This window comes from Suricata suricatta, chromosome 1 (assembly GCF_006229205.1).
Source record: "Suricata suricatta isolate VVHF042 chromosome 1, meerkat_22Aug2017_6uvM2_HiC, whole genome shotgun sequence".
NCBI classification, from domain to species: domain Eukaryota; kingdom Metazoa; phylum Chordata; class Mammalia; order Carnivora; family Herpestidae; genus Suricata; species Suricata suricatta.
This window is the reverse complement of record NC_043700.1, coordinates 168,033,538-168,105,626: the sequence shown is the minus strand read 5'-3', so window position 1 is coordinate 168,105,626 and position 72,089 is coordinate 168,033,538.

The window sequence follows — 72,089 nt, the reverse complement described above, 5'->3', positions numbered from 1 at the left end:
GCCAGAAACAAATTAAATGAAAAACATATAATTTGATAACATTTAATGTGTACAATTCTAAGGTCATTTAACCATTTGATGTACAATAAATATTTATTTATAATAAATATATATACTTAATAAGTACACACAGATATATGTATATGAGAAACTTTTCTAATTTCTAACCAAATAAACTGACAGCGTGCATGATTCCAGAAGACTAATGGCTACTTTAATGGCATACATTTTGTCTGCTGCTTATATGCCCCATATTTACATTAGATTTTTTTTTTAATCCAACTTTTCTTAATTTAACTGGTAGTCAATCTGGTGTGGTTCCAAGCCAGACATTGGAACCATAATCTGCCCATAACTATATAGGTTAAATTCACTGGGGAATTTATGCCAGTTCAGGCAATTTGAAAATGTTCTGTCATTGGAATAGCTGTGTTCAAGCACAGGGCATGCTGGGATTTGCCATTTTGGCTGCCATCACAATTACCCCTATCAGTGTCTATGCACAGATGCTGAATGTGGGTAACTATTACTGGCAGGTTATCCTGGCGGCTCATACAAATGAATAATCATTGGCTCATGATCACCTCAGCTCCCTAGATCACGGGAATGGCCCAGCTGGGCTGAGGAGGAAATCTAGCTAACGAGACAGATTGTTCTCTCCTATAGTAGTTATGCATAATATACAGGATTCCACACAGCTGTCTTTTTAAAAGTTTACCCTGAACTTTTAAAATGTACTTAAATGTCTTCATTCTTATCTTATTAATGAAAAACTAATGGCATTAAGCATATAATGTGCTGGTAAAAGACATCCAGTTAGGGATTTAAGATCGGAAATTCATTTTTAAACGGAACATTACTTTTTCCTGTGATATGTTGTACAATTGCTAATGAATAGCGTCAGTCCAGCTGCTTACTGTGAAATTGCCACCCTTGTGCCATGCCAGCAATAAAATAAGGAACACAAATACTGTTATTAAAGCTGAACAGAAATTCTATTTTTGAATGATCCAATCTATATAATAAGCAGCTAAGTAACAAAGTAAACATCATTAGTGAGCTTTTCAGTCTATATTTACATTTTGCTACCTTTCCCCCATCCCATTTCACAAAGTTTCTGAGGATGCAGCTCCCTCTTTATATTTAAATTGTCGATTACAATTTATTGGGCCATTAGCATTAAAAAGATGCGCACATCGTCTTCAGCACTCTGAAGACACAGACAGGGAGAAATGCGGGACAAGGATCACTTTAATGTGTTCCCATCAGAAAGGCTGATGGGACACTGTCCCTAGATGCTGTGAAAAGTGAGGAATGTTCCAGAATGAGAAACACACAATCATTACAAAGATGTTAAGACTAGACCACCCCCTTCCCTGTTTCAAAACCTGACTATTAATTCAATGCCTTTGCATCATGGAGCAAAGATACTAAATGCTTTGAGATTGAGATGGTTTAAGAGTATAATGCAGGAAATTCCTAAGTATTTTTATTGTGGACTTTCAAATATAATTTAAGGGGGGGGCTCTACTTTCTAGTTAGGAAGTCATCAAGAATTTTGCCTGAAGTTGCTTTCTTCCTGCCAGAGGAATACGTTACTTATTTCATGACTAGTGTTATTATATGACAGTTTATAAATTCAGATTTTATTTTCCTTTTTCAAAATATGATGCTTTATGTTGGCTTCCAAAAGGTAGCAACATGTTGATTTTTCTTCTACCTCCCCATCTCTATTTAGCATTCTCCTTCAGCTGCACCTTAAATTTCAGAATTTCTTCTATCTACAGCTCTTCTTCCTTATCACTTCATACACTTGGTCCAGGTAATCTCACATAATAATATTACAATCTATCAATATACTAATGACTTCTTGATCTGTATCTTCAGGCTATTTCTCTCACCTAAGATCCAATTCTAAATAGCCAAGTGATAATTCAGCTTGAAATTTCAATAGAATTCTAACATTTACCTTCATTATTCTCTTCCCATACCTATTTCTTCTCTGCTGTTCTTTATGTCAGCAGCATCACAATGCACCCACATCAGTCTGTGAACTTGGACACATCATTGATTCTTCCCACTTCCTCATCCCACACATCAAATGAACCACCAAGTCAAGATGAATCTTCCATAATTCTGTCTACATTTCACAGTTCTCTTTTCATTAACCTAGTAAAAGAGCAGCAAGTGTTTTCTATATTACAGCAGTGTAGTGACCAAGTTGCTGCCTTGTTCCTGGCACTGGCCAATTCATTCCCCACCATGCCTCCCCAACCATTCTCTTCACTGATCTCATTGTCCCAGTGTACGGTCTGAATGCCTTGATTTCTCCTAATGCCCCTGGGATAACATCCAAATGTTTCAGTGTGACTTGCAAGTCTCTCCCTGATCTCCCTTCTAATCTATTGCTATTCCTGTGCTTATCTTCCTCAGCCCAGACACATAATGTACTTTCAATTTGCCTGAGAAACATTCATTCATTTGGCCTGGCCTTTGTTATACTGCCATATTGTTACCTCAAATACTTTCAGTTTCATACTCTCACTCTTCTTTGATCTTCATAAAACCTTTGGGTTGGGGGACCTCCTCAAAGCCTCTAACACCTAACACACTAAAGTAAGCATCTTATCTATTCTTTTACTTTCCATATTTTACTTCTATTATTATATTTATCACACTTTGATGAAAATTCTTGTGTTATTTGGGCATCTCACCCATAGGATCTCAATTTCAGTGAGGGTAAGTGTGCCTGAATTCTTACATTGCTATCTCCAGCACCTATCATAGGTCTAAAGTTCTAATATGTATGTTCAATGAATATTTGATTAATGTATATACAAACACTTGGATTTTTTACTCTTAAAATATTTTTAATCTAGAAACGTACTTTCTTTCTTCCTGAAACCTAGAATAACTATATCTAAAAATGAAAGAATTAGCCTATAAGTCCTTATAGAATGACTTCTCATCCTATACCATGTGAAATAATCTGATAGAAATAGATAAGTGATTTGAAAACATAGCATCCCTCCATCTTTACAAAAGAAGAAGAAAGAATGAAGAAGCTCAGACAGAATAGAGGAAAGAAGGAATTTTAGAAACCAGAGCATATAAAAACAAACACCTGCAAAAACAGAGTGCAAAATAAGAAACGTGATAGATTTAGTTTCACTTACTTATTAAAGAAATATAATCTGATTCTCTTTGAAAATTCCAATGATCTTAAAGATAAGCAAAAGTAGTTGCATTCAATTTGATCTGATTTTATCAATCATAACATTTTCTTATCTACTATATGAATAATCATGAAACAGAATATTATTAGCACTATTATATGTGTAACAAAATTGCAATTTAGGGTAAAATCTTGACCTGAACCATGAAAGCAGTATCTGCAAAGTATGAATAATATCAAGATTCACAGTAAGTAAACCCATTCAAAAATACAAGCTACATCAGCAATGGGTTAATTAGAATGCACTCTATTTCCAGCTAGCCCTATGTACCAGATTAGACAATTATCCAATTATCTCCATTGATCATTCATTCAACAAAGTCTAAATTTTTTGTGGCAAAATCATGCATAATAGTCCTAGAAAATATTTTATTTAATGGAGAGTTCTAGATTGTTTTGAAATCCTAGAACAAGGAACTTTTATGCATTATATGCCTTTTCCATGCATGTGTGAGATAAAATCCAGAGCAGTTATGGAGCAAACTGAAGTTTGGAATGCCTTAGAAACCAAATAATATCCCTATCCTTACAAGGAGCTATCACCACAATGAATGCTGCCCAATTTCAACCCATTTTCAATGTTATTATCTGATACATATTTTCTAAAACTATGATAATATTATACAAACTCCAATTTAAAAAATGCAAATGGTCTTTCATAGCCATGATCATTGTTCTGGGTTTCTTAAACACACCTTCCCCAATTTTCTTTTATGCCAATAATTTCAACTCAGAGTGATTTTGCCCTCTGGGGGACATTGGCAATATATGGAGACATTTTTGGTTTTCACAGCTTGGGGTGGGGGAGAGTACAACTGCCATCTAGTGGGTACAGGCCTGGAATACTGCTAAATAGTCTTGGTGTAAAGGACAGTCTTCATCACAAAAAATGAGTTGGTTCAAAATGTCAGTAGTGCCTACATTGTGGAACCTGGCTCTACGCTAACAATACATCAACTTATCTGTATCAATCTGTATCAGTAACATGACTAGACACAAGATAAAATCTGAATTCATTAAAATTAGCATACGAAGTCTCTCACAATTTGCCCCTTACTAGTGTCTCAACATTATTGTCACTCTTACCTCCTTGTTCTAAATTATTTTCCACTAAAAATAATCATGTACATTTTGGTCAAAGTAGCATAATCCCTACCACATTGACAAACGCCATTAAAATATCAGGGCCTATTTCTTATGCTACATGCTCAAGACATGTTGAAAAGTGTTCTGTTCATTATACTCACTAGGGACTCAGGCAGATGGTACGAGAGTTCAGGCTTCTCGTGGTGACAGGTCATGGAGCGCTGCACCCTGGCCCTTAAGTGCTTTCATCCACTAGGAAAGCCTTGACATCACCACTCACTCTTGGCCAAACAAATCACACAGCTTTATCTAACTTCAAGGCACTTTTTCCTGAAAAAAAAAAAAAAGAAAAGGAAAGCTAGAACTCATTGATGTTAGTAGTGTTTGCTCCTTATTTCCAGGGCTAACTCATACTTAATATTTACATTCAATTTATACATCACTTCTTAGAGCAAGCCTTCTTGATGCATTTTCTTGCCAGATTTGGGGAGGTGCCTCTCTTGAGCCCTCTTATCACACCTTGTACAGATTTTATAACACTTAACTGTTCTTATTATGAAAGTCTGTTCACTAGCTTGCCTCTTCCAGATTATTGGCTTTTGAGGTTAGGAAAGGTATCTTAGTTATTGCTGTAGCAAAACAATCTATCATACATGAAATGATATAATTAAATGTTTCTTTACACACACAAGACAATCAATCAATTAGCCAAACCATACAATAGAAGATACATGATTATTTATTTTTCTATCAAACAAGAACATCTTGCTTCTTCAGTTAACTACTAATTCATTAACTTAAAGCTCTGTCCATATGTGTTCCTTATCCCAGTACAAGAAAATGTGCCTCAGATTATAGTAAATAAGCAGTTCATGGCATCATAAGATATAAAATGAAAGCATCATAAAAATCATGCCATATAAATTATATCAATTTTAGGGTACCCAAAGCAATATTTTTCCTTTCTTAAAATGCCATTACTAAGTAAAAATAAGAGAAATTGTTGAGGATAGTCAAATTCTTGTTCAGTCTAGATTGCCTTCAAGCAACTCAGAAGCCTTCAATTTTAACTGCAAACAGCTTTCAGCATACCCTGAAGAAGAAAATGATCGGGAAAACTATGGTGAATCTAATGGGTCCCAAAGAAACCTAAATCTGTTTGAGGAAGACTGAATGTTCTCCCTCTTGAAGATACAGCTTTTTTCGTATTCGATGTGAAAAATATTTACTTCATCAATGTTGCTGAAATAATTGACTTTATTCACAAATTGAGAGTCTCCGCTGAGTAAACATAACTGTATGATTCAATTCAGGGAAAGGTCACTGGAGTAAGACACTAGGGACTGAAGTTTTTTTCCCAGTCTTGCCAGGTTTAGTCAGGTCATTCTGATTAAGTAACTCAGATGTCACTGAGCATTCTTTTTTTAGCCATAAAAGTGGCCTTAGTAACAGTTGTCCCATACCAGCAACAAATAAAACTATGTATACATAAATTCATGTATGTTACAAATATAAAATGGAAAATGGATATAAAGCATGTTATTAGCATTGATATAGCAAAATAGCAGAGGTGTAGAACCTTATCAGTGCAAGTTACTTTCAACAGTTTTTACTTCTTGAAAAACAGGCATAAAAAGTAGCGACTTATAGGGTGTTAGAAAAATTAAATGTTTATATCATCGAGCATAATAGATGTTCAATAAATGGTAGATCTTTCAAAAAATACAATTCCCAGAAATTACAGTATAATAATGAATTTTCAAAAAATGAATTATACATTTAATTTTTTAGGATAAGCAAGTAGATTTAAGTGGTTAACATTTTCCATGAGCTAGGAACTAAATGACTTAGTTTCCTATGTGAAAACTCAGAGTACCTTCTCCAGAAAAGGTAAAATAAGGCTTCTTTAGCTCCAAAAGAATATTATTCTATCATTTGAAAAATGTAAGATGAATATGATTTTAATTTTAAAAGAATACAGGAATATAGGAATTGTATAATAATTGTGTAGTTTGACTAGAGTGAGAGGAACTGTCAGGTAAGAAAAGAAAGGGAAGGAAAGAAAACAGCACCAATGAAATGAGAATCTGAAAACTTCAAGCAGTGATTCTTCCTCTAAAGATTCCAGGTTGGCTGTAACGCACATTTCATGTTACACCAGGGGAAGCGGAATTTGATGGTGCTTTTAAGAGTGGGATCTCTGGTAGCTTGCTCTACCACCACGCAGCACTATGCCTAATACCTAAGAGGAACCCCAATACGTATTTGCCTATATTACCATTGATATCTCTGTGAGTCTTCTGATTTAAGAAACCCCGAGTAAACTACACATTAGAAGGATACCTCTGTTATGTACACTCAAGCCCTAAGTTTTCATCTTTAAGAATGACAGAGGGAGACAAAAGAAAGAGTTTGTTCTCTAAGCCTGACGGAGCCTACATGGACCTGAAGTGGGAGGCAGAGCTTGGTGTAGGATTTCAGAATCTTTTCATTAAGCAATGTGTCTGTTCAAAAGTATCTCAGGTCCCCTGTGATGGTAACTACTCAGTGAATATGAAGTAATCAATAAACTGCTAACTTCCTGTCTTCCCTTCCCCCGCATCGTGGACAAAATGCAGGAGTTCATTGAAGCCAGCTCTCCAAAATCCACTAACGTGAGCCCTCTCTTCATTTTGGAAGGTTTTACCTACTGTGATGTGTCAAAAAGCTGAGTAACCTGCAGGAACAAGTGTGTGAATCCAGTCTTCTCTGAGTACAGTCCAAATATCAACAGCTGGTATTTACCCTGGGATTTCTCTGATTCAGCTTTTCTGTCCTTTGTATTCCATACCCTCAGATGTCAACCTGAAAATAGTTGACCATTTCATGTAGCTTTTAATAAATTAAATGTACTATTGCAAAGAAAAATAAGTGAGAAAATAAAATTGTGGATTACTTGCTAATTTAGAAAAAAAACGTAATTAGAAAAATTGATGTTTTTCCTTCTACCATTCCATATTAATTTCAGTTCATTTCAATTTCAGATTGAGATTTGGTGAATTCTATTTTATCATAAAGTCTATATTATTCGTTATCTGTATGAAATATAAAACTAGACTAGGGTTGGCAAAATTTTGCTCTCTAAATCCAGATAGGAAATACTATAAGCTCTTAAACCACATATAAACTTTGTTGCATATTTACTTTTCTTTGTTGTGTTTTTTTCATTTGTTTGTTCTGCTTTGTTTGCTTTAAAAACTTTTAGAAGAATAAGAAACATTCTTATCATGAAGGGTATACAAAAAAAATAGGCTGCTATTGAAAATGGCCCTCAAGCAGCACACTGCTGAGTCAGAAATTGGATATTATATGTACTTTAAAATGAGCATGCTGAGGGTGAGGATTCAGAGAAAGCAGGATGTGTGAAAAAGCCAAGTTTTTTCTTTTTGTTATTTTGATATTAAAAACAGTGAGTGAAGAAAAATATTTACTGTGTGGACCTAAATGTTCTGCCATTGAAAATATATACTAAATGATACTCGAGTTTATATACATAGTACATAGAGTGTATATACATTATCGATAAGTATCTATAAGATGGTCCCTGCTTCCTGGCATTCAAGTCTGCAGGTAATCCCTTACCCCAGACTGTGGCCTGGACTTACTGACTCACCTGTGAACAATAGAATATTACCAAAGACACACGGTACATCAATTCTGAAATTACATTAAAAAAACAACTGTGACTTCCATGATGTATATCCTTTGTTTTCTCTCCCTATACACTTGGCTTGAGGAAGACTAGCTACCATGTTATGAATAGTCATACAGAGGGGACAATTTGGCAAGGATGTGTGTCTCCAGCTGACCACATAAGGCTCGTTAAGACACGAAAGTTCTAAGTTTGATGGTAGAGCCTTTCCCAGTCAAGCATTGAGATGACAGCAACCTTGTGATGGTTAACTTTATGTGTCAACTTGGCTAAGCCACGGTGCCCAGATATTTGCTTAAATATTATTCTAGATGTTTTCACTAAGATGTTTTGTTTGGTTTTGGTTTTTCAGATTAGATTAATATTTAAATAGTTGGAGTTGTGTAAAGCAGATTATCTTTGGTAATGTGAGTGGGCCTCATCTAATAAGTTGAAGGCCTTAATAGAACAATGATCAATTGGCATTCCCAAGTAAGAAAAACTACTGCTATCAGATGATCGTTCAACTCACACTGCAAGTTGGTCCCAGACCTCCAGCCTGCCTGCTTCCCCTGAAGGTTTTGGACTTGTACTCCTATAATCACATGAGCCAGTTCCTTAAAATAAATTTCAGATTGATGGATCAATTGAAATCCTGTTAGTTCTGTTTCTCTGGAGATCCATAACTAACATAAGCTTAATCGGACACCTTGACTGCAGCTATGTGAGAGATAATGAGCTACAGACACTGCCCAAGGTGCACCTGTATTTTTGATCCACAGAAAATGTGCAATCATGTGTTTATTGTCTAATTTGTTAAATTTTATTGTAATTGGTTACATAATGGTAGATAACTAACACAAATATGTTTATAAGGGCATATAGATCTGGTTTATTATTTCTTGTTGAAAAAGCATGATATTAAAATATATCTGCTCTAGTATCTAAAACATGTATATCAATAACTTATCAATTTCAGCCAGAAATTAGGCTGTTGTTGTTGTTTTTACCAGTCAACTTATATTTGGGAATCTAGTCAGCTTTTACAGTGAAGTTCAGTACGTTTTGGCTACTTTTTGACTACAATACACTTGGGCATTTTCTTTACCACAACATATTTCATAACATACATTATACCCAAGAACTTTCATGGCCTTTAGAACAGACTAAGTGGGCATTTCTTCACCTTACCCCTGGGCAGGATAAGGACACCTGGAGGCATAAATGTAATCAAGTGACACCCTCTGACTGAGCAGGCAGGGCAGATCGGAGCCAAACCTACTTGCATCATTGTATTCTAGGATCTGATCCATGGTAGAACAATAGAAATAATTACTTTATCTGTACCTAGAAAATTATCATCCTCATATAAAATAATACAAGACAAACCTATAATAAAAGTTCTAAATCACTTCTTACATGTTTATGTGTTCAACCAGGTTTTATTGAATGTCTCAGTAAATGCTATCAGGCACTTGACTATACGCAGTTATTTCAAAGGTAGATAAAATATACTTCCTGCAATAGATATGGGAGTCAGATGTAGGAAATAAGATATCCCGTAGAATTTTTCTCATTGCCTTGGAATTGTTGAGTAGAGTCCCAAGTAGAAAAACAATGCTGTCTAGAATTCTAGATTCCTAGAATGACCTACCAAAAATTGCAGTTAGCTCCCACATCAGGTTTACTGAGAAGCAGCCTAGCTACCACTCTTATTCTTAACTATCAACTTTCCAAATCAGTCTTCTAGTCTATGTATTAAAAACATATATTGAGAAGAGAAAGAAAATAAAACTGTGAGGATCTTGGTATGTTGGCTTCCTGAAGACTGCAATTGCACTTTACCTGATCTGCACCAGAATGACTAAATGAGTTAAAAGACATTAACATTCACAGAACCTGTTGGAGAGACAGAGTCTCAAGGGAAGGGACACTAACTTTTTTTTAAAATGTTTTTTATTTGGTTTTGAGACAGAGCATGAGTGGAGAGGGGTAGAGAGAGAGGGAGACCAGAATCAGAAGCAGGTTCCAGGCTCTGAGCCATCAGCACAGAGCCCGATGTGAGGCTTAACCCAGGAACGTGAGATCATGACTTGAGCTGAAGTCTGACGCTCAACCAACTGAGCCACCCAGGTGCCATAGGACACTAACTTTTTACTCCCCAAGTGAATGCTTGCTGTAAAGCAAATAATCACACTTGTTTCTGTCATCAAACAGACTAAGTTTCATGATAAATATCTTGGGAGATTTGAGATCTTGAGATATGACCCAGAAATTGGAAGTTATGCATATTAATATATGTGATGTCAACATTAACCTAAAATCTCCCAACATCTTTTTATATCCAGCAAAACCTTAGATTGCATGTAACTTGTTCTGTGAGTGTTCTACAAGATGAGCAAACATTTCTAATAAATTTTAACTTGATAAATTAGTGATGCCTTTCAATAAGAGTAGTACATGACACCAATTTCACATGGTCACAAGTGAGCCAATAGTTTTTGAAATTCCCTTTGATATATGAGTTCTTTGGATTATAATCATGTTTCCAACATGAATTATGCTTGCAAACCAAGGTTTTACTGTATCATCAAGTGACATGTATCACTTTACATAGAGATATATGTATATAGGAAGAATGCTTGCTATGTTCACCAGAGAAGTATGTATGGTCAGTAGTTTAGTATACCTAAAGGAAAGAAAACAAAGTGAGTTCCCAAATAAATGTCTCACCCCCTTAAACAACTACAGAAAAGAATACAGTGATTCACCTTGTTTTATGAACACTCATGAAATGATGAAAAGCCTGGATTCATGAAGCAGATGAGACAGTTCCCATTAATGTGGATCTGTAGCTCTTTCTAAGAGGACATTGGAGGAATGGACCTTGGTATGAGCTGGGTAGTGCTATACAAGAGCATCTTCAGCAAAGAATGTGACCAAGATAGACTGCCCAAGAAAACCACATACACCATTTTCGTGAAGAATGTCACTGGGATGGGGGCTTTGGTGCCACAAGAAAATAGAAACCAACTGAACAAACAAAAACAATGCAGCTTCTCCACCAACAAAAGGTTATCAGACATGTAAGATAACTTGTCAATTTCCTGCCCCTTCTCCGTGTACTCAATACAGACAGTGAGGAGGGAGGACGGTGTTTCCTAGGAAGAAAGCCTAGATCATCAATGTCTGAGCTGCTAGACTAGGAGGAGAAAACCTGAAGCAAATGAGTAGGGCTGAAGCTGACAGCACGGTGAGCTCTGAACTAGTAGCAGAAGGAGGCAGCCAACAGGCTGTTTCTTCCTTGGAATTGGAATTAAATCTTTCTCAAGAGAAAGAGAGGCCACAACAAACTCATTGCTTAATCTAGAGACTACCTACCGTGGGATACTTCTCTCCCTGAAAAGAACCTGGAAATAGCTAAAAGTAACCCTTGTCTCTGGTAAACGTTTATATATAACAGTATACCTCAGAGGGTAGAGGGAAATTGACTCAATCTCTCAGCTGGAGCAAGAACCAGGCTTCCCAGTGGTTCAGGGACCATTTTTGCAATATCCTCAACACAATGAAGCAGGAACTTCTGCCACCAAAATGAGATTTGGTTATGGACTAGGGTCCATGTGGGATCAGGAGGCAAACACACAGTTATTAGAGGACTGAACACAAAAAGATTAGAACAAAACAAAATTCCCCCTCAAGCTAAAATTCCAACCCCATGAGGAAAAACAAGGTTTAGAAAGAGCTATGTAAACATTAAGTGAATTAGTTTACTTCAGATGAAAAGGAAAATAAAATAGAACATTCTAATATGGCAGTACAATAATATAAAGAAAAAATTGAGAGAGAGAGAGAGAGAATATTACAAAGGTGAACAGGAAATTATAAAGCAAATAGAGGCAGAAATGATATCAGTATAGAGGGATACGAAAAATAGTTAGAAATCCTTGAAATGAAAAATTTAGTCCCTGGCATATAAAATTCAATAGATGTTATAAACTCTGGGTGGAAGAATTGGTGAGTTAGAATATAGTTCTTAGAGAACTATTCTTAAATCCATCATGGAGAGATAAAGTGTGTGTGTGTAATATACCCATATTATATATATTTATATTTTTGTATATAATTTTTCTCATGTATCTAGACCTCAGTAGACTGTTATCACCAATCTTTGTTCGTTTTGTCATTCATCTCTAGGAGATTTATAGAAATGCTATAATTGATAAATTTGGGAAAAAAACACTGGGCATGCTATTTTGAGTCCTGCACCACTTTCCTTTTGGAATCATATATTCTAGGGAGTCAGAAGTCTCCTCTGTTTTGTTAAAGTTAGATCCTCTTCTGTTATATGGACAAGTCTGCCCCAGGGCCAGCATATGAGGAAGTATACTTAATTCTGCAGTTAAATGTTGGCAGATTCATTTGGTTAATACTACCCAGTCCTGTCCTCTATCGGTAGTAGAGTAGTTCCTTAGTTTCCATATGCCATTGTTATATTTTGTGTTTCAAATGCTTTAGAACCCAAGCAAAGATAATGGGTGAATTTAAGAAGAAAAAGTGAAATCCCTATACTTGCATGCATAGATGCATATTTAAGTAAGCTGTGTTTTTTTTCTATCCTTCTTCACCCGATATTTAACCTCATTAGTAACTCTGCAGAGGATTCAGACCTGTTGTACTTTTGGTGGGCTGGAATAGCATATGTCATAACATTTCTGGCAGCTGTGTTCATTTTTCCTGCGAACCCTGAGGATTAGACTCGTCAGTAGTTTGATCACTCTTTCTGTTTGACACATAAGACCCCAGGGGACATGGCAAAGCTTTGGGTACAGTAGGATCATCACTATTTGGATTGGATAAACTTGGCCACCTTCTGTTAGGAAGGATTCAGCAGAGTTCTTTATTTCTCGGTATTTGACAAATGGGATTTTCTATGAAAGCTACCTGGATTTTTTACAGTCTCTAAGACTTATTCTCTTGATGTGTTAAAACAAATTCAGAGTATGAAATGGGTATTCAAGCAAGAGAAAACAATTCACTGAACTCTGAACACAGCAGGGATTCTCCAAAGCTAGCACCCCTTATTATGTGCTCTGAGATTTTGTATTCATTTCCCAAGCCTAAGTGGAGCAGCATAGATGAGTTCTATCCCGTGCAGCCAGCCAGCCAGTGTCTCTATATCCCTAAAATATCTTCACAAACAGAAACCTTTTTATATAGATAGATCTATATGAGGTGAACATATAGCATGGCCATACATATATCAACTTCGTCATCTACATGACGTCCTCTACACTACCCTAGAATCAATCATCTTCTCTCATTTCTCAGAGCCAGACTGCTTTCCTAAGCACATCTCACATGCATACCCCAATTCTATTTTCCTGTGGATAGAAGTTACTGTTTGCCCAGAGTCAGGCATCAGATCTCTTAAAACTGCAACACTAAATCTCAAACTTTGCTTTGTTCTCAGTTTGCATTGGACAGTTAGTTCTGATACATGGCTGACACTCTAATCATATCTCTGAGTCCAGGACAGCTTGGCAGGAAAAGAACATAACTATCCATATTCAAACCACAGAAAGCTGTTGAGCTTGCTCTGGAATGTATGCTGTCATTAGGTAAAACCTTAATACATGAACCAGTGAACATGAGGATTATATGGGAATGGACACAAAATCACCTACAGACTCAGGCATAAACCCTTTTGGTTTTCATTCGCTGTTTCTTTGATGCACATAACTGATGGAACTCAGTAAACCCAGAGGCTCACTTTTATCATATGCTTTGCTTTTTGGCTCAGATGCTCCTTTGCTTTGGCTCCTCAGAACTAAACAATAGAAAATAATATTATAATCGGGAAAAGCAAACGAGTAAGTATAAAAGATCTCTAGATTTTAACTCAAACAACCTACATAAAAATCATATCATTATATGGTATATATTCCCCTAGCCTAAGAAATAGTTAAAGAAAAAAACACATTGACCTAATATAGTGGTAGTACAATCCACCTACTATGTTCTGCCTTATCCTTCTCTTCCCTCTGATTAATTTATGAGCTCAGAACTTCACTTTTCTGGGAAGAAGGTAGGAGCCAAGCAAACATATTTCATGAATTCACACAGGTATTTTTTATGTATCTCTCTGTCCAAATTTCCCCATTATAATGACATGAGTCATATCAGATTTAAAACTCATTCTAACCCACTATGACCTCACCTTAATTTGACTGCATCTGAAAAGACATTATTTCTACATAATGTCACATTCACAGGTTCTAGGGATATATAAATTTTGGCAGGATACTATTCAACTGAGCATAATTATACAAAAACATTTGAAGCTATTAGAAGTGAAAGTGATCCTCTTTAAATCATGATGACTTATTTTGGTACCTCCTGAACAGGTGTAGGCCTGAGGGATGGATGTTTTTCAAACTTCATCACAAGGTCTTTGGACCAATATGAAACAAACACACTGTGATTTTGAGACCCCATCATCAAAACTGCACTAGCAGGAGGATGCACTTTCACAAGGCTTCCTAGCACTAGGAAGATGGAAGAAAGACAAAGGAGAGTAAAATGGGTGACATATTTGGGTGGCTAAGAATACCTATGTAAACAATATTCTCCAGAAACTTACAGAAAGAGTTGAAAAAACCTGGAAAAAAGTGAGCATGTAGAGGGAGTTATATGTCCATTAATAGAAGGTGAGTATAGTGAAGTGATGATACAGAGAGAAAGAGGATGGATAATACCCATTCTTTTGAAGCACAAGCAAAACCCTGGATATAATGCAACAAATTAAGAACTCTTAAAAGTGGAAAGAAGGCACATTTCCTAAGGTTCTCCATACTTGGTAAATTTCCTGGATTTCTTTATCCCCTCATGTATCTTGGACAGAGCTCTAAAAGTTCCTAACTTGGAAGACCAATGGAGATTGGCAAAACAAGCAAGCAAACAAACAAACAAACAAATCTTAAGTCTTTTCCCCTATCAAAAAGACCTGGAAAAGGTTATCTCAACTAAAAACCTTTTTGGCAATATCTACCCTACTTTAACAAGGCATAATGGAACAATCACAATACTCTGTCTCTGCAATTTTACCTGGGCTGAATGTGGATCTGATCTTCTTTCACCCACCCCACATGGAAGGAAGCAGCAGAATTTCTGATCTTTGTTCAGCAGAAGCAGATGATGCTCCTCTTTCTTTTTCAAAGTGGTGTCAGTCCCCTAGTGAGCCAAGGAGTCATACCCTAGGTACTCAGCTTCTGCCCCCCCTGCAACAAAAAGGGTGTAATTCACCCCTCTGTTTCCCTCTTGCTAGTGTCAGCTCCCTGAGGAGCTGAGATCACAACCCCACTTTAAAACAGCAGATTAGCTGTTTCCCCATTTTCACCAAAAAATGACTACCTGAATTTTTATTTTAAGGCAGTCTGAGCCTCACCACTTTTCTTGAGGTAGCATAGGTAAGCACTGGCAAAAAGCTGAATTTACACACACACACACACACACACACACACACACACACACCCAAATATGGCTTGCTATACCTTAACAGGAAAGATATCTTCTAGAAGAGAAAATTTAATAGCATCCAGTGTCTCATAATATAAGACCCATTGCTAAATGGGCTTAATAGAAATGACAAAGAATACATTCTGTGAATTTGAGGACTTGTTGTTGCTCAATCTGAACAACCAAAAGAAAATAGAGATAACAAATGAGATAAGTTTGTATCATTGGACTCCCAGAATGAGAGAATAGAGCGAATGGGTCTAAAAGAGTATTCAAAAATATAATAGCTGAAAACGTCTCAAACTAGAAGAGCCAAACTTGCAGATTCAAAAAGCCAAGTAGATCTTGAAAAGGATAAACACAAATAAATTCATGCTAGAACACATCATAATTAAATTTCTAAAAATTAAAGTCAAAGAAAACATCTTGAACGCAACCAGAGAAAAATGTTGCAATGCTTTTAAGGGAACACTGGTTCAAATAACAGCAAATTTCTCATCTGCTTCCAGAAGGAAGCGTTAAGATGTTTTTCAAGTACTAAAAGAAAAGAACTGTCAACCATAGATCCTACAGAAATACGTCTTCATTCCTGAAGAAAAATGGAGAGGAAATAAAGGGAATGTCAGGCAAACTAAGAGAATTTGGTGTTAGCTAATCCATCCTTAAAGAATAGGTAAAGAAATTTCTCAAAAATAATAACAAAAGTTAAGCTTGAAACTTCAGAAAAAGAAATATTAGGATTGGTAAAATAAAGGTAAATATGACAAATTTAATGAGAAATAGCCTTACAAATGCTACATTCTTTGCTAAAACAAAGGATATAATTCTCTACTTGAATATTTATGTCAGTATATTACATATGTGTGCATGTATATATATCTGCATTTACTTCTTGTTGCAAATTGTATAATAGACTAGAGAAAAGTTAATCTAAACTATCCAGATTGCATGTAAAAATTCAACACAATTACTCTTATTTTCTGGATAGAAGTTTTATAATTTTCCGAGCCTATAGAACAGAATCCCAAATAAGAGTTAAATGTAAAGACCTTTCAACACCTCAAATTGCTTTTTATATTCTTTATTACATTTAAGTCCTGATCATCCCTCATATATGTACCTTCTTCAAAAGACTCTATTTAGCTTTCACCAAACTCCAGCAATCTGATTTTCAATATCCTGGCAAACTCTAAAGAGAAAATTAATGGGGACTAGATGATGGAGTTGTGGTGGAGACATTCCATTCTAGGCAGGAAGGAGAGAAAACTAATCAAATGAAGAAGCAAAGTATTATTCCACTATATTTTGTTAACTATTAAGGAAGATAGAACATTTTTAATTATTAAAAAATTTCCCATTAGTAATGTCTTATACATAATATGTTTCACTAATTCTAGAATAATTTTGATAAAAGAAAAGATTTGGGTCTCTATATTTTAGAAAAATATTTAAAGATCTTTAGGCCCATCCTGTCAGGTCCATATTATGAAGTGTCTGTAAAACAGAACGCAAAAAACAAACAACACCAAGACACGCAGGAGTAAAATTTAAATTCATAGGTAACACACAATAGTGAGATAGAGTAACGTAATAAAAGCCACCACAACCTATGGATAGAAATTGTTTCAGAATAACTTTATTTCCTTTTGTGACATTTACAAGTCATATTAATGGAGCTAAACAAAATATTTTAACTTACCCTCACTTCAAGGAGGCTTTTGATTATATCAGTGTGCGTGATTTGTTTTTACTAAAAATACACAATCTCTCATTATTGATTCCTATGCATTTAACCTCAAAACTATAATGGGAACATATGAAGAAGTAGAAGTTGATTTTATATTGATTGTAAAAATACATATCAATAAAAACTTTCTATTTTGGCAACACTTTGAAAAACTTTGCATTTTAAAATACTACCATACCCACAACTTAAAAAAAAAAAAAGCTTTCAAAAATAACTTTACATATACCAAAAATGTATAACACTTTCAAAGACAACATACTTTTTCTTAAGAACTTCAATATATTAGGTGGAAATTTTTATACAAGTAAAAGTCAGTAAAGTAGTACATATACTATGATGTAAACACTGGCAGAAAGAAAGGAGAAGACAGACATTTGAATTTCACATAGGAGACACACAATGTAGGTTTGGGCTGAGTCTTAAGAGATAATTGTGAAAAAAAAAAGGAAGGCTGGGAATTCTATATAGAAAAAAATATGCAGTGCAAAGTGAGCTGAGATATAAAAAAGTAGATCTTTCTTTCTTCCTTTCTTTCTTTTCTTTCTTTCTTTCTTTCTTTCTTTCTTTCTTTCTTTCTTTCTTTCTTTCTTTCTTTCTTTTCTTTCTTTCTTTCTTTCTTCTTTCCATTTTAAAATGTCTCTATCTAAGGTTGAAATTAAAAGTCCCAGGGAGACCTGGGTGGCTCAGCAAGTTAAGTGTAAATGTTAAGTTAAATGTTTATTTGTTTATTTTGAGAGATAGAAAGAGAGAGAGAAACAGTGAACAGTGAGCAGAGGAGTGGCAGAGAGAGAAGGAGAGAGAGAGAATTCCAAGCAGGCTCCATGAGATCATGACCAGAGCAGAAATCAAGAGTGGGAGGCTTAACCTACTAAGCCACTCAGGCACCCCCACATCCGAGTCTCAATTTTGGCTCAGGTCATGATCTCAAGGTCGTAAGATCAGTCCCATGAGCAGGCTTCACCCTGAGCACGGAGCCTCCTTGAGATTCTCTTTCTCCTTCTCCATCTGTTCCCTGCTCATGCACACATGATCTCTCTCTCTCAAAAGAACATGGTGATGAAGAAGAAGAAGAAGAAGAAGGAGGAGGAGGAGGAGGAGGAGGAGGAGGAGGAGGAGAAGGGGAGGGGAAGAAGAAGAAGGGAAAAAAATTCCAGTGAGAGGTAAATGTTTACAGTATACATGACTTACATGTTGGTGGTTGTTGAAACCTTGGGTGAGAATAAAAATCTCTGGGAGATACTAGGACTTCTTCCTAAAAAAAGAAAATCCAAGGAAAATGCAACATTGTAAGACCAAGCAAGGAAGAAAAGAAAAGAAGCCTTCAAAAGACTATATCCTACAAAGATAAGGTCAGGATTTTGGAATCTAATGATACAAGATGCTATTAGGGAATTATACAAGACTAATAATAAGTTAAGTGGTAGTTCACAAAGTCCTAGCCATTTTACTGAACTTTAAATGTTATACAACTGCTTAACATTGTCAAGCAAGACAATTAGTCCCTAACTGAAGACCCATCTTCCATGTGTTTGCTGGTAGAGGTATTTTTCTTTTTCATTTTGAAGTGAGCATCCATGGAACAACAAGGAAAATATGAAATCATCACATGTATTTTGGAAGGAGAGTTGGAGAAGCAATTTGAGTGCTCATGTTTTATGAAGTGGACAGGTAATACTTTGTTGCACAAGAGAAATAACTGACTTCAGTTCAGTTCAACATCAATATTTGTGACATTAAAACCAAAGCAAAATCATGTATGCATAATGCCTTGTCCCAGAAAATTTCACATTCTTTACTGTATACACTAAAGGTAACATTAAAGGAAATTTCATGGAGTGCCTGAGTGAATCAGTCAGTTAAGCATCCAACTTCAGCTTAGGTCATGATCTTGTGGCTCACAAGTTTGAGCCTCATGTTGGGTTGTGTGCTGACAGCTCAGAGCACAGAGTTTTCTTTGGATTCTATGTCTCCCTCTCTCTGCCCCTCTGCCACTCATACTCTGTCTCTCTTGCTCTCAAAAATAAGCAAGACATTAAAAACATTTATAAAACAAAGAAATTTTATGAAAACCTTATGTAAATTCTTATCATGATGCTATAAAAGGACATATTTAAGTTTTACCAAGCCTAATAGTCTCAAAAATGCTATTTAAAACACATTAGGATTTCATGTAAACTCCCCTTGAGCATATTTAACAGAAACTACTAAATCTGGAATATGAAAAATTTAAAACTATTTTTCACACTTTATTTGGTAGCTTATTTCTTGCTCTGCTAGACTGCTAACAAATAGCTATGATATTCATTTTAAGAGTAACTTTAGAAACCAGTTGCTTTTTGATTTATCTCCTTGAATATGGCCTAGAGCTTAGAAGATATATTTCTGTGGTCAGAACAATCCCTTTAGGTAGGATTTGATTGGAAGAATAGTGAAAGATCTTTACACTGATTATTCAGAGTGCGTAAAATCCTTACCATGAGAGTCTTTTTCTTAGAAAGAGACATGATATTGAGGAACCAGAGCTGAAATGCACAAATACAGAAGAAACACTAATGTATTAATTCTGAAGCAAGAATACTTTTATTTACATGGATGAATTATACAGTTTCCTAGCTAAATACTTTGATCATCTCAAGAATCAAATGTAACATTTGTGGGGAAGAGTGAAAGTATGAATAATCAAGAGGCGGGGCACCACAGACTGAGAATGGATGTCTGGAATTCTGAGAACTGTACACTAGCCCTCCTCCCTATCCACAGTTTCACTTTCTCTGGTTTCAGTTACCCATGGTCCACTGCAGTCAGAAATCAGGTGATCTTCCTTCAGATGTATTATCAGGTCAATAGTAGCTTCAAGCTGCATCACAATGCCTATGTCATTCACCTTGCTTCATCTCATCATGCCAAGATTTCATCATCTCACATTCTCATAAGAGGAAGAGTAAGTACACTACCATAGGATATATTGAGAGAGAGGAGAGATCACATTCACATAACTTTTATTTTAATACAGTAGTTGTTCTATTTTATTATTAGCTATTGTTGGTAATACACTACTATGTCTAATTTATTAATTAAATTTTGTCATAGGTGTATATGTATAGAAAAAATATAGTATGTATGGTTTTGGTTCTATCTGTGGTTTCAGGCATCCATTGGGGTCTTGGAACATAACCCCCAGGGATAAGGGAAGACGGCTGGATTTCTGTGGCTGGGGCACTGGGGGATAAAATGGCCTCCAAGTAGTTGTGAAGAATGAGAGACATTAATGTTTGGGTGTGGGGGTAATATTCTTCCCCAATGTTGATGTTTCCTTCCATACAGAGTATTCTACCCATAGGCTTTATATATCTTATCTTCTCTCCACGACTCATTCACTGCCTCTACCCACTAAAGTCGAGGAATCACATATCTGATGTGCTGGTTCAAAGGAGAAACAACCAGTCCTACGTACCAACCTCTACCTCTCTATCTTTTCTTATTTCTCTTGGGGAAAGGCTGCTGGATGTGGCGGTCCTCCAGAGCAGAAGGCACCTTCCACATAAAATTTGATTTTTTGGGGGACACAAATCACACACACACACACACACACACACACACAGAATATGCAAAAGGTAGTCACATAATGAAGCTTTCTACTGATAGCAGGAAGGCTCGTAAGCATTTTCTTCAATGATTTGAGGGAGCCAAGATGCCTGTTTAGCGCTTTGGCTTTTACTGAGGTCAGGTGTAGGGCTGGAGTGAGATTTCCCATGTGCATGCATAGGCCAGTGCAGGCATGGTTCTGCCAGCGCCAAAGGAGGGAGCCTTTGGGCTCCCATAATGGCTAGCCCAGATGTGAAGCAAGAACGGAAAAGCGACAGGTAATGCTTGAAAGCTGTCAACAAACATCAGACATAGAGTAAGACTTTTATTTCATTGCCACAGAAGTATGTGCTTCCCTCTTCTCCATTTATTTAATTCCACAGTCGTTGGCCTTTCTGGTAAAGAAGGCTACCCTGGCCCAACATTACTTGCAACTGGGTTGGTAAAGGCTTCCTAATTCTGTATTCAGAACAGGTTCCTAGAGAAGTCAGAGAAATCATTCAACCTTCCTTTGTCAGAGGTTATGTGTTCATCCCTTTGACAACTTATTTGTCTTACTTATTAATTGTTTCATACTTTGAGCAGAGAAAAGGAAGCTACTAGTTGTCTATAGGGAAGAATATTAAAAGAAACTGACCCTAAAAAAGTTATAAGGAAATATGTTCAAATTAAATCTCAAATTCTACATTTTCTCAGGGTCTATCCTAAATCTGGCATTATAAATATTTATACATTTAATACTAAATCAGTACATGTGGAAAGGAGTATTTCATAAACAATCTCAATAGGCAACCATTAGCTATGAAATTTTTATTCCGTATAATAAAATGACATAATCTTTAAGAAAAAGACATATACCATATTTTCCATAGTTGGAGCTATCAAGGACATAAAGATCACACCCATTTAATACCTACTTTTCCCCCTGTAGGACCCATAGGACATTGTTACTGTCGTACTCATTGAAAACCACATCTTCTGTACCTAGCATACTTTTTGACACATAGTAGGTATTTAATAAGACTGTGGTAAATTCTCAGGGTGGGTATCAGGTGATGAGATGGTGCAGTCACAAGTCTTCACAAGAAATGAAAGCAAACGCATGCAAAAACCAAAGCAGTCGAGGACAGGAGATAAGGAAATGAGCACATACTAGCATCAGCTGTGAGTATCTGAAAATGCAAACATAACCTCAGATGATTAAAATTTAATATGCAGTAATACATATTGGGATGGGGAATGGATGAGAAGTAAGAGTCAGAAAAAGATTATTACTATTAATATTATCCTTTTTTAAATCCCAGGATTTTGTGGCATGGGGTTCTATGGATTAAATTAGACTTTTTAAGAAAATAAATATATTAAGGTGGGATCTAAATGATAGCAATATTTTATTTGCTCACACAGGTTTCACTTAATGATTCCTCTTTCCTTCATCATCTTTGTTAGTCAAAGGTGCATCTTTGCATGCATCTTTAGACAAGGCTGAATTTTCATGTGGCCAAAACACTAAAAATGGTCAAGTAACTGAGATATTAGTGTTACTAGATATTGAATTATGGAAAGGCTCATGCTCATAAGAAAGAATACATTTAAAATTTAGCAGCTAGAGAGGCCTCTTTTCTCTTCTGCTGCTTACAGAATGTCCAGTGCCAGTCCTAAGCTTAGTTATGAAAATTTAAGTTTTGGTTTCCTTTTCTTTAAAATAAGCAAGGTATAATTAGCTAAGACACTAATTATGATTGTTTGTTTAGGATACCTTAATTCTTTCTCTGGTAACAAATTATTCTTTCCTCCAGGAAACACATATAGTTCTATTTGAAGTGACCCACATGGGCTCATGACCCAGGCCTGCTCAGCAACATCACCCAATCTTCTTAGACCAGTGGTTAGTTCATGGATAGGCATGTTACACAAACTGTCCAAACTGTATGCCACTGGGGACTCTTTTGCTTATATTTTAAGAATATTCTCTTTCCACAGAGTCATTATAGTGTCACAATGAAAATCATTGCCCACCATCATGTCCACCATTACGTCTACCATTAAAAGACCATCTGTCTAAGAGATTCAAAGGAAAGCATCCCTAGCCATATCAGTTGAGTCTTGAATCCAGCAATGCCAAAAGATGCTGGAATTTTCAGTGACTTAAACCAATTAATTGATGTTTATGTCTAAACTAACTTGAGTTGTAATGATATATTAATACTGCTAAAGTGATACAACCTCCCATCTTGTGACACTGACAAATGCACATTTATTGCCTCATAAATAGAAACATTAAGAATATTTTAGCTTCCTCATCCTGGACAGGCTTTGAAAGTATTTTTAAAGTAATGTTTTAAAATGCTCAGAAGAATAAAAGATACAGTAGAACCTTTTCATCCACACAGACCATCTTGATTTCTTCCAATGCATGCCATGCCAAGGGTGAATGTGTTACTTTTCTATGAAGGAAAGCAGTTTGTATAGAGCAGCGTTGGGCCTGGACCTTCCTGTGTCACATATTTCACTGTTTCCTGCTGAAAATTATTGAGTGAATGAGGTATATTCACAACCACAAAGAGAGTTCATCAGGCTGTGAAGCACGTTTCTTCAGTGGTTTTACAGTAGTGAGAACAATTTTCAGAGTCCTAGCATGTGCGAGGTGGCCAGGACTACATCAGAGAGGCTGTGAAAAGGAGTGTAAAGGGGAGAAATAAAAACTAAATATATCAGCCCCACACTTGTCTTTTTTTTTTCTTTCTTTTGACTGTGGTTGTGGAGGGGGGTGGTGAATGTGGATGAGGACACAATGCACTTTTTAAGTGCTATGTTTCTTGAAATACATCAAAGAGTCTGCGAGAAAGCAGAAAACTCCAAATAGACTTCAAGAGAGTTTTTTTTTTCCTATTAAAAACACCGGCATCTATAAAGGAAATAAAAGAATTGCATTAGACCTAAATGATCTCAGAAAAGTGTCAGAAGAACTGACAGGTAAATGAATGGTCTATCATTATTTTATTTTATTATTCCCTTGTTGGAAAACAAAAGTAAAGAAATGGCTGACTTTAAGCCCATTCCAGAAGGGTTATAAAATTATATTTTACATTTTATAACCTATTGTGTATCCTGTGTAGAGAGAATGTTTTATGCAATCAGGTTCGTAAATCAATGGCAAAACAAATGAACCCATTTAAATGGCATTCACTGAGGACCGACTGTTTGTTAGTTACTGGCCTGGGCTCTGCATTGCCGCGCAGCCTCTGATCTCTGAAAGCTAGATGACAAGTAAATCTAGATAATATTGGAAGAGAAAATAATTCTTCAACAACACACTCAGTTTCAGATGTGCACATTCAGTATTATTTATTTTGAGTATGCCATGGAGGGACTAGACTACCCAACTAGAAGTTTCATAAATATTTAGCCTTCCAAATGTATTCATGATTGTAACCAGGCAGTGGATCTGGAAAGTGATTTAGTAATTTAAATACATTTTGAAGTATTTTACTGAATCTTGTTCTTTGTGCTAGGGAAAACTTCATAAATTATGGTACCATGGTCATCCAGAAAAGAAAGAATGATTTAAAATCTCCTCCAAAACTCTAACTTTGCTCTCCCCAGAAGGGAAAATGGCACAAGAGCAAGTAGAAAGAGATTTTAAAAATTGGGTTACTGACCTGCTTTCTTCACACCTGATGTGCTATGGAAGCTAATGAGCTCTAGAAAGATCCCTACTGTCTAGCTAGTGCAGGCACTCAATATAGGGAATCATTATTCGTTTGTATCAACAGGAAACACCAGGAAACTGAGCTGCATATCATATTTTAATGCAAAATACTCTGGGAAAAATTCTGTAACCTCTGTGTTTTCCTTTGTGCCTACAAACTTCACCAGGATTAGGATCCGTTTTTCCAGTATATGAAAGATTACAAAGTATGCAGGTGATGTGAGATTTTTCTCTTACCTCAAAGGAAATCGTAATTTTATGACCAATATCTTGCCATGTACAAATTTTCAATACCTACTTTTTTAAAATATTGTTTATTACCAAGTTGGTTTTGATATAACACCCAGTGCTCATCCCTCCTCAGTGTCCATCACCCATTATCCCCTTTCCCCCTCACCCCATCAACCCTCAGTTTGTTCTCATTATTTAAGAGTCTCTTATGGTTTGCCTACCTCCCTCTCCTTAACTATTTTTCCCCTTTCCCTCCCCTATGGTCCTTTGTTAAGTTTCTCTTGTTCCACATATAATTCCTATTTCTTTATCAATCACATGTTAGAGTTACTTTCCCTTTATTTTATTTCCTGTGCACAGAATCCTAGTTGAGGACATATCCTCTGCCCCTTTTTTGAGACAACAAAGAAAATCAACAATCAACAAGTGTTTTCTCAAAAATGAGAGACTTGTTTCTCTTTCTAAAATGTCACTCATTAGATGCAGAGGAAAAGGAAACAATGCTTTTCTTTTGTTTTATATTCTTTTCCTATTATACTGGTTAAATGGATGCATCAAATTAGATTTGATTGATTCATAGAAAATTTTCAAACCATACAAGTTCCTCTATATGCAATTTTGGTAAAGATTTTAAACTTTAGTTTTTATATTGAAAAATACTTGCAGAGATGCCTGGGTGGCTCAGTCAGTTAAGCATCCGTCTTAGGCTCAGGTCATGATCTCATGATTCATGGGTTTGAACCCTGCATTGGGCTCTGTGCTGGCAGCTAGCTCAGAGCCTGGAGCCTGTCTTCAGATTCTGTATCTCCCTCTCTCTCTGGCCCTCCCCTGCTCGCGCTATCTCTCTCTCTCTCTCTCTCTCTCTCTCTCTCTTTCTCTCTCTCTCTCTCTCTTGCTCTCTCTCTCTCAAAAATAATTAAAACGTTAAAAATTAAAAAAGAAAAATTCTTGCAATCGTGTTAAAATGAGAAAAACGCTCCTGCATTTGCCTCAATGCTTACATATTCAATATCACAGTAATAACACAAGTGTAGAATCTTATCTCATGTATAAGTTTATTCAATGATTTACATGGTTATACCTATAAAAGTGTGTGTGTGTGTGTGTGTGTGTGTGTGTCTGAAGGCAAAGGATGTGTCAAAGTGTGTACCATCCCCCTGTCCATTCTCAGAGAATCAACTCTTGGGATACAGTTTATTTCACCAGAGGTGAGTACCTAACTGAAGCAGACCAATCAGATTCTCTCACCTGGAAAACTGGAAAAGAGATAGAGTGATGCCAGTAAGTCTTCAGTTTGCAGTTGAAATGGGAAACACATAGGTGTTTCCTATTTCTTCCTGCTCAGAGGGAAGACAGAACATCTGTCTGTAAAGTACATGCCGACCCACACCCATCAACACAGAGGAAGGAGTTGCCTTGTTTCAGAAAGGCTTTCTGGTTCTTGACCCTGGACCCTCACAAAGCCTGTATCCCTCCCTCCCCTTGATTTTCCTGACTACTGTCTATCCTTTCAACAATCAAAATGTGTTTTTCTTAAATTCATTTCAGTTGTCTTTAATTGTTTTATTACTCTGATAACAACCTCCAACTTGAATTCAAGAATTTAGAAAATATTGGCTGAAGACTTACTCTATATTCTGTATTATGGAATGGTACAGAAATGTAGAAAAACATTTCCCTTGAAGAAAGAAGATATGCATATATGCAATTAGTAGTGTTGTGTTATTATAAATGACATAAGATCTTCTATAAAATAGTGGAGAAGCATCAAATAAAGATTGAGCTGCAAAGAGAAAGTAGTGGAACTTCATGGAAAGCGCAGCTGCTACATGAGTTAAGTGTAGAAACACAGCAAGACTGAAGCATGTGGGTGGCTCAGTTGGTTAAGCCTCCGACTTCAGCTCAGGTCAAGATCTCACATTAGTGGGTTTGAGCCCTGCATCAGGCTCTGTACTGACAGCTCAGAGCCTGACGCCAGCTTCTGATTCTGGTTTCCCTCTCTCTCTGCCCCTTTCCGCTCATGCTCTGTCTCTATCTGTCTCAAAAATAAATTTAAAAAAAAATACAGCAAGACTTACTTAGCCAAGGAATGAACCAAGAACATTATAGACAAAGGGAATAACAGGAGTAAGGACAAGGAGATGTAAAGTCCTACACTTACTTATTCATTTAACAATATTTGTGAAACAAACACTATAGGCCAGTCACTGTTCCAGGTGCTTTGGAAGCAGCAGTAAATAAAGTAATAATAAATCTCTCCCTCATGATATTTTCATGATATTTATACTTTGGGGGAAAACCCATATGATGCCATATTTAGTATTTAAGATAATATGTAATCGTTTTTATATATAATAGTATTTAATTTATATTATAAAATATATCATACATATTATTAAATATGTAATAGTGTTTAAGATAATATGTAATAAAATAGAGCTCAGTAAATGAATAAAGCATACAGTATAGTAGGTCTCAAAGTAGCCTGCAGAAGAATCACCTGAAAGCCTCATTAATACATAGATTGCCAGCTCCACTCCTGACATTTCTGACTCAGTAGGCATGGAGGGAGGGCTGAGAATTTTCATTTCTAAGCAGTTCTCAGATGAGTATGGTCATGCTAGTCAGGCCATCATACCTTGAGAACCACTGATGCATCGTATTAGATAGCAGTAAGTGCTGTACAGATAAGTAACTCAGGAGCCTTGGAGAGGGTGGTAATGTTAAACTGACAGGCAAAGTTTTCCTGAGCTGGCTGATGAGGAGAGGGGCCCAGCTGTGTGGGTATCTGGGGACGGTCACTCTAGACATTTACTTGGTGTGATATGAGAGGCCACTGTTGAGTTTTAAGCAGACAGGTGGCATGATCTGGCATGATCTCTCCTTTGAAACAGACTTCCTCTAGTTTCCCCATTGAGAATAGATAGAAATGGAAGAAGGCCAAAAATGAGACCAGTAAGGAGTCTATTGCAATAATAGAATTAGCACGAACAACGGAGATTGGGACCAGAGTGGTGGCTCTGTGACTAATGAAAATATGCCTAGAACAGAGGTGAGATGATATATTTTGAAGGTAGAGGCTTCAAATAAGATGATGAGTTGGATGTGAAATATGAAAGACAGAGTCAAAAATGATTGCAAGAATTTTGGTCTTAGCAAGATGGGCTTCCATTCCACTGTGATTGGAAACTCTGTGAGACGAGAGGGCTTAGGAAGAAAGATCAGAAGCTCAGTTTTTGACACGTTCATTTAGAGTCGCCTACTAGAAACTCAGGCAGGCATGTACAGTAGCGATTTGCATTTACGTATCTGGAGTTCAGGGTGGAAGCCTGAGTGCCCTGCATGTTTATGTTTGTTTACAAAGGGATTGAGTGCAAAGAGAAAGAAAAAAATGTGACCTGAGGGCCAGACCCCTGGGATTAGGAGGGTAGAAAGCTGAGGGGAACAAAAGAGGAAGTACAGTCAGTGAGAGAAGTGGAGCCTGAGAGGAGACACTGTCAAGACACTAAGAAAAGAAAGTGCTTCAAAGTCAAGAAACTGAACAGTAAATAAAAAGGCAGAAATACACAGAGTTTAAGGAAAATTTAAAAACAAAAAAAGATTACGATTGGCAGAAGTTGGAGTTGATATGGAAAAGAAAGCAAAGCCTTCTGTCTCCTCCAGCAGTCCCTGGTATGACCTCCTAAAGAGAAAACAGGCACTGCTTTGGAGATGAAGTGAGGATTGCAGCATATTTCCTGTAAAGACCGTGTGTTCGGAGGAGTCTGAAACTCTTTAGCTCTATGAATATAATTTATCTAATGTCTGGAAAGAATTCAATGCATTGAATACAGGTGCTAAACACAACTAAAGGAAGTCACTTATTTTCCAAGATAAGTAGAATAATTATGAGAATTTTTTTACATCTAAAAATGCAGGTTCCATCAATGATTCTTGAGAACAATGTAGTTAGCTTTTTAAAAATGAAAGTAATGGTGCACTTTGAAGCAGACCTCAAAATTATATGTCTTTAATAGAAAGTCATTATGCATTTCACATAAAGCAAGAACAAGTGCTGACTGACATTTCCAACTGGGAAAAGTTAAATAGTATTCTATCAACTGGCAAATAGCGAGTGATTCTTGGTGATGAAAATAATTATGACATATTATCTGTAATGTGTATGTTTTTGAGACGAAGGTGATTTACTTGGGCTCCATAACAGGAGAAGAACATTTGGGGATGCAAATAGTTTTCTTCAAGATGACTGTTTAATGCTGGAATATTAAATTTCCATTTGTGGTAAATGGGAAAGCAGATGGCTAAAGAAAAATATTTTGTCAAGTTTGTAACATAAACTACCTAGTTGTAGAAAAAAACATCTTTCTCATCTTTGGAAGGAACAGAAAGTGAGATGTAAACACAAATAGACTAATTTTTCCAGGATGGAGTTTCCTCTTAGGTGTTGAACACCCGTTTATTTAAATATTTCTCCACAGTCAACCAGTTAGTCAATCTTGTACATGGCCAACAGATATTTAATGAGCTTCTACCACATCCGGCACTGTTTTTGTTGCTGTGGGGAATATAAAAAGCAATGAGACATAAATTCTGACTCCCAAGCTCTAATTGTTTGATAGTAAAATGAAGGCATGTTCTTAAATTCTCTCAGCCACAAATATTTGTTAATAATTTACTTTGTTTGCTGAAACTACCAGTGTAAATGATATATGGTGGTATAAAAATGAATTAGATACTTCTAAGTTAATATGTCAATGATAATAGGGGTGCCTGGGTGGCTCAGTCAGTTAAGTGACGGACTTCAGCTCAGGTCATGATCTCACATTCCGTGAGTTCAAGCCCCGCACAGGGTTCTGTGCTAACAGCTCAGAGCTGGAGACTGCTTCAGATTCCGTGTCTCCCTCTCTCTCACTCCCTTTCATGCTCTGTCTCTCTCTCAAAAATAAAAAATAAATAAATAACCATGTCAATGATAATAAATATTAATATTTAATTCTGGGTTTTGCTGTTGAATCAAATGGGGAAACAATATAAAAGTATCACTTTTTACTTCGCATACTTCTGTGTGTTTAGTGTTTAACCAAGTGTATGAATTGTGCTATTATTTTTATCATTATTGTTTCTAATGGCAATGATTATTATGTGTTCAGTGCTTTCCATGTCAATCCTTTTATGCGTTATCTCATTTAATTGTGAAATCAATTCTTAATGAACAGACTTAGAGTAAACCCAACTTATAAATAAGGCTCAGGGAAGCTAATCAATTACTTTTCTAAAAGTCATAAGAAGTGGCAGAACTACATTTTAACCAGCCTATTTGACTTTAATATGCAAAGTTTTATATTCTACTTCACACATGCACAAAATAAATGCGGAACAGAGGGAGAAGAGTTTAAGTACAAAGAAAAGAGACAATTTTGTGGAGGACATTGGGCTTTTGTTAGGTTGTGAATTCTATTTTAATAGGAAGATTCAGAGAATGAAAGGCACTAACTAGTAAATACATTTGACTAGAACATCCCATTTCTGAATGAGATACTTATGAAATTATATTATCAACTTAGTTGGTATTTTGATCATGGGAAGCTTCAAAAACCTGGTAGAGGAAACAATTTCAATTTTATTCTTCAGAGAATGAGAAGTTCCTGGTGGATTAATCTGGCTGCAGGGTGTCAATTAGACTATAAATGTTGGAGATTGGCTGGCAGAAAAGGACTTAAAGTATACTGACATGTTATAGATCAGCGTCTCTCATATTTTAATGAGCGCATGAATTCCATCAGGTAGCATGTTAAAATTCACATTCTGATACAGTGAATCAGAGAGAGTCCTTGAGTCTCCATTTCTATCAAGCATCCTGGTGATCCCTTTGCTTACTGATCTAGCATAGGATATATGGTAATACCTGGAAAGCTTTTCGTGTTGTCACCACTGTGGCAAGTAGGAGGGGGGAGAAAGGGAAGTGTAATTGCTACTGGCAGCCAGAAATGCTGCTGCCTGCCCCCAAACTGCGCCAGATTTGCTATAATGCACAGGAGAGTCAGGCCCCACAACAAAGAATCATCCAACCAAATGATCAGTATAGCAGAACCGGGAAACCTTGTACTAGAATCATAACATTTGCAGAAAATCAATAGTATATCAGCCTCAAGGAAATGTTGAAAATCTTCACAGAATTAAGAAATCTTGTGTGTGTGTGTGTGTGTGTGTGTGTGTGTTTACATGGATGGAGAAGTCATTGTAGAGCTGCAGGAGAGACAAAAATTTGTCACCTCTGATGCATATGCAATTATTAAAGAACATCCAATGTCGCTCACTAAATGATCTCAGGCTACTATTAAGAATTAACTTTCAATCATTTCTCCCAAGCACAGTGTATCTCCCGCTTCTCCTGATTATTCTTTTTCAAATGTTCTAAATGACTTCTAGTCCCTTATTTTTTAAATTGAAGGTGAGAAGATGTAGATTATCACAAGGTCTATTCTTTTACTAATAAATATATCAACATTTGCACCTACCATTTCTGTTTGCTTCCGATCTCAGTGGAAAACATTCCCACCAGTTATTTCAATCTACCATTTTCCCAATTACTCCAACGTATTTCATCTAATTAGAGATTCAATTATTTTTCCACCCATATTCTTTCCTTTTTTCTTGCTAACATAACCTTGATTTTGTGGCAAGGCTAGGATAATGATCATGCTTATTCAAACAACAACAACAACTTCTACAATGTCATTTCCCACTATTTTTAGCCGTCATAAAGGTGTCCATATATATGACTAGTTCTGATTGTTATCAATTACTTTGATATTGATTGAAACAGCCTCTAGAAAGTTATTTTATTCCCTGAATAAAAGCAGGGGTGGGGTGACTGGGTATTAGTCCATTAAACATCTGACTCTATTTTAGCTCAGGTCATGATCTCATGTTTCTTGAGATGAAACCCTGTGTCCTGGCCCTCCCTGACAGCACTGAGCCTGCTCGGGATTCTATCCCCCAGCTCCTCACCCACTCATGCTCTCTCTCTCTCTTTCTCAATAAGTAAATAAATAAACAATAAAACAAACAAACAAAAAATGTATAGCAAACCCAGACTTCACTGTGAGTATATGTAAAATATATACTTCCTTTTTTATTCTGAGTATTAAAGTTTAAGCAGAATTTCACCGTTGCTACAGTTTGACAGTGAATTAAGAGATAAGTGCTCAACTGCTTCTTCATGTTTTTTTTCCTTTTGAACTGAATATAGACTTATCCTAATTTCTATGCCTGTAACCTAACGTTTAAAATTCTACATAGTAACAGAGTAATCATTTTATCAGAAAAGAACAGAACAAAAAAATATATTTCTTCCTTTCTTTCTTAATATTAAAAACTTATTTGAGAAAAATATCTGCAACCTGCATGTATATTTTCAAATGCCATTTATGGAGTTAGCTAGGCACGTCCTTTTAAGAACATTTATGAAAATTGTGGTGCAGTGAAGAAAAGCAGGAGGTTTGAATCCCTCCGATTTGAATTCCATTGTCAAATTTACTTTTCAAGAATCTATCTTGTCGACATTCTTTCAGCACATTTCAAAATTACACAACACGCTTAGGTGATTGGGAAGGCATTTTCAGAATGCCATCGGTAAATTTGAAACATTCTCTCAGATCCAAAATAGAATAACCAGCTTAGCTCCCCCCTGGTGAGAAGCTTACTAATTCAAGAATTGTGCAAACTCTCACAGATGCTGATGCTCCCACAGGGAACTGAGCTGGTGCTGTCACCTTGTTACTTGTGGCGCCTCACGTAATTAAGAAAATTACAGTGACGTTCCTTTCTCCAAGACAAGGAACAAAAACTACCCCTGGACTCTTTCCAAAGTTAAGTGGGCAATAAATATCTTCTAGCTTTTTATCCTAGTTAAGAAGAACATTGCAAAAAATAAAAGCAAAAGCAAAAATGGAAACAAACAAAAACAAAAAACAAACATTATATTTTTCAGTAGTGGTGAACAGACTAGGGAGAAAAATTTAATTTAATTTATGTCTGGTGCCCCTTCTGCTCTCTCATTTAGAAAGATGTGATAATGATTATATTAACACATTCTGTTTAAGGGTGAGCTTGGAGATACATATTGATGCACTCAGGGAAGGTGGGAGGTTGGAATAAAGGTGAAAAATTCCTAGAAGATGTAATGTATGGCGTCTCTTCGTGGTGTCTTTCATCTCTAATAATGGAGAAATTCGGAGTTCGAGGATCAAGGCTACTGATCTGTCTCAGTACAGCGCAGACATGACAGGCCACCCCCGTCCATGCTGTTTGGTTCACTGATTTCTTCAGTGTCTTGTGCTACTTTCATTCCCCACGTGGATGTGTTGTATCAGAGCGATTATACTAATTAAGTGGTAGTCTTGTATCTATGCCTGCAATTACTCAGTGCTCTTATTTTAAGTGCTCAGTTTTAGTCCATTATATTTCCATAATACGGTTATTTATGCCCTAAAATTCACACAACTTTTAAAAAATCTTTTTTGCTTCTGACACACTAAGCAGAACACATGGCATGTGTTTGATGCTAATGGCATTCCTCAGTCTCTGTTTTCCTGGTCTTTATCCACCTGAGAATTCTGAGTTGTGTTATAAAGGCATTAGATATACAGAACTGATGAGTCTTTCTCTTTCTATCTTTTAGAGAAAAAGGGCAGTTTCCATGTTGAAAATACATATTCCATGAAACTCCATGTTCATCACAATTACAAACTTCAGCCTCCATCATTTTGACTACATGTATCACAGCTTTCTTTATTTCACCATGTAAATCTTGCCATGCATTTGCCTACTAACACACATGGGCAATAGGCAGTGGTGCTAAAGGAAAAAAATAAATGATCATTGTCTTTACGAACTTTGTATTTAAATTCTCATTCAAAAGATGGAAGAATACTTTTCTTTACAAGTGTTAGTGTTACTTGTAAAGTGTTTTCTTAGAAGACTATTTGATTAAGTGCACATAAAACCAAACAACGGGACCATTCAGGATGGTAACATAGTAAGATCCTGAACTCACCTCTTCCCATGGACACACCAAATCTACGTATAGAACAACTTCCTCTAGAAAATCTGAAAAATAGCTGAACAACTTCTTCACAATAAACAGTAAAAGGATCACATCAAGATGGATAACAGAAACAGACGTGCGGTTTTCCAAAATCCCCACCCTTTGCAGTTTGACTCACAATTGGAAGAGATCTCACAAATTCAGAGCGTCTTCCTGAAGTTCGTGTCCCATATCATGCACTCTAACTTCGGGGAGCTACGAGCTTCCCAAATGTCTGGCTTTGAAAACCAATAGACTCACAACCAGGAGCCTGAAGAGCTCTGAGGAACTGAGATACTTCTCTTAAAAAGCTTTCCCGCTGATTCACTCACTCTGGAAACCAGTGCAAAAGCAGCAGTTTAAAAAGTGCCTGGATTATATGTGAAGATTTATTTGCTAATCTAAAGGCATGGATGTTGGCTCACATAGCCAGCTAACCTATCTTCTTACTTACACCATGAAAACAACTGAACAAGCTTCTGTTTTTCACATAATTTACTATGTTATTTTGTTCTATTTTACTTATTTTTTAACAAGAGAATGGACTACATATTCATATAAGTATGAATTAAAATACTAGCTGTCCCCAAATGAAAGGGCTTTTGGCAATTTATTTCTTTGAGCTTTTGTCTCAGAACTCACAAAATATAGACAATAACATCCAGATTTGAAAATTGTTATGGAGATTTTTGAATGAGTATGAAGGTTGACTATTGGAAATGTTCTATACCCACACTACTATCCTCAATCTTAACAACCAGCATGGCATATTGACTTTATCTGAAATGCTGTCTGTATGTGTGCATATATATATTTTTTATTATCCATACTGATGGCCCAATACTTCTTTCATTTTTCAGGTCTAGATAAAGTTTTAAGTATTTGGGAGAAATAAAATGAGACCTAATAAAATAAAACCAATGACTCTTTATCTGCCTTGAGGAAATATTAGTTACTCTTTTCTAACACTAACGTTAAATGGGGAGGTAGTTAGAACAAAAATTAAGAATAAGGTACAGTAATCGATTATGGAAATTATTTTAATTCTACCTAGAATACTGACAAGAAAAATGAGCAATCAAAATCAATATGATGGCAATGGTGGACTGCGATCTGAACTCTCTTGATCATTTTATTGCCTACAATAATTGTTTCAAGCAAGGTTATGTGCCAAAATATTCTGTCAAGATAAATGAAGATAATGGGAGTAAAATGGATGATTAAAATGTTCCAAAATGATAAGAAAGATCATGTCTATTAAAAACAACATGATACAAGTAACAGAGGAATATACACTATTATAGAGTTTTTTTTCAGTTAAAACAATCTACTCCAAGACTTTATCTTTTAGTAATAATGTTTTAAAAAAATAAAATAATGTTTTTTTCCACTCTATTAAAAATCTCTTTGTTGTCAGTTACCATCTTCCAGCATTAAGCAAGATTATATTTCTAAGTTACAGAACACAATTTGTTGGAAGGGTTGTTCAGGTTTAAGTGCAGTCTTTGCTTCCCTAATTATCTCAAATTCCCAAATGTATTATTGTCTAACTAAGTGATGTAGTTCCACAGTAATATGATCGTACTTAATGCCACTGAATTACACACTTAGAAACAGCCACAACAGTAACTTTTGTGTTATCTGTATATTATTTTATTTATTTTACTTTTTATGTTTATTTATTATTGAGACAGAGAGAAACAGAGCATGAGTGAGGGGCTAGGCAGAGAGAGAAGGAGACACAGAATCTGAAGCAGGCTCCAGGCTCTAAGCTGTCAGCACAGAGCCCGATGCAGGACTCAACCCCACAAACCGTGAGATCATGACCTGAGCTGAAGTTGGATGTTTAACTGACTGAGCCACCCAGCCGCCCCTATGTTATGTATATTTTACCACAATGAAAAGAATTGAAAGATAGGAAACACATTTTACTGACAGAGCAGGTTATTTTTTTAAGGCTTAAAAAATGATGATTAACATTTTCTGAGAAAGAAATTATTATGAGTCCTCCTTTTCATTCCTTCCTCCTTAGCAATTTTTTCTTGTATTTTCTGATGTTCTTTTAAAATGTGGAGACATGTACTTGTTACAGCACCAGAAAACAATGAAAGAAAAACGTAGCCTTCTAAGTGCAGACTACAACTGTTGTAAGCAAATCTCAATATAAAAACAAACTTTATACAACATAATTCAAAAAATAAAAAGAAGAGAAATACTTTTTAACTCTTTTCAAGTTGGCTGGTATTATTCTGATACCAAAGCTGGGGCATGGTTTGGGGGTTGGAATTACAAAAAATATTATAGACCAATATCTCTCATGAACCAACATACAAAACTTCTCTAAATTATTAGCAAATGTAATCTAGCAATGTATAAAAATAATTATACATGACCAAGTGGGATTTATTTCAGGTACACAAATGCTGGTTCAATATCCAAAGCTCAGTCAGGGTAATCTACCATATTTGGGCATGAGGGTGGCTCAACCGGAGCAGCATCAGACTTTATGCTCAGGTTGTGATCTCATAGTTCGTGAGTTTGAGTCCTGCATCAGGCTGTCTGCTGTCACCACAGAGCTCACGTCAAAGCCTCTGTCTCTCTCTTTCTCTACCCCTCCCTCTCCCTCTCTTTCTCTCTCTAAAATAAAATAAACATTTAAAAATTTAAAAAACAATCTGCCATATCAACAGGTAAAAGCACAAAACCATATGATCATAATAATTGATGAAGAAAAAGCATTTAACATAAATCTCGTCAAACTAGGAATAGAGCGAAATGTCCCAATATTAATGAAAAACCATCTACAAAAAAATACATGCAGCTAACATAATATTTAATGATTGCAGACTAATTATGTTTATTATAAGACTGGTAACATGGGGAATATATCTATGATATTTGACGGTTTATGGGATATTTCAGATAATACAATAAGGCAAGCAAAATAAGAAGTAAACAGACTGAAATTGTAGAAACAAAACTTTCTATTTTGCAGATGGCATCATTGTCTACATAGAAAATCCCCAAAAATCTTCAAACAAAACAAAATTCTTAGAACAAACAGTAGGTTCAGCAACTTTTTAGGATCTAGGATGAACACATGCAACAGAATTATTCATAAATTGCTAGTAGGAACATAAAATGGTACAACTACACTGAACATATTTGGCAATTTCTTACAAAACTAAATATGCAACAATCATATTCTTCAGCAACTGCACTCTTGAGTCTTTATCTTAGAGAAATAAAAACTTATATCTGTACGAAAAGCTGTACATAAATGTTCGTAACACTTATGACCTTTTGTTAATGACCAAAAGATTGGAAACAGCCCAGTTTATTTCCACTGATGAATGGGTAATCTGTAGTATAACCATACCATATTCTACTAGTCAACAACTAAAAGAGGAATATTGTTGGGGTACCTGGAGCCTCCTTTGGTTTCTGTGTCTCCCTCTCTCTCTCCACCCTCCCCAGCTCACGCTCACTGACTCTCCATTAAAAATAAAATAAAAACTTAAAAAATTCAGGAGCATACTATTGATACCACAAACAACTTGAATACATTTTAAGGGCATTATGTTAAGTAGAAAAAAAAAAGCTAATCCCAAAAATTTACATATACCATGATTCCATTTACATCACATTCTTAAAATAAGAAAATTGTAGAAATGGAGAACAGATTAGGGATTGTCTGGGGTACATAAAATGGGGGAGAGAGAAGAGGTATGACTATAAAAGAGCAACACAAAAGAGCTCCATGGTGATGGAAATTTTGGCACCTCGAATGTTTCAATCCCAATGTCAGTATCTTGGTTTTGATAGTTTTGCAAACTGTTATTATTGAAATAATTAGCTATGTGGTACATGGGATCTTTCTGTATTATTTCTAAAAATACAAGTGGATTCATATCTCAGAATTAAAAATTTAAGTAAAATTTATTCCTAGATCTCTAATTTAAAACCAGTGGTGGGGTTGGTTATGTTTAAATGAAGTTGCTTTTACACCAAAGACTTAATCATCCATTTCCTATATAAAAGGTAGCTACTTATTTGCAAGGACCTCAAGTATACTGTAGTATAGAGGTGGAATTTAGGGAAAGGTATTAAGCAGGCTGTGTTGTAGCTTATGGGCAAGTAATAAATTGTATCATGTATCTTGGAATCATAGATAAGCTGCTATATAATGATTGCCACTTCAGATAGCTGTGAAATTAGGTGATTAACTAGTTGTTACTTAACCTTCTAATTTCTGTATACATCTAATTACATGAAATAGAAGTTGGGGTTCTGATTTTTTACTTTGCTTATCCATTTGGAGTGTCATTGTAACTACTGTATTGTAAATGATGGAAAATAAGTGCATATGTTAAAAAATAGTGTTATATTCTAAAAAAATAAAAATAAATAAATAAATAAATAAATAAATATACTTCCTGGGACAAAAATAAATAAATAAATAAATAAATAAATAAAACCAGTAATATTTTAACCCAAGTAAAATAAAATTTAACTTAGCTTAACCAGTACCTTCTCTCCTCTTCCTTTCCTGGGACAACCAATATATCATGAAAATATTTGCTTTTATCAGATAATTAAGTAAAGATAACTGATTTTTACTGCTAAAACTGAACATCTACATAAAACTATGTCATCGTAATTTCTATTCTTTTAACATATACCAAAAAACAAAAGTCTACATAGTTTTACCAAGAGTTATATGCAAATTGTCAAAGCAATAGTAGGCATAATTGCCAAAATAGGAATAATCTAAATGTTCGTTAGGAGTAGGAGAACGATGAATTGTAGTATATTCAAATCACGGAGAACTACGGAGCAATGAGAATGAACAGTTATCACTGTATCCAATAGCTGAGCTTAAATTCACACATGTACTATTGAACTGAAGAGATAGTTACAGAAGGATATATACAGTACGACTCCATTTATATAAAGTAGGAGGAGGAAAAAGTTGTCTATGGTGTTAGAGATATGGACAGTGTCTATCTAGGGGGAGAGGTGTCAAGGAAGAGGACACTTTGTGGGGATTGGCAATCTTCTACTGCTTGACCTGAGTATATTCACTTTGTGAAAATGTAGTCAAAGGTACACATGTCTTTATGCATATTATATGACAATAAGAAATGGACTTTAAATTTTTTTCCAAACTCTGATCTATAGTTAGTATGTATGCAGCTCAAATTCATTCAGTCCCTATAAGTTTCTATACATGAAAAAATAAATGGACTGATACTGGGAGAATGGCAAAAATTCAAATCACTGAAGACAACAGCTGCAGAAATGAAATCACTTTCAGGAAAATTCAAAACAAGAGTTAAAACAATGTATTAGCATTTAGACTCAATTAAAGGAAATGTTTTATTGCCTCACTTAATAGAATCTTATTACACTATTAAAAAGGACAACAGCATTACAGTGTAGATTTATCCATTTTTTTAATCCCCTGAAGACTCCAAGCTAGGTGTGTGTACTTAATCAGTTTTTCTTTATTCTATATTCCTGTTTCAAAACTAGCCATTAGGATATTGTTTTGCTCCTTTTCCCTTTTCTTATGAAAAAAAAAACGTTCATATCAAATGGTACTCTTGCGAAATTTGATCTTGTGAAGAAATCCACACTACAGTGTTTCATCTGTAAATAGAATGGGTTTAGCCTAAATTCTTGATCCAGGTCATAGGCACAGATTTTAGGTAATATTTGCCTCAGGACACGTTCCCTGTAGTGATTGTAATTGGAGAGTGCAGCTGTAGACGATAAGTCAGCCCTTTTTGCTGTAATCTTTTCCACATGGTATTCACACAACACCTTAGTTTTCAGAGGTGCCAAGTCTTTGCCGAAACTGGTGCACTTTGTGGTTCTCTCCTCAGATTCACTTCATCCTTGTCTTTGATCAAAACACACTCCTGCTTTCAGAATGCCTCAGGAGAGGGGATATGACAGCCACCGTTGTTTTCCTAACACCCCTCAACTTCCCTCCTTCTTTTGAAGCTAAAACTCATTGTGCCAGGAAGTACAGTATTTTTGTCTGCCCTCTCTCTTTGGCCTTCTCCTATTTACTCCAGCCATACAGCTGGTGGAATGTCACATTTGGTGTCCTGAAGCATCTTAGTATAATTTTGAACCATTTTCATTCTTCAGACACAGGACTGTCTTATCAAGTGGAATATGCTATGGAAACAGAGTATAGTCCTAGGGAAAATGACACTGTATAGCGCTACGTTCTTCATTGTGTATGATACATTTTGGAAGATTTAAATGCTAGTGTAAAAGAGTAGGAAAGAAACCAACATTCCTTAGGTATTTAACTCACTCAGTCTTCATGTCTCCAGTGTGTGTGGCACAAGAAACTTGGAAGTGGCCTAAAGGCAAAGAACAACTAGGCTACTCACACTTAACCTAGCTCCAATGGAAGTGAAGTCTCTTCTGGCCTCTTGGCTACAGCCAGATCTATATGTGACAAGACTGGTTCCAAGGAGAATACTGTGGTTAATATGCACTGAGCCCCACAATTCAGATGGTGCTGTTTCCAACACTTCATCTGCAGTGTCTCAATAAATCCTGTGATAAAACTGAATTATAACATTTTAGTAAGTCCCTTCTAAAGATATGAAAACGGAGACAAAAAGACATTTAGTCACATGCCCCTAACATACAACTTGTAACTTTTGGAACTAAGATTCCCATGATGGCAGTCTGACTCTAGAGTCTGTGTGCTTGGGATGGAGTTGTCTCTGGATGACGAAGGCAAAATGAAATATATCAGGGCTTTGAATCCAATGAGCATGAAATGGGGATGTGAACATTCTAATGAAAAGCTGGGACAAATCTCCCTCTCTGCTCAAGTTTCCAAAGGCTGCCGTAACGAAGTACCACAAACTAGGTGAGGTTCTGGACCTGAGCCAGTACTGCAGCATTAGTCTGTGAAGCCAGGATGAATATCTGAGTGATCTGATGCCAAACTCTTGTTTCCTGTGACTTCTGTAACAAATGATCACAAATTGGGAGGCTTAAAATGAGAGATATTTATTCTCTCACAGTTTTAAAAACTAGAAGTCTGAAATCAAAATGTCAACAGAGGCATGGCCCTCTGAAACCTGTAGAGGAATTCTTACCCGCCGCTTCCTAGTTTCTGGTGGTTTTCCATCAGTCTTTGACAGTCCGTGGCTTGTGGCTGCACAACTCCAACTACACCTTCATCATCACATGGCGCTCTCTCTGGGTGCATCTGTTGCCACGTGGCTGTCTTCTCTATAAGGATACCAGTCATCTTGGAGGAGGTGTCCCCCCAACTCCAGCATGACCTTATCTCAACTTAACTAAATACATCTGCCCTGGTCCCATGTCCAAATAAAATCACATTCTGAAGCCATGAGGGTTAGGACTCCAAAATATCTTTTTTGGCAGCTGTTCAACCCCCAAATTCTCTCCTTCGTGTTCTCAAAGTCCTAAATCTTAGAATCTTTTAAGGTATATCACTCTCCACCTTATTGCTACATATCCATTCATGTGTTCCCATATATTACCTACCTATTAGAGTAGGAGATGTCAGCAGGGCTAATAGCTATCCTATCTTACCTTTTGTTACATGTTGCCTATTTTTTAATAGTCTAGTACGGGAATGTAAGCAACTAATATGTTTTTGAATGAGTAGATTAATATCTTCTTGCATGCTTGTATTGGGTATATATTGCTGCATAATAAGTTATTCCCAATTTTAGCAGCTTAAAATAACATACATTTATTGTTTCACAGTTTCCCTGGATAAAGAATCCACATGAATTTTAAATTAACTATATCTTTCACCATAATTTTATTTTGCACTTTCTATGGTAACTATCTATACATATGAACCTCAGTAAATTAATTAGGATCTCAAAGTGAGATAAATAGTGATCCATATGATAGCAGAGCACACCAGGGGCTCAATTATACATAGATTTCATTTAGTCAGCATTTCTTATAAGAAAAGCACTACTCACAGAATTTTAGGGGGCTCAAATAAGTAAAACATTGTTCTTGTCTTGTAGTAGCATCTGAAAAGGAGAGAAAAAAGTAAGGGGACAATAGAGTGTCATATATTTGTCATAGCAAATCTGTGTATTAACTATTCTAGTTCAGTTAGTCCAATAGGATTTCCATTCAAGAAAATAGCTTTTAATTGTAGAAGACAAAATGTTTAAGTTACTGAACAAAAAAGACTCTTGAATGGCTTTAACTATTAGGCCATGTCTAAACATGTGTCATTTTGATGGTTGTGTCAGATGAGTATTACATGATAAATGCTTTTATTGTGAAAAGAAATGGAAATAACCTATTTATTTGCACAAGATATCATGTATCATTTTCTATATCTGTATATACAATTCATATCCTTTCTGAAAGCTGCTTAAATAAATGATTTTGCATAGATAAAAGAGAAAAACTTTATATTCCTGACACCTTTACTCTTCTCTAACCCAAACCCTTTCTATCCCTTTTTACTGTTCTAGTTTGGAGAGCAGAATTATATAAACAAGTTCTAGATTTCCCAGTGTTTGGTTATTCAGCATAGTAATTGGAAATCACTTAAAAAGCTTAAAGTGGAATAAAAATAAAAATGGCCACACTACGGTTTCAGCAAAGCTTGAATTTCGAGCGCCTTTTCCCTCTCTTCCACAAACTTCCCCTCCGGTCTTCTTTGCCTTTTGTTTCAGGAACTTGGTACCATCATGAAGACATGATGAATGAGACTAAGAGCATGTACATAATTCCTGTCAAACTGGTTAGATTCTGTGTTTTCCTATAACCCCTCGCCCCATGCCTCCTCCTCCAGGTGGCAGTAGTATTGAGGGCCTTAGCCTGTTGCAGCCTCCTGTTTCTGGCCAAGCCATACAGCTATTGTTCCTTTCTATACCCAACTCTGTCTTTATGTTACATATTTTGGTCCCGGACACACAGGTCAGTTTTCAAAAATAATTTGAGTACTCATTATGCTCTAAAATTATTAAATGTGGAAACAGGACAGATAACATCTCCTTCATAGATCATACAGCCAATTGAAGGAATCAGGTAACCAAAACAGACTGACAACAACAAAACAATGGGAAAGAAGAGCAATATAGCTCTATAATAAAGACAACATGTGAAGGATCCAAGAAAGAAAAGTGAGCGGTGCTGTAGAAGTAACAGAGAAGACATGGAGGGGAAGTGGATAACACTTCAGACAGAGCAATCACAGAGGAGATCATTTAATCTGAAATGTTAAGGTTGAACAAAAGACTGTCAAGTCAGGAAGAAGGGGAAATAAATGTCAAGAAAAGACAAATGGCACATATAAAGATATCAAATATCTTCAGGCTCTGAGGCTAAAGACTCATAAAGTTTGTATGTTGAAGAAGTCAATGATGTCATCTGAATGTGTTTATAAAGAGTAGAAATAAATGACTTTACTTCTTGGATGGAAATTCCAGCTGAATGTTGCTGGATTACACCAGTGACATTTTCTTCAGAGGTCCCTAAGGTTTCATTTAGGAGAAAAACATGCTATATCTCTGTAGAAATCATGCAATAAAAACCATAAAAGAAACACAGGTGTGAGGCTTCTATTTCAGGGGCCATTCTCCTGATGGTCTAATGATTGCGAAAAGTCAAATTATTTAACAAATTATTGTTAGGTAATTGTTATTGTTTATCATGCAGCTACTCTATGTCATATGCCAATCTATGCATGTTATAAGAACTGTTCCATTTCAATCTCTGACTTATTCTTTTAAAGAGATTGTATTATAATCCCTGGTTTATGGATGAGAAAACAGAAGGTTAGATTGATCAAAACCCTTACCTAGTATCACATAAATCATTATAAGCTATAGTGAGAAGGTTGTAATCTTTTATTATTTGAAATTATTATCTGCATTATTATGTAGTGTACTTTGGAAAATAGTATGTGGGTATACACAGACACCACTAAGATAATGCTCCTGATGTCACAAGAATATTGCAAAGAGTTGAACTAAAAGATAAACATCAAATGGAGTAGAATGAGATTAGCTGCCCTGATGAGGGGAGGAAGTAACTGCAACTGCATAAAGCTTATTGATACATAGAATAGGAATCTTGAGGGGTGTCTGCGTGGCTCAGTTAAGTAACCAACTCTTGATCTCAGCTCAGGTCTTAATCTCAGGGTTGTGAGTTCAAGCCCTTCACTGGGTTCCATTCTGGGTATGAAGCCTACTTGGAAGAAAAAAAAAAAACACTCCAACATTTGATTTTGGATAATTCTCATTGTCTTTGCCTGCTCCTGACTTCATGTATTGTGTTTAACTAGTGCAATTTGATTATTACAGGATTAGTTTATTGAGGGATACCTGGGTTGCTCAGTCTGTTAAGCAAGCGACTTGAGCTCAGGTCATGATCTCGTGATTCCTGGGTTTGAGCCCCACATCGGGCTCTGTGCTGACAGCTGAGAGCCCGGAGCCTGCTTTGGATTCTGTGTCTCCCCCTCTCTCTGCCCCTCCCCTGCTTTTTCTCTGTCTCTCTCTCTCTGTCTCAAAGCTAAGTAAACATTAATTTTTTTAATTTACTGAAAGTCTCTATAGTGCTCACACATTAAAAAACAAAAACAAATCTATTTAGAATTGTTCTAAAAAAGATAGAGCTCATCAAGCAGTAATGCATGGAGAACTTTATATATTCCTTTAAAACATGAAAAAATTGGAAGGCAGTGATAAAAGAATTTCTGGCTAATATTCCAATAATATAATTGTTCATAGACAATTATACCTAATGATCTCTAAAGAAAATGGAGCTAAATACACATTTGAGAAGTCACATATTACCAGCTATTGTCTACATAATTACTTAAATAATAAACATAAAGAAAGAAAATTAACTCCATATTTAGTTATAAATACATATTGTGTTCTACTTAATTATATTTATTTCAATATATCACAATTCCTTATATATATATCTTTATATTTATACACACAAGTATATATATATATACATATATACATATAAAAACATGATTTCACCTTACAATTTCAATAAGAAACATTTAAAAATTTTGGACTTTACATACAAAAGTACATGCAGAATGATAACATATATAGATACTAAATTTGTTACTTAAAGAAATTATACAAACGCCTCCAAAGTGAAATAATTTCCACTAGGATATATTAGAAAAATAGTTGAAAAGATGAAGTGTGTTTAACCAAAAGAAGTGGACATTTTAAACCATGGGGAAAATTAAAACTTTTAAGGATTCTGAAACAGAGCTTTTGTTGTTGTTTTGACTTTTTGCTTTGTGGAAACAAATGAAGACCAACTAAATGAGAAAAGCGAAGGCTATTTATTTAGAGATTGCTTTAGCAAGGAAGTTAACCGCTGTCCCTTGTGTTCTAGCAAAGACTCAGAGGCAGTAAGAGGAGGGAGACAGTTTTATAGTGGAGAAAAGGGAGGGCTTTGGGGATGTCTTCACTGGAAGGTGTTGGCCTGGGGAAGCTACAGGTACACTAACTAGATGGGTGATTCTATGTAATTGATTGGGGTATACATTTGACTTTCTCTGATTGCTCTTAAGTTAGAAGTAGGGGGGTGGAATTAAAGAATCTATCAGTTATTAACTGAGTCCAGGTCATTTGGGGCCTCATTTGGGGACAATTGCCATGGAAGTTATTGTTTTACTTCCTGGATTGTTACTGAAGATAGCAGTCTGACTTCCTGCAAATGTAACTTCTAGCAGGTTGATTTCCTGTGTTGTTTGTTGCATATAAGAGGGTTGGCTTCCGGGTTGCTATAGGTTGTGGGTCAGAATTCTAATTTTATGTAGTCCTAACATCATTTATTTCTGTATCTGGTGTCTTAGCTCCTTGCTTGGTTTTCATTCTCTACAATTTAGTTTTTCTGCAATTAAAAATAAGGAAAATATAAGTGACGCCAAATGCTGATACTTAAAACTCAAAAGTAGCTCTTTGGTTTGTGTGTATCAGTGTGTGTGCAGCTGTGTCTGCAATGTATCTTGGTAATGTTGACCAGTTTTCTCTTTGCAATGTAGAAAATGTAACTTTTTCACAAGTAAACACAAGAAGCTTTTTTGCCAATGAATGAGTGTCCAATGGTAAAATAACATTGAACTGTTTCTCTGAAAATAGTATAGTTTAGATCATTTCTTTTTTTCTCCTGTAATTTTTTAGGTTTGCAGATTGTAAGAGTACAAAGGGGAGACTGCCAGAAGAAGGAAGGAAGCATAATTAGATTTAACCTGCCCACTGAATTGGAAGATATTCTATTCCCAGAGGCTCTCTGAAAAGTTGTAAAATTCCAGGTTTTATGAGTCTTGATTGCTATAATTAACATATGTGAAGTCTTTCAAGTATCTTCAGAAGCAAATATATCTATTGAAAACTGCCTTCAAGCTGCTTTTAAGTAGAGGAAAGTCTACACCATAGACTTTAGCTCTCCTTAAATGCCTACCTATTATCAAGGTCACAAGTTAACATGTAATAACTAAACGGGACCTATTTTTTATGAAACGTAGGCACTTAACTGTGGGAGGAAAGGAACTACGCAATCTTTAGAAAGATTTCATTTCCACTCTCAAGAAGACAGGAAATCTATATATGTGATGCAGAAATTGTCCTTAACAAAAATAGGGGGAAAATAATCATTTAAACAGAATTTGCTACTACCTCTTCAGTAAATTCAGAATTCTGTCTTTAGAGCTTTTCATCAATATGTTGACTAGATGTGGGTGTAATTTATTTACCTTATAAGAACAAGCAAGATGTACTGAAAAAATATATATATATATAGTATTGATTTAGAGGCCAAAAGGCCACAGTTCCAGTGGTTATTTTCATACCTTCTGAATAACCTCTGATTCTTTATCTATGAATAATGTGACTATATGTGATCATTTTCAATATGCTTAAAGATTTCTAAATATTTGTGAGAAGTCACTGAGATGATTCATTTTCAGAACTACCAAATAAAAGCTTTGCTGTCTGGTTAACAAGAGGTTTACAACGTTTTGGAAATATGTATGAACACTTCTGCCCCAAATACAATGGAGTCCCAAACCCTTCGACACTTCACCTCCTCATTCTTCCCCTCCCCATTTCATGGGCTTATCTTTCATGGGCTTTGCAATGAGCAGGCACTAAAGAATTGAAGTCTCTGTGTTACCTCAAAGAAGGTACATTTATTCCAATTAGACTACATTTTGGCCTTACATGGGCATAGGTCCCTTCTGGGTAAAGCTGTAACCTCTCTAGTACTTAGCCAATGAGAAATTAGGGGAAGGAATCCACTCTACAAGATAAACCGCCTGCTGTATCTGGTCCCAGGTGTGCCTGTCCATCAGACATCCGCTCTTGTAAGAGCCGTGATTAAAACCTTGCTTCACTGTGCTCCAAGTCTCTGCATCCCTCCTTTGATTGGGACAGTTGGCTTATTTCTCACAATATTTATATTCTTTATTTTTTTAAGTTTATGTATTAATTTTGAGAGAGAGAGAGAGAGAGACGTGTGTGTGTGTGTGTGTGTGTGTGTGTGTGTGTGTGTGAGAGAGAGAGAGAGAGAGAGAGCTCATGAGCATGAGGGAGAGAGGGACAGAGAGGGAGAGAGAATCCTAAGCACTCTCCCCGCTGTCAGCATGGAGCCCAACTCAGCGCTCAATATCACAAACCATGAGATGGTGACCTGAGCCGAGACCAAAAATTGGATGCTTAACTGAGCCACATAGTCACCCCACTGATATTTATATTCTTAAAGAAATTTTAGTCCTGAAGATTTTTAATTTTAATATCTTTAAGATTTTTTCTATTAAAATTGTGATTCTATAGTCTATATTCTAGATTCTAAATCTATTTCTAGATTTCTTTCTAAGAAAATTGTCTAATAAAATTAGATCTCCTTTTAATATTTAGCTATTTTAATAATACAAATTAGACTAACAAAAGACAAACAATAATACATTATATGTATCTTCCTAAAGAAATTACACTCTAGTTATGAATCATATGTACATATACATATAAACTTATAACATTTACAAATAATATCATATTCAATACAAAACTGTATCATACTCTATAAAAATATGTTCATAGAAGAAAATTCAAAGATTTGTATTTCTCTGACAGAAATATAATAAAGGAAAGATGGATTCAGAGTAGCTTCTTGTTTTTAGTAAATAAATGAAATTTAAAACCTTTCTGAAGGAAGTGAATTTCAGTGTTCCTTTTAATTGTTAAGTAGCATTTCATGTATGTCTTATATGGGTATGCTACAATTAGCTTATCCATTCACTGGTTGAAAGGAATAAATTTTGTTTCTAATATTGCCTACTAAGAATAATAATGCCATACATTCTCGTCAACATATTTATACATCTTTTTAAAAAGTTATTGTACAAAGGTTTATGATGTACATTTTAACCTAGAATTTTGCCTTCAAATTGTATTCTCACTTTCCATGTAGTTAAGAACCTTGTTATACTATATTTCAATTCTACAACCCATCTTGTGCTTAGACATGTCCAAACACATAGGATATTTGTAAATATTTTTTGCATTACATAAGTATCTCTTACATTTTTAAGCAGCAGACTTGTCCTTTGTCTTCTTTCATAACCTTCCCAATGCCACTTATCTCTGCATCTCATGTGTTAGCCTATTATAGTCTTTCTGGCTAAAGAATGTTATCTAACACTTTTAATTTTCTTAGTTTTTCTTTTGATTGAGAAAGTCTCACTTTTGAAATATTTTTTACTTAGTAAATTATTTGGAAACATTTTTTTGTTTGTTTTTTCCCTTTTGTTTTTCCCCCCTTTCAAGATTTTTGAATCTGTAATTCTTATCTTTGTCTTTTTATATGTGATATTTTCCCCCTTCACTGCCTAGTTCAAAATGGTTTTGTCTTGTTTACAGGAGTTTAAATACATTTAGGGTTCAGAGCACCTGGGTGGCTCAGTCAGTTAAGCATCTGACTCTTGATTTCTGCTCAGGTCATGATCTCAGGGTTGTATGACTGAGCCACCATTTGGACTCTGCATGGGCTTGCTTGACATTTTTTCTCTCCCTCTCTGCCTCTCTTGTGCAAATGTGCACTCTCTCTCTCTCTCTCTCTCTCTGTCTCTCTCAAATAAATAAATTAAATAAATATATTGATAAATTGAGGTTTCATTTTGTATTCTTAATTTTGGGAGTCCTTATTCTACTTCATGACCTCTGAGTATCTATCTTATTGTATGTCATTAATTTTGGAATTATTTGGCATTATGTGTTCAAATACTTCTGTATTGTTTTCTTTCTTTTGTCTTTTGGGGTTTCCAGTTATACGTATGTTGGAATGTTTGAACTAGTTCCACTTCAATGACGTGTTCAGTTCTTTCTGTTTGTTTTCTTCCCCTCCCCCTCCCCTTGTATTTCAGTGTGGGTAATTTCTATTGACCTATCTTTTAAGTTATTGATTCTTTAATCAGCTGTGTCAAGAGTGGTGCTGAGGATTCTTATTTCTGTGAATATGTTTTCCCCCTAATATTTTCACCTGCCTCTCCTATAATTCCCATCTTTCTGGAATTACACTTCTGGTGTTGCATATAATTTATCCTTTCCATTAGAGTATTTAACATGTTAATTATAGTTATTTTAAATTTCTTCCCTGATAATTACAACATACGCACCATACCAAAGTCTAGATCTGAAGATTGTTTTCCTATTCTGAGTGTGTCTACTTTCTTTTAAAAATGTCCCACAAGAGGAGGCATCTGGGTGGCTCAGTTGGTTAAGCGTCCATATTTTGATTTCATCTCAGGTCATGATCTCAGGGTTTGTGAGATCAAGCCCTGCATTGACCTCTGCACTGACAATGCACAGTCTGCCTAAGATTCTCTCTCTCTCTCTCTCTTTCTCCTTCCCTGTCCTTCTACTCCTCCCCTGCTTGTGTGTACACATGTTATTTCTTTTAAAACAAATAAATAACAATGTTTCAATTTTTATTGAAGGCGAAACATATTGTTTAAGATAGCAGAGAATGAGGTAAATAATTTTTATGCTCAAAAATGGTATGCTTTCCCCTTTTCTTGTTTTGTTAACAGAAGGGTTTGAGTTCATCTAGTCAGGAGTTCAGATGGGGAATGATATTTGTTACCCTGATGGACTTACCTTGTCATGTATGTGGAAGGGTGTTGTTTACAATGTCTGTTTGATTCAAGGATTAAGTAAGTCCAGTATTTCCTTTGTTATGTGCCTCAGACAGTGCATCTTTGTGTGCTGTTATTCTACTCCTTTCCCTCTTCACTGCAATACTCCGAGGTTACTTGGTATTCAAAACTTCACAGATTGCTGGTAGTAGGGGGGAAGATTTATACTGATTAAACCTTACTCTTGGGCATATGTCATCTGCTTGTGCTATGAGAATGTGGTCTTTCTGTTCTGCTCCTCCTCTGCCATTTATGGTTGGGAGTTCAGCATGGAATCTTACCCCTCCCACAGGAATAGGGTTTTCCCTGCCAATCCCCTTTCCTAGCTGCAGTACATTTTTAACTGATGGCAGCATTGATGGTTGCTCTCCCTCCATACACATTGTTTTTTTTTTTAATACACAGGAGAAAATGGATATAGAAGGAGTTTCTTGCCCCCCTCCCATGAACACTGCTGTTCCCCTCCCTCAGATCTGTACCACAATAGATATTTTTAGGGCTTTTTTCAATCTTTTCTGTAAATTGTTTGTGGCCTTGGTGGAGAAAGACTCTGAAAGAATGTATAGCTCCTCTCAATTTCTTTCATCCCCAGAGTTTAAGACTCTCATCTGCCTATACTTGGCATTCATCAAGTTGTTGATTCTTCTATTTACACTCTTTTTATTGGTGCTTGGTTGTGTTAATCTCAAGTTGGAGCATGCATGTGTGTTCTCTCTCCTGCAGTAAGTGACTGCTGAGACCCTTGTCTGTTGTTTGGTTGTTTCAAGCATGGCATTCATGCTTTAGCTCTACAGCCTGGTCAGAAAGCTAAATACCACGGGCTTTTGAAGGTAAAATGAGATTAATAATGATAATAATAGTAATAATAATAATACATCAATACTTAAAAGTTGCATGCTCTGTTAAGTGCTTTTTACATATATCATATCATTCATTGTCACAGAAATAGTATAAAATTGTTTTTTTAATTTTTAGATTAAAGTAAGGGATGCATTGAAAGAATATTTCACTTCCCAAATTGCTACCTGAAGAATAGAAACTTAATCAGAGGACTGGCCCCATATTCCACACCATTAAGCATTAAAACTCTGGTTTCTATCATATGAGGGAGTATGTGAAAGTCATCTAAGAGAGTTTATGACTATACCCAGTGACTGCTCAGCAAACACTTGCCTCCTTTCTCTGTTATTCTTTGTTTCAGGCTCTTGTTGACATTTATCATCATCTCGAGAATGCCAATGTCCATAAAAAGCAATTCTTGTTTTTTCGTTTTTTGCAAGCCTTTCCAATAAGTTGTTTTTTTCTTTAAAACATTGTCACATTATGACACATTTTATTCAGCAGTTTGAGAATTCTAGTTCATAAATAGAATCTAAGTCATTATTGATTTCTTTTTTCCCTTTCTTTGGGGAAAATAAGCTTTCCAGCTTATTTTATTTTTAGAGGTTAATAATAAGATTGAGTTAATGGGAATGCTTTCTTCTTGTGGTTACTATGCACCAAGCTAAAGCTTCCGGCCATTCAGGAAGGCATCCAGTGTAAGGGTAGGCTATTTCCCCTTTAGAGGATAAGAAATGAGTCTACAACCAGTAGAGAAATAAATATTCTGAGGGTATTTATAGGAGCTGTGCTATGCAGTTTTGACCTAAGATATTTCCCAGAACAACAGCTTAATATAACACTGATGATTTATAAACGCTTAGATTCGCCTCTTGAAACCACAAATCTGTGACACTGATACCTTTAATTTCCTTTTGTTCTTTCCTAGGCTAACCTTATCATTTTGAAGCACTAGCTGATCACAGGGAAAGAAATGCAGGTTGGGCATCAATTTACCTTGAAACTATTTTGGGAGGCCCACTCTTGATCTAATCAGAAATTCAGACATTTCCCTTTATTTTGAGGCTTTGTCTTCACATCTTATCATAGGACAAAACTTTTAAAAATCTTATTAGGACATAGTTGAATTTTAACCTTTCAGGACACAATGTACTTTGATTAATTAATAAGCTAATGGGCTCAAATAATTTTTGTATTCATTTTGACAATCATTGTATGTACTTCCAACTTTGATCTGAGGGTTTTTTTCTAATAAATATCCCAATCTTAGTGGTTACCATCTTTGTTTCAGAATAGTCTTTTGTTTTATGCATTCTTTTTTTCTTAACACTTCATTTTTTCTTTAAGCCTTGGGACCATTTACATGATATTTCATTCTTAGGAATAAGATGTCTTACCTAAAAGTCACTCAACCAAATCTAAACAATTATTTCATTTACATTCTATATTTATTTTATGTAAATTGTAAAGATCAGTTAATATTTTTAAGAATGCCTATGCTGGAGGCAGAATTCCAAGCTAATTCCAAATGACATTCACTTTTGTGTAACATTTTCTGTTATGTGGATGGAACAAATGAATGTGTTATTACTTCTGTGATCATGTTACCTGCTATGGCAAGAAGGATTTTTCAAATGTTACTAATGTCCTCAAATGATTGACCTTAAAAGTAGGAAGATTATCTAGGTGGGCCTGACCTAATCACCAGAGCCCTTTAAATTTAGATCTGGGGTGCCTGAGCCGCTTAGTCATTTGAGAGTCTGACTTTGGCTCAGGTCACGATCTTGTAATGGTTTGTGAGTTTGAGCCCCATGTCGGGTTCTGTGCTGACAGCACAGAGCCTAGAGCCTGTTTTGGATTCTGTGTTTTCCTCTCTCTCTGCCAACTCCCCAGCCTTCTCAAAAATAAATGAACATAAAAAAATTTTTTAATTAAATTTAGGTCTAGAGCTCAGAGACGGAAAAGTTCAAGGCTTTGAAGAACAAGAAGGATTGGATGTGACATTGCTGGCTTGAAGACTAAGGGTGCCCCATGGCAGAGGATGCAGGCAGCCTTGGTAAGCTGGGAGTGGCTTCCAAATGAAGACTGGCAAAGAAACGGGGACCCTGCAGTCATCTAACTTTAAGGTAATAAATTCTGCTAACAATAATGAGCGTGGATGCAGAGTTCTGCCCAGAACCAACAGACAAGAACTCAGCTTGATTTCAGCCTTTGATACCATATGCAGCATTTCCAATAGCTTCATGTAGGACTTCTGACCTACAGAACTGTAAATTAATAAATGAGTACTGTTGTAAGCTGTTAAATTTGTGATAAATTATCATAGAGTAATAGAAGTTTGTGTTCCTACATCTTCATTCTGTTTGTGCTATGCTGAATATTCATTTGTCTCGTTTTCTTCCTACAACTAATGATATCTATGCCCTTGTTATCTTGAAATTTAATTATTTAAAATAAAAATGTATTCATTAAGGTATATAAGTCAAATAGCTATTACACAGGTAATTTACCTCATAGAAGGATCCATCCAGAGTCTAGAGACTTCTATATTTATTGTCTATTTTAATAAACATGTTTATCCCATACTTTCCAGTCTATAAGAATCAAAAGTAGGTTATAAAGGAGGGGAAAATGAAAAGTAAATACAAAAATCTCACAGGGGAGAGAAAAAACAAAGTGCAACACAAACTTATCTGCGGCAAAATGAAGTAGACAAAAGTCACCAATTTTTTTTAATTATTTTTTTAATGTTTATTTATTTTTGAGAGATAGAATGTGAGCAGGAGAGGACAGAGAGAGAAGGAGACCCAGAATCCGAAGCAGGCTCCAGGCTCTGAGCTGTCAGCACAGAGCCCACCACGGGGCTCAACCTCACGAACCACGAGATCATGACCTGAGCTGAAGTAGGCTGCTTAACTGACTGAGCCACCCAGGCGCCCCAATGCCAACTCTTAATTATGCTTTTTTGAGGAATACAAGGACTGTTTGGCAAGCAATGGGAGAATTGACTCCTACTTGACAGAGGGGGTGGACTAGATTAAATACTGAGATAAAAAAAAATCTTTCTTGTTAAGAGGGATTTTAAGAAGATGCTATCTGACAAGGACTCTGGAGTCAGATGAAAAGCCTTGCCATAATTAGACATAAATCTGTGTTGGGGGTCTGGGTGGTGGGGCTGACTCTAGGTTTTGGGTCAAGTCATGATCTCATGGTTCATGGGTTTGAGTCCCTCATCGGGCTCTGCACTGACAGTACCAAGCCTGCTTGAGATTCTTTCTCTCTCTCTCTGTCTCTGCCCCTCCCCTGTTCTCTCTCTCTCTCCCCCTCTCAAAAAAAAATAAGAAAAAGAATAAAAGAAAAAGAAAAGAAAAGAAAAAAGAAATCTGTGTTGCTTTCAGCCCTTGGAATTCTGGAGTTGTTTATCCCAGTATAATGTAGTCTGTCTTGACTGACTAGATATAGTTCTTTTCTAATCTTCTTCATTTTATTTCCATGCAACTTTATTATTCTATTTTTTTGCATGTAAATACAAACACCATCCTAGACCTTTTTCTTTCTCTCTTTAAGCATCAAATATTCATAACTGAATCCATAACTACCACTCCTCTTGTTTCTAACTTCAAGTGTGTTGACTTTTTCCCATTTATTGCACCCTCTTAATCTAAGCAATAATTATTATTTATTGTTTAGACTACTACATTAGCCTTCAAACTGCTTTTCATCAGGACTGACTGATTAGCCTTCCTTAAAAAGTATATACTTGGTTAAATAATCTATCGTAAAATGTAGTATGTGATCATTGCATAAATAAAATTTATATTCCTAGTATGCAAGGCTCTTTAACACATGTTAAGCTTCTACAATTAAGAAGGTTACCTATAATATGAGAGATCACCTCAATTCTAGTCATTTTAATTTTTTTATGTTTTTTTTTTTTTTTTTTTTTTTTGAGAGACAGAGACAGGCGAGCAGGGGAGGGTCAGAGAGAGAGGGAGACACAGAATCCGAAGCAGGATCCAGGCTCTGAGCTAGCTGTCAGCACAGAGCCTGATGCAGGGCACAAACCCAGGAACCATGAGATTATGACCTGAGCCGAAGCCAGACGCTAAACCTACTGAGCCACCCAGGCGTCCCTAGTCATTTTAAAACAAAAGAAAAGTAGCTTATGCTAGTTTGCCAGGTAAACTCAGAAGGCACATTACCAATTTTATTAAAATAAGTTCTTTTAAAGAATATATAAATGTGAAAGATAAGTGAAAAGAACCATATTGTGTTGAATTAAATTTAGGAATGTTAGTATTAATTTATGATTCAATAAATGTATATATTTCCAAAGGGGTAAGTGCTGAGAAAAGGTGAAAAAAATCCATGACACCTCTGAAGAAAAGAGTGCACTCGACACCGTGATTCTTTTTAAAATGTTATCTTCCACTCTATGGTACCAGGATCCTTGGAGAAATGGCCACTTCTGGTATTGGACTGAGAAAAACACATAGTGAACCCAAAATAATGATTGTGCTAGAGAGAAAGCAGAACTCAAAAACTATAGAGGCATGCAAAAGGATACAGGAGCTGACTTGAGTGGACTCTCACTGGTCAAATTAGACTATTTAGGGAGTATGGCAAGTCTAAGGAAACCAAAAAAGAGATACTGAGGCCCCAGGAATCCAAAGCAGTAGGAAGTAGCAAATGGGCTGGGAATGGGGGATTTAGTGTAATTGGAGCCTGGGGAGAACTGGAGCTGTGGAGTAAACCCAGTAAAAGCTAGGGTTTCTAGAGTTAAAAAGGTGTCCAAAACAATGAGGGATTGTGGATTACATCCTGGAGGCACCTCCTCTTAGCCCCATTGGCAAGAGTGCCCAGGTAATGCATCTATATTAGTTGTCCTTACATGGCTGAGCAAGGAAGAGATAGGATTTGGTAGAGGAAACATATGACAACATTATCACAGTATCATTCTTATACAAAGATCCCACCAGGCTGGACATTACCATTTCGTCTATTTCCAAGATTTTATTAGAATTTTCTCTTCTAAGTCACCTTAATTCTATTTTATACTCAGTCCAATTACTTCTAGCTCTGGAATATGACAAGGATTTCTCATTGATAGGCATGCAAAGTCCCTTCACCTGTTCAAATATATCTTATAATAGCTATTTTATTTTAAAGAATTTTCTGAGAGTCTACTTTTCAATATGCTGTTGCAACAGTATCCCACAGATCTGATTCCTCTTGACCTAATGATACTTTTTCTCTTCTTTCTACATCACACAAAAAGAATCCGAGAGAGAAAAACAGTGTGATAATGCTGGAGGTATTAAACTTCAAAATTAGTTCAATCAAAAGCACACAATTTCTACTTTGCTCTTAAAGAAACCTGACATACTCTTCTGCACCATCATTTTTCCCTCTCAGCTGTATCATTTTCATCAGCACAGAAACATATTTTAATAGAACTCATCTTAAAAAGGAAGAAAGGAAAGGAAAAACCCTCATTTGACCCCATTCTCTCTCCAGGTATTTTCTTTTTTATATCAAAACACTTAAAATCATTGTCACAACTCCCTTTCTACCAAATCTCTTTTAACCTGTTGTCATCAGGCATTTTCATTACCATTTTGAAGAAAAATTACCATTTGAGTCATCAATAATCTCTACACTACTAGTCTACTAGTTGAGTTCAATGTCTTTATTACCAGCATTAAGTATGAATGATGACTCAGTCATTCTTGAATTACTTTATTCCCTTGGTTTTTGGGATACCATTTTCTTTTGATTTTCCTCCTACCTTGCTCAGTGGGCACAGCTGCTTAGTTTCCTTTATTTGTTTTCCATCACTTTCTTGACCATCAAACAATGTGTGTTCCATGCTTTAGTCCTTGTACTTCTCTATGTACATTTTGTACATAGCCATTAATACATAGTGAAGATAATGGCTTTAAACATTTAATTCTAAGCCAGATCACTCTACTCAACTTTATAACTATAGGCAACTCTGTATTTGGCATCACTAGTTAGATGTCTAATCATAATTCTCAATTTTGCATGCTCAAATCCTAATGTCTTCTGGAGAATCCTAAGTGCTATATGCCCAGCCTATATCTTCCAGGCACATGGCTAAAATTTATCTCTAGCTCCTGTTTGGATATAAATGTGGATATGTGACTTCCTTTGGCAAATAAAGTATTAAGCATAAGTTGAGTTTAATTTCTGGAAAAGAACTTTAGGATTTAGTGCATGTGTCAGTATGTTTCCTGACTGTGCCATGGTGACTGACTATTCACATAGCAACATGGGGTCTTAGTCAGCCTGGGCCCCCGTAAGGCTGTGGCAAACAGAATCTTTGTTGCCAATTTTCTCTGGATATGTATCATACCCATAAATAAATGCTTATTCTGTCTAGCACCTGAGATTCCAGAGTTGCTTGTTATCACAACATAAGTTAAACTGCTGGCTGATACACATTCCTAAATGTTCTCTTCTCTAGTGTTCTTTCATTTTAGTTTGATACCAATTTTATATTTTATGTAGGCCTAAAATTTTGAAGCTATCTTAGACCTTTCTTTTTCACTCATATTCCACTACCAATTCGTCACCAAATACTGTTGTTTCTATTTTCAAATGTATCCATATCACTATTTAATGGTCCAACCAGATTTAAGCAACTATAGACCATATTATGCTTCCCTTGTGTGTTTTATAATAGCCCTCAAACTGTTCTTATACCTCTCTTGCTTCCTTATAATATTTTCTCAACTCAGTAGCCAGGAAAAAAAAAAAAAAACTTTTAAATGCAAGTCGCACGGTGTCACTCACTGGTCAAAAATCCACAATAACTTCTTTTCTCAATCAGAAGAAAGTAAGATTTCTGTAAAACCTACAGCATCTGGTCCCTCATATTTCATTGACCTTATCCCTGGGATACTAGCTTTCTTGTTGTTTTTTTAACATACAGTAAGTACCTTCTCTCCTCAGATATTTTCATTTACCAATCCATCTACCTGAATCTTCCTCATTCCTCCTTCACTTGGGACTTCTTAATACATTTTCCAACATATATAAACAGTATCTTTTCCCACTTTCAGAACTGTTTATAGTCTCTCTTTTGCTTAATTTTCTTTCATGGCATTTATACAAAGTGACATCTTACTTATTTACTCTTTTTTTATTATCTCTTGCTCACTAGAATGTAAGCACTTTCAGAATAGGACAGTGGCTGACATGATTAATATATTTGGTGAATGAGAATTATAAATGATACCTTGAGATTGTCAGCTACAGGTCTGGAAACTAAGTTCAATCCCAAAGGTAATCTATTATGTGTAGGTTGTGGTTATCTAAGCTTTGGGTGATGGATACATGAGCCCTATCTGCTCAGTAGAAAGTGTCATAATCACCTAGAGATGTCCTTTGTAACTTTAGGTGTTGATATTTGCTGGTTTCTAGAACATCTCACAAAAAAATAAACTGAAATCTAATTTTGACATTAAAACCTAACCTTGATTTGTAATCAGAGATTTGAAGAGTTTTGTTACTCATAGCCATGGTGGTGATAGTACTGGTGGTAGAGGCAGAAGTGGTGATGCTACATCCCCTTTCCTCACATACTTAACCTGACTCTCTTTCTATGCCTTCCTTTCCTTTTTCTCTGTTGTCCTATCATTTTACACTCTTGCCTATATTTTTATCTTTCCTATGAAGTCATTTGGTTGCATTCTCAGGTATTAATTAGTCCCACTGAGAGTCATATCAACTAATGCTATTTTGCCCTTCTGTTCTTTTTAAGTTGAGTGATGCAATTGCCATGTTTCTTAGAAAATTAATTCCTAAACATTGAAGTTTCCTTCAACTATATTGTATATCAATATCCTTCTATCCTAAAAAACATCATCAAAGTCATCTAATGAAGTTCGAAAATTGTGTTTTAGTATGTGTGAGAGCCCAGTGCTGCACACTTAACAAAATAAATAGTCTTTGAGTAAATATTTAAACAAATGCTTGGCTGCCTACTCTATATCAATATTTTTTCTAGAGAGTAGCAACAAATACAAAAAGATTAAAAATACAAAATAAATAAAAAGAAGGATGATTTTGTTCATTTGGTGTCAAAAACTTAGGTTTTATGACACTGTGATTTTTAAGGTTGTACATATTGTCTCTACACACCGCACCTGCCTCTTTCTTGAGCTTTCCCCTAGCATCAGAGTGTGTTCTTAAACTGGAAGGCCTAATAGCAACATTTACAAATATACAATTCATATTTCCTGCATTAACACCAAAGGCAGACATCAAATGAAGGTTAATCAAAAGAAACATACTTTCTTAAACTATAGAAGTGATATGCTGTTTTCATAATAAATTCTGATTTTCTAAAAAGAATAATTTTAGAAATATAGGGAAATGATGTTAGTCTGTGTATCTAATGGGGAGATTAAAAGCAGAACAAAATCCCTACATATGTAAAATAATCAATAATCTCACCATTTGGTACTGACATTCCCATTATAAATTATTAAGTTTCAACTAGATGTAGTCTACATTGATTTATATTTTCTTAAAACTCATTCACATCTTCCCAGGTGTCAGGCCAACAGAAATGCAAAGTACACAAATATTAGTAAGACAAGATCTTGGCTTTAAGAAATCTATAGTCCAACAGAGGTTTCCGTAGAGGAAAACCTATAAACCACTATGTCTAATAAAATATTATCAAGTTCCAAGAATTGACAGGAATCAATTTTAGGGAAAATTTTTTATTAAGCTAAAATTGATGCAATTTAAATTTCATTCTACTCAGGACTTCAATGTCAATATTTAATTCAACCTCAATATTTCATATATGACATTGTCTTTGTATATTTTTAAGCCAATCAGAGGTAAACATTCTATTTTAGAATTTTTCTTGCATATATGAAGTGTAGTGTATTTCTAGAATTTTTCAAGGAAGGAATAAACTCATTCTTTTGTTTTCCATAACAAAGGTATAGCTAATTAATTAAACTTGTTTTCTCTTGCAATTCCATTTTCTAAAGTTTGGCAATGTTCTCCTTTATTTGTGACATAGTCTTATAACTTAAAGACTTACATATGATTGTGAAAAAGCATTAGTTTATCAAGGTGACTACAAAAATTCACATATTGACTTGGAAAATGAGCAAAGCATAATTTATACATGGGAGCATATCAAACAGAAAGTAACAAACAAACAAACAAACAAAAAAAAAACAAAACACCAAAACTTTAAATTCAAAGACAGGGGTCTTTTAGTTCTTCAAAGAAAACATAAGTTCACTTGAAAGAGAAAGTGCAGTATGGACACATCTTATACTCACTTTACTGAGATAGACAGAATTATCCAAAAGAGACATACAAGTTTAATTGGACAGTCTTTCAGTGATAAACTATAGTGTTGGACTAAGCACTGACATCCAAACACCTGAGTTCTATTTACTACATTTTATGTTAACCATTGTGTACTGGGAAATTGGTTGACATTTTAAAACATCAGTATAGGATTTTGTTGTGGTAGCCAAACTAGCTAAGATAAAAGGTTTCTATGTTACCCGTTGGCAAAGCAAGCACTTCTTTAGATACATGAACAAAATAATTACAAAACTTAATTTCTATAACTTTTGAATAAGAATAGACAAAATCACAAGCTTGGAGTTGGACCTTACTCATTAATGGAATTCAACTTCATAATATAACCTTATGGTAAAACCATGGATTTCAGAGCCAGAATGTCTGGCTTCAAATCTTGACTCTATCTTTTAGCCATTGTGTACTCTTGGAAAAGTTACCTCAATTTCTTCATCTGTAAAATGGGGATGTTGTGAGACATGTATATAAAGTTATACACGTCAAATATTCAGAACAGTGTTTGGGCATCACGTTTGTTGTTAATATGCACTTGCTACTCTTATTAGCTTTCCATATGATTCAGTATGCTTCTAAACCACTTGTACATTTTATATGTTAAGAGTAATACATTAAAAATTTTGACATAAATTGGAATATTCACAGTAGCAAGCAGAAGATAAATTAGAATAAATTTCAAAAGAAATGCACTTGAATTATATTTTGAAAGCCAAAAATGTTTTAAGTATTTTTTTCAATTCTGTTAAAAATTGAATGCAGCAATAAACAAGGCATATAAAAATCCTTGCTCTCGAGAGTCTTACATTCTAGTGGAGGGCAATATAAAATATAAATATAAATACAAAAATAGATACATGATAGATAGGTAATGTATTCATCAAGAATCTCCAGTGAAATATAGCCACATAACCAGTATAACTAATAAGCTAAATACATATATACGGAGACAGAGAGAGGCATTGTATAGATTTGGCTCATGATTACGGAAGCTGATGAATCCTGAGATCTACAGGGTGAGTCAGCAAACTGGAGGCCAAAAAGAGTCAAGGGTACACACTCCAGTAGGAGTGTGAAGACCTGAGAAACATAAGAATAGATGGTGTAGTTCCAATTCCAAGGCTGGCAGTTTCAAGATCCAGGAAAAGCCAATGTGTTAGATTGAGTCTAAAGGTAGGACAAAACGAATGTCTCATGTTAAAGGCAGTCAGGCAGAAGGAGTTTTCCTTTACCTGGAGGAGGGTCAGCCTTTTTGTTCTACTCAAGCTTTCAATGGATTGGAAGAGCCCACCATTGCTAGAAAGAGTACTATATTTTATTCAGTAAACCAATTCAAATGTTAATATCATAAAAAATGACCCTTGGGGCGCCTGGGTGGCTCAGTTGGTTAAGCCTCCGACTTCGGCTCAGGTCAGATCTCACGTTCATGGGTTCGAACCCTGCATCAGGCTCTGTGCTGACAGCTAGCTCAGAGCCTGGAGCCTGCTTCCGGTTCTGTGTCTCCTTCTCTCTCTGCCCCTCCCCCTCTCATGCTCTGTCTCTCTCTGTATCAAAAATAAATAAAACATTTAAAAAAAAATGACCCTCACAAAAAAATTCCAAAATGATGTTTGGCCAACTATCTGGGCAGCCTGTGGCCCAACCAAGTTGTCACATAACATCAAGTTCTGCAAATATATGCATAGATAGGTAGATAAAAGGATGAATGAAATGATAGAATGTGATGTTACTTATAGCAAAGGAAAGTTGGAAATAAGATGAAATTTTATGTGAGTTTCACTGAGAATATGATATTCAGAAATATTTAAAGGAGCTAAGGGCAGAAGACATAGAGGTATCTGAGGGAAAAAAAAATATTCTAGTCAGAGGATACAGCTAGTGTAACAGTCCAGAGACGGGAGTACATTTACTGTTTGGGGAAAACAAGGGGAAAAAAGGTGTGGCTGTAGTAGAATAAATGAAGGGAAGACAAAGATGAGGTCAATGTGACAATTAGGGCAGAGGTGAGTGTGTGGGAAGATCACCTAGTGCCTCATAGAACACTTTAAGGACTTTGATTTGACTGACTGCAGGAACACTGCAGGGTTTTGAATGGAATCCTGTCTTAATCTGATTTACACTGTGAAAAACTTATTCCAGCTGCTCAGCAGAGCATAGATTCCAGAGTGGGCAGTTAGGCATGTAAGAAGAACAGAACACCAGTTAGAGTTTTAATCTGAAAAGAGACAATGGGCCAAAGTGACCACAGTGTAATTAGTAAGATGGGGTCTGATGCAGAATACATTTTGGAAAAAAAAGTAGAAATATTTCCTGAGAGAATACATGTAGGTATAAGAAAAAGTTGCTTAAAGATTTCACCTGAGCAACTAAAAGAATATAGTAGCCATTAAATAAGTTGAGAGCACTGTACAGGAGTCAGGTTTTAGGAATATATGCATAGCTTAGTGTTGGACCTTTTAATTTTGAGATGTCTATTAAACATCCATGCAAAGATGCCTAAGAGGCTATGGACATTTGGAGAAGAGATGAACCCTCTTCAGGCTAGAGATAAACATTAGACTTAAAATTCAGGAAAACTGAGTTTCCAATTGAAATATAGAAAGTAATGAGAGACCATGGCCCCACTTTAACACAGAGAAAAACCTGGAAATAAGCTAGAAAAGAATACATTTTTAAAATTTCATCTGAGATGTGGACTGCAAATAAAGAAAAATAAACTAAATTCTGAAAAAGGACAATCTCTGACTAGGAAAAAAGGAGCTCACAGCTACATTCTTCCTTAAGTGCATGGTAAAGAAGAGAAACAAGCTTGTCTAGACAGAAGCAGTATCCAGTTGAAAATTCTGCATCCTTTAGCATACCCACATAGATTGGTGAGAGGAATTAGACTACTAAAGTGTTCCAGATGTAAAGTGGAAACATATCTATCCACCAATTGTTTCCCACTGGTATTTGTCAAGAGCACTGATACATGCCCTTTACATGTATCAATGGGGATAGAACAGGACAATGAGATATCCCTGAGCCACACGAGCGTTTTGTGAGTCTATGCCAGAATGTATGTGAAGAAGGCTAAGCAAAAGATACTAGAATGAGGTCTCTCCAATGTACAGAAAGTTGGGGGTTGGGTTGGAAACTACAGAGACATCTTCAGTGGCATATGGGGCTAGATACTGGGTTTTAAAGCAGAGAGAGAGAGAGAGAGAGAGAGAGAGAGAGAGAGAGAGAGAGAGAGAGAGAGAGAGAATGGGATTGATTTGGAGTCTTAGCTATGCTCAGATTTCAGGTTCTCCTGAAGGAAGATTCCTGATACTATGAAGACAGTGGTGATCTTAATTTGACTGAAGCTTCTACCAATCCTAAATCCATCTCAACAACACATTAGCATTATTTAGGTCCCCCTTGAGAGGTCTGGCAGAGGAAAGTGTATGTCTTTGCTGATGATAAACATTATTTGCTTCAGTGTCTATCATTTTTAATACCAAATATCTGACAATCAAGAATTGTGAAACAGGAAAAGTAGAAAAATGTGACCCTCAAATCACAAATGACCTATCAATAAAATAATTGATAGCTATGAATTATCACCTGAAAACAACAAACATTTACTATATCTCAGTTTGTGTAGTTGAGGAATACAACTATGTCTTAATTGCAAACTCTTCCACAAGGCTGCATTCAACATGTCTGGTGGGGCTGTGGTCACACCTGAAGGCTCCACTAGGGGAGGATCAGTTTGTAAGTTCACACACATGGTCGTTGGCAGGATTCAGTTTCTTGTGGGCTTGTTGTACTAAAGACCTCAGTTCCTCAGGGCCTGTGAATGGAAGCCCCCCCCTTCAATTATTAGCCATGTGAACCTCTCCATGGGGCAGCTCACATCTGGCAGTTGGCTAAAAGAGAGGAGGGGAAGGGAGAGGAGAATGAGAGAGAGAAGGCAGAAGCCATATGATTTATTGTAACATAAACTTGAAAATGACCCACCATGCTATGATCTGTTCTTTAGGAGTGAGTCACCAAACCCAGACCATACTCAAGGAGAGGGAATCACACAAGAGTGAACATTAGGAGATAGAGTTGTTTGGGAAACATGCTAGATGCATATTATCTGCAAAATCATTTCAGAACAACCATACTAATTTTCACTAAGCTGTTTTTTTCAGTTCTTGGAAAGAAAGCTAATTTCATAAACTCATGAATACTTAAAATGGCACAGAGAAGAGAAAATGTAGGTCCCTAAGTCCATGCACTATGCCTTGCTCTACAGTCCTGAGAACTCTTTGCAGTCATCCATTTAAAACCAACTGCGCCTTATATTAGGCAGCATATGTTTGTTTTATTTTGCAAATTAAAAGGCCTTTGAAGAAAAGAAACTAGACAATATTCTATTTGGAAAAGGAAGAGAAACAAGAAACATTTGCAAAAGCTATCCAGCCAGGCTGCTTGGGGACATTTAATGTAACAACTATATATTGAAATGTATAATTTCAGTTGATACTAAGCAGTCTATTGCATTTTCATCTAAAATTGTTGAAATATTTTTTAACATAAAATGATCATGAAGTGAGGTAAAGTTCTGTCTGAAAAAGAAACCTTTATTAAAACTCATTTCCAGACAATCTTCAAATAATCAGTACAGCAAAATTTTTCAAAAGCAAGGTCAATAGGATTTTATCAATATGTCTTCATTTGACTCTAGATTTTGTCATCTAAACACGGTTTCATTAGGGCTTTTAATTTTTTAGCATTTTTTTTACTACCACTTATTCAACATGAAAAGTCCTCAAAATAGCTCATCAATTCTTACTTTTTCATCACTACCTAATCAGTTAAGTAGCTGATTATCATAGCAATTGCTAATAGTTTATCTCTACTACTGTTTGTATACAGCTCAAGTACTAAAGGAAGGAAGAATAAACACCTACCACGCAAATTTAGTAAATGGCTCTATGTATCTGGTTTTCAGCTGGTAAAACAACTATCTATGTTTTAGTAATTTTTCTCTTAAAAGGAGGCCAAAGTCTGAGATTTGGTCCCTTTACTTCATGCTAAATATGATCATATAATGATATAATTTAAGCAAAATAATTTAAAGTGATGTTCACATCTTGGTGAACTTGAACAGACAGAATCAGTTCCTAGAAGTCTTTAATAATTCTGATTCAAAAGCTACCATTACAGGAATGTTCTAATTTATATATACTGGAAAATATCTGGTCAAAGAGCAGTAAATTGGAACTTTTAAATTACCCTTTCCTTACAATGTGAGTGAAACTTCATAGTTTAAGGAGAAGATGCCATTTTTCTAGATTTTATGAGAAGTAATTGACAAATAAAATCATGATATTTAAAATATACATGATTTGATATATGTATACATTGTGAGATGATTACCACAATCAAGTTAATTAATACATCTGCTGCCTCACATCATTGACTCTTTTGTATGTAATGAGAATTCTTAAGCACTATTCTCTGCAAATTTCAAGTATTTTAAATCATTATTATTAATTATAGTCACTACACTATACATTTGATCCTTGGTATTTATTTATACAGAACCAAATTTGGTAAAGTTGTAAGGTACAAAACCAACATACAAAAATATTGTAACAACAAACTAGCTGAAAGAGAAATTAAGAAAACAGTCTCATAGACAATAGCATTAAAAAGAATAAAACACTTTAGGAATAAATTTAACCACAAAAAATGAATGAAATGTACACTGGAAACTATAAGATATTGATGAAACAAATTGAAGAAGATACAAATACAGGAAAGATATCCCATATTATTAGACTGGAAAAATCAATGTTCATCTATAGTTAGTGCAATCCCTATGAAAATTCCAGTCAAATTTTTCACAGAAATTAAAAAAAAAAAAAGATTAGTCCTAAAATTTGTATGCAGTGTGCTATTTAGGTATACAATGGAGTTGCTCAATTTATTCTTGTTGGTCACTGAAATCATAGGAGAGCGTCTATCTTATATTATGATATAAGCAAACTGAATATTTTTAAGTTCATTTATTTTTAGAGCATGAGCAAGGGAGGGGCAGAAAGGTAGGGATAGAGAGAGAATCCCAATCAGGCTCTGCACTAATTTGAGGCTCAGTCCATGAACTGCAAGCTCTTGACCTGATCCCAAATTGAGTCAGATATTTAACCAACTGAGCCACTCAGGCACCCCTAAGCAAACTGAATTTAATTTACTTGGTCAAGTAAGGAAGGTGACAACAGAGATAATTCTGTTGATGCCATATTAGTGAAAATGAGCATGTAGGGTTTATTGCTGTGTTTACTATCAGAAGTTTAGTATCAGAAGTCCTTAACATGGACTATCAGTTTTTGGATTGATCGGTATTCTAAGGATTGATGGAAGGTGATGTCTTATTTTTCCTGAGACAATAAATAACAATTAATGGCTGCAATTCCCTCACAGCAGAACAGTGATTGGGTTTGGCTGAATGCTGCAAAGCTGTGATACTAAATTGTTGAGCCTAGTCCAAGTAAACATTTTCGAGTCTGTATGTTCTACCTCAGAAAGCCAGTTTAAAGATGGATTTTTCTACTTGCTCAATTTGTGACCAAGTACAATACATTTTCTTTGTCATGCTTAATGCCCAGGCTGGCTCTGTTGAGTTGAGCATCAGTTTCCTGGGAAGGCAAACAGGGCAAAGTTAGAGAACCCCAAAGGGACACGATGTGAACTTGGGTGTGTTAGGGAGGAGGTGCCTGGTCCATAACAAGGGTGAGGGATGAAGTGCATGGATAGCTCAGTTGGTGAAGCAGGCCACTCTTAATCTCCACATCTTGAGCTCCAACCTCAGGCTGGCCATCAAGGCTACTTAAAATAGAAATAAATTTTTGAAAAAGGGGAGGCGTGGGGGAAGATAGAAACTAGGTTGGGACAAGCTAAACATCAGTAGCAGCTCAGAGAATAGCTCACTGATGCTTCATGTGATGCAGATGATGCAGCTAGGTATACTTTTCTCAGAGGAAAGCCTGATCTCACAGGATCTCCGGCATGCTACCTAAGGTTGCCTGTGCAGAGGAAAGTCTCTGTGATGAGAAATACGCAGATGCTCCAGAAGTCTGAGGCTCCCAGCTCCAGTTTTGTCTGTAAGTAGTGTGGCTGACACCGCCTATCACCCATAGCCAGGAGGTTATCTATATCCAGCCGGTTAAATGTCCAACCCTCGATTTCGGCTCAGGTCATGATCTCGCAGTTTGTGGGTTGGAGCCCTACATCAGTGCAGAGCCTGCTTGGGATTCTCTCTCTCCCTCTCTCTCTGCCCCTTCCTCTCTTGTTTGTGTACTTGCACGCTCTCTCTCTCAAAAATAAATAAATAAACATTTAAGAAAAGCATATCCAAATCATCCTTCACACCTCATGTACCCCTAGCGTCCTTCACTCAGAGTTACAGTAAGGCAGCTCCTTGCCCCAGAGGTCTGGGCAGATGGTCAGGGGTGTGAGAGGGTGGCAGAGGGGGGCAGAGTGTCCGATTAACTATCTCTGCCTCAAAGATAACCAACTCTGTGGCTGCGCAGGGACAGAATGCCTTGAATCTTAGGACATGTGATCATTTGTGATATCAGCTTAGTTACTGCTAAATTTCTTACCATTTTTTACAAATTTAAATATTCTGATTCTAAGACTTACCAAGTAAAATGATCTAAGAGTTTAAAGAGTTAGTAATTTAGTACTCTGAGTAATTACCCAGAGAGATTTGTGTGTGTGTAGTTCTAGGACACAATGTAACCATATAAAATCGAGCAGCAGGAGCAGGGGACAGAGGTGGGGGAGTGGAGGGGTGCTGTCAAGGATTCTTGATTGTCTGAAAAACTTTAATAATTTACTTCCTGGGTAGAAGTCGGGTTTGTATGTAGTAAACAAGTGAAGTCTTGATGTGTGTATAAGACAAAATAGTCTAATGGGATAAAACTGTTAAATATAGATGTTATTTATTGTGACAGCAGTATTCATTCCATCTATTTATTTCATAGGAAGGGAAAATTCCCTAGTAGAGATGGAGAATACCTAAGAAAAATAAATACACCGAGCCCAATATATATTCCCAACACTGCTGTCTCTTTGGCCTTTGAAAACAGCTCTCTAATTATTTCTTGTAGATACATTTTCCTATTTCTTGTCCAATTTTAACATGACTAAATGTTGACATTAATAATGTGGGACTATTTCATTTACCAGAAGTGTCCGGCAGAAGGGAAATGCTTCTCTGAAGTGTTTAGAGGAATGGAGACTAGATTTTTATTCAGAGAAATGAGGTAGTAGGTATTAAAAATAACATTCGCAAGATACAGAGCTGTAGCTAAAATGTGTGATAATCTCTTGGTGTACATTTTGGGAAGAATGAAGAATAACATTATAATATTTAAAAGGCCTCTCCCTCAATAAGTTTAACGAATGAGAATTAAATTATCAGAAATCTAATATTGTAAAATCTATTCTAATCTAAATCAGCAAGAATACTGTAATTTCAGTTTTAGCTGAATGGAAAGAAATAGGTTAAAAGGTTAAAGTGCCAGAAGACCGAGGTAATGTTAACCTATAACTCTTGGCATACAGATGGTCTTGCCCCAGAGATCTAGGGGGGAGCTGTTAAGTTTGCATTGTCATTAGTTGTATACAAAGATCTTAGCGGTCTTCTGATAGTGTTCTGATTCTAAAATATTTTTTTGAGTATCTTCGATTTGAGGTATTTAGTTCAGATGCTCTTCTAATCATTTTAAATTGATTTGTGTCTCTGTAATTTAGAAACATGAATCTTAGGATCCACTTCTTGCAATTTTAATGCTGAGACAGTTGCTTACAATATATTATGAAATTATTTCCATTGAGGTTCAGTGGCTTGCATTCTGTAATTTCTCTTCCAGATATCAACTCTTCAAATTTTAGGTCATTAAAAGTCTCTTGAAAGAATGTTGAGAATAGACTACTCATACCTTTTCTTTTTAGTCAAGACTGAGTAATACTTAATAATTACCTTGGCCATATTCATTTGCAACCCAACAGTTTCTAAGACCAGAAATGATATTCTAAACTGTGTAGGTTGGCTAGTTACTAAGTGATGCAGCAAAAAGTGGTAGATTTCCTTGATTTACTGTTCATTGACTTTTTCTAAAATATGAACACTTACGGTCTTTTTTCTGCGTAATCTGTCTATATACCAAAGATTTTATTTTTGCCTTTAAAATTATGACCTTAATTCTTTAAGGAAACAAAGATTCCTTACTTATGAAAGAACTAATGTCCCTACAATAATGTTTCCTTTCATGTTCATTTTTAAATGTTTTATAGATATTATATTTAATAGTTAACCAAGTATTATTTCTCAGGCATTCATAATCCCATATTAACAAATATTATGCTGCTCTAATTATTTAACATCAATTGAATTCTATTAAAATTGAAGGATGTCTTTTGCACTTAGTACTATTTTTGAGATATTTCAGATGATCTCTGCAAATTTACAATGATTTATTCTTTAACCTTAGAAAAATAGTTACTAACTACAGTTAGGATTACTTGATACATGTTTCTACTGATGAATTGCATAGAAAGAGTTGACAATACAGAAGAAATGCTCAGCCTTTTTTAGGTTAATGTAGGTATGTATGTATGTATTTTAATTTATATAGATAATATATCATTAAAATAAATATTTCAGAAAGTATATGGTTTTGTGAAGTCCTTAACGATTTGTCAATCTACTTAGTTTTTACAATATATACTAAACTCTTGAAAAATGCTGAAATACTATTTTGTAGAGTTTTTCTATACTTAAAGACTCCTGGTGATGTGAAGTATGATGATTTTAGACATCAGTATAGTGTTATCAGTCATGAATATTATAGGAGATGAAAAAGCTTTCCTTAACCCTCTTTGGGTCGCTGGCTTGTCTGAAAGTAAACCAACAAAGACAGAAAAGTATATAAATTTTATAAAAATTTTATCTGTGTATGAGAGATCACAAGAGAATGAAGACTGAAGGAAGTATCCAGATCAAGAAGCTTTTATACATTTTAGACAAAAAAAAAAGTGAGTTTGTAAATAATTTGACAAGACAGAAGAATCTGGGCTTACAATGATAAGTGGTGAAGAAGTACCCTAGGAAAATTCAGGTTAGATTAATAAGGTCTGTTTATACAGATGTCTCACTCCCAGATTTCCTGTCTCTGTGATATGAATGTCTTTCTTCCTCCCAGTGATACATGATGGGTACTTTTCACATGGGAGATTTAGCTCCTACTTCTTCAGTTTACTCAAACTCCTGAAGTTCAAAATAGTCAGGGTGCCAAAGTGCCATATTTTGAGGTGGTATGTCCTAAAACTCTTCAGAATGCTAATAAATATTAACTTGGCTTCAACTTTATTTATAATTTGAACCTAGTATCTTCTTGGCAAGTGGTTCTCAACTCATCAGATTACTAAACAAGTTTTATACAATAAAGATAATTCAGTTAGTTGATATTCTTGACATATTTTAAAATATATGATTGCTATATTCATGGTATGACTTGTGATTAATATTTATATATAAATAATTCCATTATTGTTCCATCTAAAAATTATGTTTGTCCAGTTTAAAAATCAGATGCAGAACTCATTATTTTTCTTGGTAATAGTCTTAATCATTATTCTCACACTCATTTTGTTTAAAATTTGTTTTTGTTTGTTTTTTATAATGACCTTGTTAGCATGACACAGAAACCACAACTGTTTTTGTTAATGATATTTCATCATTGTTATGATTTTGAAGTGTAACAAAATATGTCACCCCAAAAGAAGCTATTTTGATATGTGGATTATTTTTAGCTAAAGGCCATTGAGAACCAGCCACAGAGGAAAAGCTCTGAAAATGGAGTATAAGTTCTGTGTTTGTAAAGAAAATTTCCTTTTGTAAAAGATGCCTCCACACCAGGGAGAAAAGGAATTTTATCAATGGAGAAGTCATTGAGTTAAATCTGTTTTACAAACTTAACTAACATAACTAAAACTTTGTTTACCATATTATTCTTGGTCATCTTCTCATAACCTGCCTCCTCCTTCCCAGAAGCCCCAAACTCCTTTTCCTTTGTGTTGGCCTGAAATGTTACATAATCCCAAGTTCTAACCATCCCTTTGAGTATTCATAGGGGTACTCCAATCGGTAAGTAAGCATGATACACCTGCTAATAAACTTCTGTTTGTTTTTCTCTTGTTGTTCTGACTTTGATCATGCCAGTTTAGACAGTCCCAGCCAGAAATCTAGATGGATGGTAGCTAATTTTCCCCCCAATAATCTCTTGTCAGAACTTTCAAATTTGGCAATTACTATTAGTAAAGTCACCAGTCATTTTAAATCTCTATCATTTACAAGTAGTTCATTCTGATTTTTGCCTGAAGTTTCTCACATCAGCTACCTGCTAGATATTGTGAATTGCACAAAGAAACATTGTCCCAGAGTCCCATGGGAAAGGACTGCAACCAGTTTCTTCAAAATATTTATACTTCAAAAAGTAGACTCTTAGTTTTAAACTTTTGATGACATTCTGATACCAGTGGATTGAGTCAGGTTTCCTAGAGTTCCTCCTAGCCATTTCCTAATGGCTGGCTGTATGAGACTGTTAACCCACGATCTAGCATGTTAAGAGTGAATTATATGTACTGGGAATGTAATGTACAAACGATTCTTATATTTAACACTGCTGTATAGTACTTTTCTAAATTGCTAAAAGAGTAAATAGTAAGAGTTTTCATCACAAGGAAAAACATTTTGTACTCTATGAGGA